Source organism: Carassius carassius, chromosome 16 (assembly GCF_963082965.1).
Source record: "Carassius carassius chromosome 16, fCarCar2.1, whole genome shotgun sequence".
NCBI classification, from domain to species: Eukaryota; Metazoa; Chordata; class Actinopteri; order Cypriniformes; family Cyprinidae; genus Carassius; species Carassius carassius.
In genome coordinates, this window is record NC_081770.1 from 5,983,641 (window position 1) to 6,055,729 (window position 72,089).

The 72,089-nt window shown below is 35.7% G+C and overlaps 2 protein-coding genes across 4 annotated transcripts; both read left to right on the forward strand.

Moving 5' to 3' along the window:
• Window positions 1-1,330: 1,330 nt before the first annotated feature.
• LOC132160332 (uncharacterized) lies at window positions 1,331-9,164 on the forward strand. The gene is made up of 5 exons (XM_059570100.1): window positions 1,331-1,649; window positions 5,923-6,258; window positions 6,969-7,082; window positions 7,230-7,303; window positions 8,657-9,164. Exons 1-5 carry the CDS (start codon window positions 1,601-1,603, stop codon window positions 8,720-8,722), a joined length of 639 nt encoding a protein of 212 aa, XP_059426083.1. The 5' UTR covers window positions 1,331-1,600; the 3' UTR covers window positions 8,723-9,164.
• A 7,933-nt stretch (window positions 9,165-17,097) lies between these two features.
• LOC132160283 (SLAM family member 9-like) lies at window positions 17,098-46,583 on the forward strand. Of its 3 annotated transcripts, XM_059570030.1 has the most exons (6): window positions 17,098-17,293; window positions 18,498-18,827; window positions 19,611-19,916; window positions 20,003-20,179; window positions 20,283-20,350; window positions 22,067-22,199. In XM_059570030.1, exons 1-6 carry the CDS (start codon window positions 17,242-17,244, stop codon window positions 22,118-22,120), a joined length of 987 nt encoding a protein of 328 aa, XP_059426013.1. In that variant the 5' UTR covers window positions 17,098-17,241; the 3' UTR covers window positions 22,121-22,199. The 3 variants fall into 3 exon arrangements, with proteins under 3 accessions (XP_059426013.1, XP_059426014.1, XP_059426015.1); XM_059570031.1 differs by lacking the exons at window positions 19,611-19,916; window positions 20,003-20,179; window positions 20,283-20,350; window positions 22,067-22,199 and adding exons at window positions 44,727-45,017; window positions 45,211-45,383; window positions 46,014-46,583; XM_059570032.1 differs by lacking the exons at window positions 17,098-17,293; window positions 18,498-18,827; window positions 19,611-19,916; ... (1 more) ...; window positions 20,283-20,350; window positions 22,067-22,199 and adding exons at window positions 43,021-43,566; window positions 43,855-44,151; window positions 44,727-45,017; window positions 45,211-45,383; window positions 46,014-46,583.
• Window positions 46,584-72,089: the final 25,506 nt, after the last annotated feature.

Here is a 72,089-nt window from a genome sequence, read left to right on the forward strand (position 1 = left end):
GTACTTTTACTCAAGTATGGTTTTCAGGTACTCTTTACACCTCTGCCATGAACTGTGCTCTCCAGCTATGAGGAGAATCACATCATTATAAACTTTTATTTGAAGCAAAGCCTACATGAAATATGGACAAAGTTACAAGACTGTGACCTTTGGTGAGGGAAAGAACTGCAATCCCATGAAGCATTACAAATGACATACAGTAATCAAATGAAAACAACAACAACAACGAAGAAATATAAATGCAAAATATTAATATAAGTTTTAAAGTGTTTTGAGCGAGCAGGAGGATGACATTTGTGGTACAAATGTGTATTTTGATATGCCTTCCTCGCTGCAACATTCTGATTGGTGGAAGTTTCTGCACAGCATCATGGGTAATGCAGTTGACTTGAATTAATGCTAACTGATGGCTTCAAAAAATGCATAATCGATTAACAACATCTGAGCTCACAACAAGTAAATTTATAAAGGTTTATCGGTTAAAAACATTTTATTTTATGTTATTTATTGTTTATTAAGTAATGAAAAAATATTTAACTGTTATTAACCTCTTTAGCATTTTTAAGATATATACTACTTCCTTTTGTTTCATTGTTTTCAGTATATAAATTGTAAATAAAATACCTTAGCATTTGCTTTGAATGGGAACTTCATTTAGTTCTACCTGAATTTCAGCATGAATAGTGATAGAATTTATATTAAACAGAAACAATGTATGTTTTTATGACTGGAGAAGTTGCTCAGTTAAGTTTCAGGTTTGTTGATTTAAATAAAGTTGGAAGTAATTTTCTGTAAAAAAAAAAAAAAAAAGTTATGTTGAAGTACCTTGCTGTTGATCAGTCCACAGCTCCGTCTATAAATGGAGAAAGTTCAGTGATGTTTCTGCTGCTCTAAATGTTAAGAAGAATCGAGTGTCAGTGAATGGCTTTCTCTCTGAAAGAAAATTTGGTTGTTTCTAAAGAAAAAACAGCATGGAAGGACTCCACAGATAAAGCCATATTCCATAGACAGACAAAGCACATGAGCAAATGACCTTCTGCAGTTGACCAAAAGAAGAATGCTTAAATGTAACAACGTTTTTTTCAAAGAGAAATGGTGCAAGATTTCAATGTGTTGCAATGACAGGAAATGTGTGGTGGAAGTTACTGCAGCCAAAGCAGAAACAACCACTTTAAAAGTCATTTTCTCAAAACCACGACTTCTCATAGTCATTAAAACATACATTGTTTGTGTTTAATTTAAATTCTATCACTAGTCTTTGCTAAAATTCAGATAGACATACATTTAAATTGCCCATAGCAGTGTTGTTCTTTTTTTTCATTTGGACAATTAAGCTATAGTATTTGTTTTTAGACTAGACTACTAAATGAATCTACTCCAAACAATGGGAGAGGTCATGAATCAATAAAGTATCATTAATATGATGGTAGACAGCTCTGCATAAAACATGACAGACTGTGGTTTAGAAAACAACAAAAGACCAACTGACTAGAAGTACAACCCACAGCAGACGCGTACACAGACTTCAGCAGTTTTCATCTCCGTGATAATACACTCATTACAGGACTTTAATTTCTCCTTTTCTGAGCTGCTGAAGAAAATGTTTGGCTTGTTTGTTTTTATCTGTTTGTGCTTTTGGCATCTGGATGGTAAGTCGGAAACAGTTTTATAGTCTCAGTTGTACCAAAATCATAAATCAACCTAGCATTTCTCTCTGAGATACTACTGCATTTGGTCTCACATTCAGTCAATGTTCTATTGACATCTTTAAATGATGAAATCAGAATTCATAGTGTTTTAAATATCGGTTGTTTTTTTCTGTCTGACAGTACAAGCATCTTCAATTCTAAATAAAGCTTATATCAGAATGTCGGACCGGAAAGGGCATAAATCTTGTTTAAAAATGTTAAACAAAACGGCTTACTTTCCTATGTTCTGAAAGCTGACTGTACAGATAATTCAGTTTTACTGATTTATGTCAGTCTGTGTGTTTGTAATGGGACTGTAATACAGTTCATTCAGATCATCTAGAGATTCTGTACTTTGTTTGCTACTGAAATTACTAATCATTATTAATACAAGTTTGAAAGAAGATCATATACTGTTGTGTTTTGATGAACACTGACCTGTGATTTACTAGAAAGCAAAATAACTAGTTTGTTGTACTTTTAGAGTTTTAAAAAGTTGCCCCTTGAAAAAATAGAGAAATTGTGTGTTTCGTTCATAGATTTTTTTTTGGGAAACAACCACAAATGTTGTTCACACACTGATGATTAGAATCCAGTATATCTTTTCAATGCTCCACATTAAACTTCATATACAGAATGTTGTTGCCACAGTGCCATGATCTAATTCAATTCAATTCAATTCAAGTTTATTTGTATAGCGCTTTTTACAATACAAATCGTTACAAAGCAACTTTACAGAAAATTATGTTTCTACAATATTTAGTAGTAGCTAGTAGTCTGTGCACGTTTGACAGGATTTTATAAAAAATAAAAAATAATAATAATAATACAAGACGTAGTCAGCTAGACGATGAACTATCAATATTATTAATTAATAGTTATTATATGATGCAGTCACACATGTAGCAATAATTGTTAGTTCTCTTTGTTGATTCAAGGTTAGGGTCATCTGGGGTCCTCTGAGGGTCAGCATCATCTCTTCTCAGGTGTTCTGGATCCAGACTGGAGCTTGTGTAAATCCTAGTTACCACGGGATGTAAATCCCGCGGCAAAACATAGAAACAAAATAGAGACATCATTAGCATAGCTGCTGATCCAACAAAGTAAAATTAGTTTAACCCAAGCTAAAGAATAAAAATGCACATTTGATCAGATGCAACTACACTCACAATTTAAGAGTTTATTCGTATGCTTGGCGAAAGAGATGTGTTTTTAATCTAGATTTAAACAGAGAGAGTGTGTCTGAACCCCGAACATTATCAGGAAGGCTATTCCAGAGTTTGGGAGCTAAATGTGAGAAAGCTCTACCTCCTTTAGTGGACTTTGCTATCCTAGGAACTACCAAAAGTCCAGCGTTTTGTGACCTTAGGATGCGTGATGGGTTGTAGCGTGGTAGAAGGCTAGTTAGGTACGCAGGAGCTAAACCATTTAGGGCCTTATAGGTAAGTAATGATAATTTGTAACTGATACGGAACTTAATAGGTAGCCAGTGCAGAGACTGTAAAATTGGGGTAATATGGTCATATTTTCTTGACCTGGTAAGGACTCTAGCTGCTGCATTTTGGACGACCTGTAGCTTGTTTATTGAAGAAGCAGGACAACCACCTAGAAGTGCATTACAATAGTCCAGTCTAGAGGTCATGAAAGCATGAACTAGCTTTTCTGCATCAGAAACAGATAACATGTTTCGTAGCTTGGCAATGTTTCTAAGATGGAAGAATTCAGTTTTTGTAACATTGGAAATATGATTTTCAAAAGACAAATTGCTGTCTAATATAACACCCAGATTTCTGACTGTAGAGGAAGTAACAGTACATCCATCTAGTTGCAGATTGTAATCTACAAGATTCTGTGTAGTGTTTTTTGGTCCAATAATTAATATCTCTGTCTTATTTGAATTTAATTGGGAGAAAATTATTTGTCATCCAATCTTTTACATTTTTAACACACTCTGTTAGCTTAGATAATTGGGAAGTTTCATCTGGTCTCATTGAGATATATAGCTGAGTATCATCAGCATAACAGTGGAAGCTAATTCCGTATTTTCTAATAATATTACCAAGGGGCAACATGTATATTGAAAATAGAAGGGGACCTAGGATGGATCCTTGTGGCACTCCATATTTTACTGATGATAAATGAGATGACACCCCATTTAAGTAAACAAAATGGTAGCGATCGGACAGGTAGGATCTAAACCATCTTAGAGCCTGCCCTTGAATACCTGTATAGTTTTGTAATTGATCTATGAGTATGTCATGATCTATGGTGTCGAACGCAGCACTAAGATCAAGTAAGACTAGAAATGAGATGCAGCCTTGATCTGACGCAAGAAGCAGGTCATTTGTAATTTTAACAAGTGCAGTTTCTGTGCTATGGTGGGGCCTAAAACCTGACTGAAATTCTTCATACAGATAATTTTTATGCAGGAAGGTGCTCAATTGAGCAGACACAACTTTTTCTAAAATTTTAGACATAAATGGAAGATTTGAAATAGGCCTATAATTTGCCAGTACACTAGGATCTAGTTTTGGTTTCTTAATAAGAGGCTTGATAACCGCCAGCTTGAATGGTTTTGGGACGTGACCTAAAGATAACGACGAGTTAATGATATTGAGAAGCGGTTCTTCGGCTACAGGTAACAGCTCTTTTAGTAATTTAGTGGGTACAGGATCTAATAAACATGTTGTTGGTTTAGATACAGTGATAAGTTTATTTAGCTCTTCCTGTCCTATAGTTGTAAAGCACTGCAGTTTATCTTTGGGTGCGATGGATGAAACTGAAGTGTTAGACGCTGTAGAATCTACATTCGCTATTGTATTTCTAATGTTATCTATTTTATCAGTGAAGAAATTCATAAAGTCATTACTATTTAACGTTGGTGGAATATTTGAATCAGGTGGCGTCTGGTAATTTGTTAATTTAGCCACTGTGCTAAATAAAAACCTTGGATTGTTTTGGTTATTTTCAATGAGTTTGTGGATATGCTCTGCCCTAGCAGTTTTTAGAGCCTGTCTATAGCTGGACATACTGTTTTTCCATGCAATTCTAAAAACTTCCAAGTTAGTTTTTCTCCATTTGCGTTCAAGACTACGAGTTACTTTCTTGAGAGAGTGAGTATTACTGTTATACCATGGCACAGTACGTTTTTCTCTAACCTTTTTCAATTTGATGGGGGCAACAGCTTCTAATGTATTAGAGAAAATAGTGCCCATGTTGTCAGTAATTTCGTCTAATTCATGTGTATTTTTGGGTACAAATAGCAGTTGAGATAGATCAGGCAGGTTATTTGCGAATCTGTCTTTGGTGGCTGGAACAATAGTTCTGCCCAGACGGTATCGCTGAGACATATAGTTAATATCAGTTATACGCAGCATGCACGATACAAGGAAATGGTCTGTAATATCATCACTTTGAGGTACAATATCTATAGCAGTAAGATCGATTCCATGAGATATAATTAGATCTAGTGTATGATTAAAACGATGAGTGGGCCCGGTGACATTTTGCTTGACTCCAAAGGAGTTTATTAGGTCAGTAAACGCAAGTCCTAATGTATCATTTGCATTATCAACGTGAATATTAAAATCTCCCATGATTAGCGCCTTATCAACTGTAACTAGAAGGTCTGAGAGGAAATCTGCAAATTCTTTTAGGAATTCTGTATACGGCCCTGGTGGTCTATACACAGTAGCCAGAGCAAGAGATACATTAGATTTCTTTTGCATGTCTGACAGTGTAACATTTAGCAGAAGTATTTCAAAAGAGTTAAACCTGTATCCTGTTTTCTGGGTAACATTGAGAATATCACTATATATTGTTGCAACACCTCCGCCACGACCAGTCTGACGGGGCTTATGCTTATAATGGTTATACGTTTTGTTTTCAGTAATTCTACTCACCTGAGATCATCACTAGAGATGCTGATGTCCAGTTAAATGAACTCAGAACAGATCAGTCTCTCTGGTGGTTTGCGATGTAATGGCTGCTGCAGTTTATTTCACTTTAATGAGAGCCAGTGCTAAATGTCCTCCACACACAGTCTGACATGAACTGACTAAAATCAGCTCAGACTTTTCTGAAAAAAAAAAAACCCTCACTTCACCGCAGTGTTCAGAATCTCAAGAAAGCATCATTTCAAACCTGCAAGCTTTAAGATAAGCCTAGATTAAACCAATGTTTATTTATTTATTTTTACATTAACAATGTGTAACTGTGAAACTGTGTTCGCCAGTGTTTGGTGCTGAAGATGAAGTGAAGTCAGTGTCAGTGACGGAGGGAGAATCAGTCGATCTACAGACTAATATTACTGAACTACAGACACGTGATCTGATAACATGGACATTTGGATATCCAGAGACTCGTATCGCTCAAATCAGTAAAGAGGATGGAAATGTTCCCACATATGATGATGTTCTTGATGGTAGATTCAGAAACAGACTGAAGCTGGATCATCAGACTGGATCTCTGACCATCACAAACACCAGAATCACAGACTCTGGACTTTATACAGTAAACATCAAAGGCACAGATACAACAACCACATACAGATTCAATCTTACTGTCTATGGTGAGTCACGGTTACAGTTGTGCTTGTTTTGTCTACTATTTATTAGAAAAACTAATCTTAATATTGTCTTCTTACCAGTGGCTTAACTTTCATGATTTGACATACATTTCTTAAACATTTGATGCCCCTCCATCATTCCCTCACATCTCTTTGCCCTTTATTTAAAAGACAAAAGTACAAAGAACAGATTTCCAATTATTTCTCCGGCCAAATGAATTGTATTTTGTATATATGAGCAAATTTAGATTTTTATAGCTGCAACACACTCCAAAAAATTCAGGACAGGGGCAAATTTACCACTGTGTCACATCAACTGTCCTATTAATGAAACATTTTAATAGTGTGGGAATTAAGGATGCTATTAATAGTTGGCCAGTCAAACATTCAAAAGTTGTTCTGTGTACTTTAAGGTTAAAGAGGATTAGAAAATCACTGATTATTGATTTTACTTGATTTTACTGCATTTTGCAAAATGTCCCAAATGTGACGTTGTAATTTTGGGTTTACGATAGCAAAACCTATAGTATTTATTTTTTCATATATATGAAAAAGTTCAGTGTGTGTGTTTGTTGTCTGTCCTTATATAACACGAATATCACAAAATACCTCATTCTATTTTGTTTTTATGAAATGTTAAATCCTGTTTAGGCTACATTTAGGTCAATCATATTTTCTGTAGCATTTTTCACTTTCTTCCTCACATTCTCCAGTCTCTGCATCTCAGAAAATACTGATCTCTGCAGCTGCTGCTGGATTTCTGTTGATTGTAGCTGCTGTCGCGATCTACTTGATCTACAGGAGACACAGAAAAACAGACCAAGAAGGTAAGAGTATCCTATCGCTGACACATCTGTAAAAGTATAAAAACTAATCGTAAAGCAATAAAATAACAAAAACAATACATAGCTTTAAAAAAATTAAAAAAATTAATTTAGATTTTTTTATTATTATTATTTAATTATTATTTGTAGGAACAGATCAGACTGGTAATGAAGAGATCACATACGCTGAAGCGACATTCTTCAAACAAAAAGCACAGAAACTGGTAAGATCATTTATAACTGTGTCATTAATGCCTATTTTTTAAACTATATGTTTATGTCCCATTATCTTCCATCCCTCGTTTCTTCTGTAGTAATAAAAACAACATTAATAACAATAATTATGATTACTACTACTATTACTACTACTAAATATTGATAAAAAATAACAATTAGTTTTATCAGAACTATTTATAATTATTAAGTAAACAGTTTATCAAATACTATGTATTTAATTAGTAATACATTTGAAAATAATGCATCTGAGAAGAACTGACTTCATACATAAACATGCCTCAACAGTATCAAAATCCATCTGAAAAAGAAGTTAGTTCTGAGAAAAGATCCTGAAGCATAGATGGTTAACATGAAGACATGAAGTCTGTTTGACCTCAGTCTGATGATAAAAAAAGGTAGATTCTGACCTAAATAAATGTTTAACCTTAGTGCAAAATGTGCAAACAAGTTAGTACATTATAGTGGACAGGGCTCCATGTTTGGTTTTAATCACGCAAACATCAATTCACACTCACAAATCATTTTGTTTTCCTCTAGCTTGTTTATATTCATGTAAGACTATAAATATATTAGCAGTGTATGGCTTAAAGTTACTGACATATTAGAGCAACAAAGAAAAATTGAAAATAAAGAGTGCTATTAAAGGCGATCATATAAACACGATTGGTTATTTTTAGCCAATGTAAACAGTTGGGAGAAAATCGAACAAGTGTAAATTAATTTGATCAATGCATTATGTCTTAAAGTGACAGCAGTCTAGCACTCACTGCTCTTGACTCACTGAGTAACAACAGTTAGAGTATGTAGTAATTGTGTTTCTTCTTCATTTTGATACAACAACCTTATTTCCATTATATGGTCCACCCCTAACTTCGATAGTTAAGTTTAAATTCAAAAAAGCTTCTTTATTAGAGAAATGACCAAACAGGAAAAGAAACACATGGCCAGGGTCAGATGCAGATCTCTCATCCTCGTAAAAATAACTGTAAAAACACTTCTAACATGATTCAGTCCAGTACTTTTTACTAAACAAGCACTGTTAAACTGTCTCTGGAAACTAGGGCCTTCAGAAAGCTAATGTGAGGAAAAAGTAGCACATTTCTGCTGATTTATGCATGAATGTGCATAATAAAGGAAACATTAAAAACATAAATGTCACTGCTATGACATTACAATATATGTGATGCAATAAGAATCTTAAAAAAAAAAAAGTGGTCAAACTGCTCAGCACATCTTAACATCCTGAAGACTACCACACTGAATGTTTAATATATTAGTAAACAATAAGTTGTGTTTGCGTCTCTTTATGTGTCTCTTTCGATCTTCTCTTTGTTTTTCAGGGAGCCAAAAAAGAGGATGAGGTGGTATACGCAGACGTCGTCACAAGAAATAGATCAAATCCCTAATCAATAATATTAGTAAAGCACACTAGAAAGATGGCTATAGTGACAAAGCAGATTATGAAGCTGTCTATCTGCCCAAAAATGTTTCCATATTGTTGTGATCAAAATAAGTGAAAAGACTCACTTGATGATTCTAGGCTTAGCTTTTATTAACGTAAACGCTTGAGAAAACCACAACATGCTAAATTTGGAGGTAAAACCAGACACTAGGTTATTTATTATACTGAATACTCATCAATTTCTATTTGGCATCTTATATTCAGTGTGATGTTTTGTCAGAAACTATTCAAAGACATCCTTTATATTTGTGTTCTACAAGGGATTACACGGTTAGTGTTAGTTAGCAAAACAAACCCAGCTTTCATTAGAATATGCAAGAATATACACAAACTGCACAATCAAAAGTGAATTCAGGTGTAATTTAATCAATTTATATTAAGAGCAACATTTTTTTCAAGCAGTTTACCAGTTAGCTTTTTTTAATAAATGCAGTTCTTTTTAACCTTTTAATCATCAAATATATTAGACAGCAGAACTGTTTCAACACTCATAATAAATCAGAATATTAGAATGATTTCTAAATGATCATGTGATAGACCGGATGTCACATGTGACACTGAAGGCTGGAGTAATGATGCTGAAAATTCAGCTTTGCATCACTGGAATAATTTTTTTTTTTTAAGTATATTCAAATAGAAAACTATTATTTTAAGTTGTAATAATATTTCACAATATTACTGTTTTTTCTGTATTTTTGATCAAATAAATGCAGGCTTGATGAGCAGAAGAAACATTTCAAAAACATAAAAAATAGTAATGTTTCCAAACTTTTGGTCTGTACTGTATGTATATATATATATATATATATATATATATATATATATATATATATAAATAATTCAAGCTTCTCTATTAGAATAAAACCAAAAAAATCATAAAATCAAATCAATAAACTCACACAACAGTAAACAATAAATCAACACCAGTATCGGATAGTTTTATGTTAAAGTGCAATTAAGTGAATGTAGCATAGCATGAAAGTAAAGCACAGTTATAATACTGTATAAGCAATCACAAAAGTAAAATACTTTAACAGTAAATAAATATGCAAGGCATTCCAGCAAAAGCGACAAGTTTTTAAATGTAAAGTAATTAACAGTTCAAGTGTTTCAAGAAACTTCTGGAAGAGAAAAGAGTGACATTTCACACGTCACTCTGATCTGATGCTTGTTTCATAAAAAAAAGAAAACACAGATAAATTCTGCTTCTCACACATGTCATTTCACATCAGATATTTTAGCTAAAAATTGCAGAAAAAGCAAGTATGCATTACATGCAAAGAGCAATAGGTATGAAACGTCAGAATTAGATTTATATGCACACATAATATTCATAATGAAGCTGTTGTAAGTTTTATTCCTCAGCAAAGGCAGGTCTGTGTCCTCTGGCTCATTTCTTCTGTATGTAGAATCTGAAAAAAAAAAAAAAAAGAAAGAAAAAAAAAAAAAAAAAAAAAATTATATATATATATATATATATATATACACACACAAGATATAAAGAGACAATAAAAAAAAAAAAGGGAGTAAAGATTTTTGACCAAAGTCTTTGTTCATACGTGAAGAATCCGCTCGGACAGAAAGGTATCTGGATACATTAGATAAACACAATCAATATATTACTCATGCTGGGAGAAGGGCAAATACAACTCTGCAGACGGACACAACATGATCATCTGTTTACATTTCCTGATTAACAGAAATCAGGAAGTGCTTTTCTGTCACATATTTCCAAAGAGAACCACTGATGATGACGACATGACTAATCTGTCCAGTCAAACCCTTCATCCAAACTATACACACATGCCGAAAACTAGAATAAATGTTAGTAGTATTGATAATTAATGGATTTATTACACTACAAGATTCAAGTCAAACACAAGAGACGGCCAATATCTGTCACAGAAGCTCACACTGTAGAATGATACTTCTTTCTAATGCTGCTAGATAAAGAACTACCTGAGCAAAAGACATCAAATCACAAACATAGAAGCCACAAAAAGGTTTAAACATTAATCTGCGTTTTGAACAAATCATTCAGGTGACTCATTAAGACAGTGTCAAACAAACAACAGAAAGCATTACCCCCCGAAGTTCAGAAGATCCACATCGGTGGCTACAATACTTACACATATCTTTTTATCCTGTAGCGATCACAGCAGCAGCTGCAGCCACCAGCAGCACAGCACCGCCAACAATCACTGTGACAGCACCTGAAGACGGATCTAGGAGTAGGGCTGGGCGATATATATAAAAATAAATGATATCTCAATATTGTCAAAATTTTACGATATTCGATATATATCTCGATATGTTTGCATTTGCATTTAAATAAAAAAAAAACCATGATTTTCTTTTGCCCATTAAAAAACAACAACAACAATTTAGACTAAACAGCTTAAGCAGTTAAAAAAAATCTAGACCAAGAGATCACTTACTGCTTTTTATTAATGAATACATGTAGGCCTATATGTAACTGAAGCAGTGCAAAACAAGTACAGAAAGTGCCTTCTGTCGACTTTTTAGAGCATGCAATTCACAATTTAAACAATGCAGCTGGGATAAGTATTATATAAAAAAAAAAAACTTGTAACTTTTATATATATATATAAAATACTTATTTTGAGAAAACTATCATATCATATACAACGAGACATCAATGTTTCAGAAGTTTAGTTCACAGAATAGGATGCATGCTTATTAGGTAACCGTATATGCTGGGGTTTTTTTTTTAAACCATTGTTAGATGCAGTGTTTATTCAAAGATTTGGTTTCAAAAACAGCAACAGAAAACAATTATTTTGTGATTTTAAATCTGCTTTGAACTTCAGCTCAATCTCATTCAAGTAAAAGGCAGTACCAAAGTCTGATTTTGTGGTGGATGTGTTCAAATGTGATCATTATAATTCAAGTGATGAAGGAATTAGAAATTTAGAAAAGTAATCAAAAAAGTTATCAAAAGCAATCAGTTACTTTCAATAAAGTTTTCAAAACTTTTTTTTTTTTTTTTACTTTTAATAAAGTAATTGAAAAAGTTACACTACTATTACATTTTTAATAGGGCAGTTTGTAATCTGTAACCCATTACATTTCCAAAGTAACCTTCCCAACACTGCAGTCAGCATATCTCTACACTGCTCATTTGCATAAAGTTCAACTTTCAGCCATTGCTGGAAATCACCATCTTTGATTTGCTTTGTCTCTGGCAGTGTGAACCCATAATTCAATTAGAATATCATAAGTAGAACATAATGCAGATTTAACGAGAAGCACCCGGCTGCAGATCGAGGCGGGGCTGCACTTGGGGCGGGGTTGCACGTGTAGCCCCGCCCCACACCTACTCTGATTGGTTCAATCGTCTTTCATAGACTTACATGATAGGAAATGTGTGCGTAGTTAGTGTAGGACGGAGAACGCTGTTTAAAAAGCTAAGCTGCAGCCGGGTGTACTTGGATTTACCAGTTAAAAATACAGTTGTTACTATGTTACTATGCTGTTAGACCAACAGGTGTCAGTCACGTTGTTGTCTCTTGACTTACATTATCAGTGCATTAAAGGGATAGTTCACCTAGATATGAAAATAGTCATTTTCTCACCCTCGAGTTGTTCCAAACCTGTATTTCTTTCTTTCTTGTGCTGAACACAAAAGAAGATATTTGAAAGAATCTAGGTAACCAAACAGTTGCTGGTCCACATTGACTCATGGTATTACTTTTTTATACTGTGGAAGTCTATGGGGACCGGCATCCGTTTGGTTACCTACAGTACATTCTTCAAAACATCTTCCTTTACATTCAAAAGAACTTCATGCAGGTTTAGAACAACGACTAGTTTAAAACAACGAAGATGACGATGACAGAATTTAAATTTCTAATGCAGATTTGAATGTTGTGGTAGGACTCAGTCAATGATTAATAGACATCAGTCAATCACTTATTCACAGTCTTTTTATGATTCATTGTGCAGCTTTATACTCACAGCTTTCTGTAGGCTTTTTTTTCTGCATCACTGTAAAATCATGTAAAATATGCAGTTTAATAATCAGAGATAAAAGTTTGTAAATAAGCCAATTATAAGCTTTAAATGAATCAGACACTCACCAGTGACACTGAATTTCTTCCTGAAGGTGTTGATGCTGTTGGTGACTTCATATTCTCCAGAGTCAGTGTTTCTGAAGTTTGTGATGGTGAGATCTCCAGTCTGACCGTCCAGCTTCAGTCTGCCTTTAAATTTCCAATCAAGAGCATCCTCGTACACTGAGGGCTTATTATTATTTCTTACTCTGGCTATGAGAATGTCTCCAAACCTCCAATCTATCACATCGTCTTTCTTTATTTCAGTGAGACCAGAGCGTATTGTAATATTATTTCCCTCTTCCTCTGAGATAATTTCACTAAACACACCTGCAAAACAAAAAAAAGAGCAGTTACACGGACAGAAAATGAAATTGAAATCACTTCACTGGCTGCTTCTGAAAGCTGTAAAATGCTTTCATGGGCTGATTCACCAATGCACAACTGAATCCTACGTTTATGTTACATTTATAATCTGATAATGTTATATCTGTAATTGTCCATGATACTGTGACTGTGGAGCCTCACCAGAGAAGCTACATTTGAACTTTTGACTCAATTTCTACAAATAAATCAGCATTTTAGTAACTAAATATTGAATTGGTTTTCAAGAAATCGCTAGACTGTTTTACTTCCTCAGAAGTCTGTCTGAAATCAGTGTTGCTGACTTAGATTTTGGAAATATAATCTTCCATTAAAGTAAATATTAAAATAAACTAATAATAATAATCTGAACAGTATAAAGGTCTGGGATTCATTTCATTCTGTGCTCATGAATTTAAACTAGCACGGCTCCAAAAGAAAGATACAAATGTATTTTATATGGGACTGTAACAACAGATCAACATTTCTGTGTTGATTAAAGATACAAGCTATCAGCATCTTCCTTCCTAAAGTCAAAAACAGATACCTGGATAACCACCTGTGCGAAAATTATACAAATAGTATGCAGTATATTAAAAGAAAGACATTCATTTAACACTAACAACCAATTTCTGCCAATTTTAAGAAAACTGTTTTAAATGGGCTAGTTGTCTTTTTAAAAGTTGTAACGCGATATAGTCACAATAAAAACAGAAACTTCTGTCCTACATTTATATTGTTATCATATTTCATACATTTACAGCGTGAAACGAAAGACAATAATCCCGGAAGAGAAACCAAAGGTGTTAAAGGAAGAAACATAAATATTAACGTTACCTTCCGCGATCCACAACATAAAAAACAATGAGATGTTTTTCATATTGCTGTAGATTTCAGTACAAACAGGAGTTTCCGACAAAATGAAGACTATCAGTGAATATTGTCTTCTTCTCCGGTGTGTTTGTATGTGCCAGTCAACGAATCAATGACTGACTAAGAATAAGACTGAAAAAGCAAAGATATATCGACTGAGAACCTACTGATTAATTGTCTTGATTATATCTGAGTTTAAAGAGTCTTTATCTTCTATTACTGTTAAAGTAAAGAAGCGCCACGAGCGCCTGATACACCCACGCTTTCTTTTGATATGCTCTTCTTCTTCTTCTTTTCGTTTTATGGCAGATTGCAACAATGACTATAAAGGTGCATACCGCCACCTACTGTATAGGAGTATGTAACATGAGAAAATATTATCATGACTATATCATCAATAAAAAAAAAATAAAAAAAATAAAAAAAAATTAATATACAACCTAAATCCTATTATATATTCCTATATTTTTCAAATATTGTACAACTGCTTTCTGTGCATCCTTTACCCCATCTCCTGTTGTGCCTAACAAACCTTCACTATTCCACTTTCTTCCTACCTGACTTATCTTTTGATTTAGTCTCATCCTCTCATCCCTATATTTCTTACAATGCAATAATACGTGTTCAACATCTTCCTTGGACCTACATTCTATACATTCATCAGATTGGCTTTTACCCATTAAAAACAATGTTTTATTTAATCCTGTGTGATCAAACCTTAGCCTGGTTAAAACACTCTCCTCTCTTCTGTTACTTCTATTCACCCCCTGTGCATTAATAGATTTTTGCAATCTGTAATATTTCCTTCCACTTTTATCCACATCCCACCTGTCCTGTCATTTTTTCATCATTTCTATTTTTATTTTTGCCTTAGCCTCTCCTTTTCCAAGGGGTATATTTATTTTATCATTTGTCCTGGTTGATTTTTTTGCTATTTTATCTGCTCCCTCATTCCCTTTTATTTCTATATGAGCAGGTTTTTGATATGCTCTTCTTCTTCTTCTTGATTTATTGGCGGTTGGCAGACCAGCTTTCGGCGCATTACCGCCACCAACTGAACTGGAGTGTCGCCAGGAAATGAAGAAAAAAAAGAAAGAAAATAAACCCCCATATTCTTAAATCAATTGCTGTTTCTTTAAAACTCTCAATATTGCATATTACATGGGAATTCTTCCACTTTAGCCATAATATTTTCTAAACATATTGTATTATGCTCCATTTCCTTCATCCTATCCTTTAACTCTTGTCTTTTTTTATTATATGCTACGCAATTTATAAGAACATGTTCAACAGTTTCTGGTTCATTACACTTATTGCACTTCCCTGTAGGATGTTTATTGATTTTATGTAAACTATAATTGAACCCTGTATGTCCTAGGCGAAGTCTAAAAATTATTGATGATTCTTTCCTTCTAAATATTGAATCCCCTTCATCTCTCTTTCCCAACGTTTCTGCCAGATGTCATGTGTCGCCTTACTTTCTGATTTACTCATAACAATGGCAATCTCTACATTTCTGCTTTTAAGTGTGTTTTGAGTATCTTCCACCTCAACAAAATGCCTATATAATTTATTAACAACCTCAGAGCTCACAACAGGTCTATAAAGGTTTATCAGTTATTGCTAAAAATCTATTTCCTTATGGAGTCCGAGTGTTGTGCTCTTTTCTTTGAAATGGTTTCTTATTCATAGACTCTGTTTGCATATTCATAGACTATATTCGCATATGATAAAAAAAGGTCTTTGAGCATTTTTACAGAATATGAATTCTTTAACTGTTGAATGTGGTGCACTGTTCGCTCAAATACAAACAAACAAACAAACAAATACAAACCATTTACACCGCCAGCAACACGCACTGACAAAGTGACATGATCTCATTGATTTCAGTAGACAGTTGTGGATTTCTGATAACACGAGCGACACTGACCTTTGACCAACAGGATGTAGCTGTGTACAGCGACGTGATAAAGTTCAGACAGCCTATGTTTGTTTTTATGTAAATAAGAGTTTGCAATTGAGAGTTTAATTTACAAACATCTACTGAAATTGAGGAAGCAAAAAGAGGTAGTAGCCTATAGCGTGTCTTAAAAATGCTAAAGAGGTATTATTAAACTAAGAAATTACTGAGAAGTAATGCTATTTTGCATGATAGTCAGTCACCCAATAGACAAACACATACAAAATATAGATTTTCAATGTGTTTTTATTATTATTATTTGGTTGTTTCTGCTTTGGCTGCAGTTACTTCCACCGAGTGTTTCCTGTATTTGCAACTCAGTGGTCAGGAGGAATCTTACACCATTGCTCTTTGTAATAATATTATTTTACATGCACAGCCTCAGATGGTGTATTCTCTTATTTTTAATGTAAAAGTTAAATTGCACATGTGCTTCATTTGTCCTTGGAATATATCCTAGTCAAACCAAAATGTATTCAGACACCTTCAACATTTTTCACATTATCACAGTTTATTCGCTATAGTTTCGAAAATGGTAATAAATTATGACAAGTATTCAGAGTTAAACTGTCAGGACAAAATCATCTTGATTGTGTCAGATTACTTTCATAGAAAAGTATGTCATGAAACAGTGTCAAATAAAACTTTTGGTCCCTAATTTGTATCAGCTTTACTGGTCGTCCACTGTATGAAGAATTTTTGGGTATATTATGTCAAAATATACTTTATTTTGCTGTCCTCACTTGCATAAATGAACTATAGATTCCTGCACCCACTACTGTAGTAAAAAAAAAAAGGAAAAAATGATATCTGGGGTCTGAATAATTCTGAGTTTGATTTGAGCGTGCAGATTAGATTAAATTTTGTTACAGTTAAATTTAGCTAGAAGTAAATAAGGTTCTCTTTCAGAGTTCCCTTTCTTTCTTTGAAATTGCTTTGCAGTCTTTTTTTTTAAACAGACAAATAAGCTATACTTGTTTCTAGACTAGAAATTAAATTAGTCATTGCAAGAGTGAGACAGGTCATTATCATTAATGTGATGGCATGTAGTGCTACAAAAGCAGGCTGTGGTTTAGGAAAAAGAAAAAAGCAGCTGACAACAGACACGTACTAACACAAACAGGAACAGTTTTCAGCTCAAGTAATTACAGAGATCTCTGTAGGACTTTAATACATTTCTCCTTTTCTGAGCCGATGGAGAAAATGTTTTGCTTCTTTGTTTTTTGCTGCTTTTGGCATCTGGTTGGTAAGTCTGAAACAGTTTTGTTATGATTGTACCAGAATCATAATCACACTAGCATTTCTCTCTGAGATACTACTGCATTTGGTCTCACATTCAGGGTGTTTTCTACTGACATCTTAAATGATGAAATCATTATCTAGTGTTTTAAACATCCGCTGGCTTTTTCTGTCTGATGGCACAAGTGGGAAAGGTCATAAATCTTATTTAAATATGTAAAATAAAGCAACTTACTTTCCTATGTTCTGAAAGCTGACGGTACAGATAATTCAGTTTTACTGATTTATGTCAGTCTGTGTGTTTGTAATGGGACTGTAATACAGTTCATTCAGATCATCTAGAGATTCTGTACTTTGTTTGCTACTGAAATTACTAATCATTATTAATACCAGTCTGAAAGAAGATCATATACTGTTGTGTTTTGATGAACACTGAAGGCGATTAGCTGTATTTGTATTATTTTAGCTCTGTTGTTTTGTACAAGTTCTGAACGTAACTTGTAGAGTGCAGTATATGGATTTTGTTGAACATGAAATAATCTTGCATTGATAAAATAAATGGGAGAAATAAAACAATGACAACAGCAGAAGAAAAAAACTGCCCCTTGTGAAAATAGAGCAATAGAAAGGTGAAATTGAGAGATGTGTTTCTCGTTCATAGATGTTTGGGGAACTAAATGGTGTTCACAAAGACTATAAAATCATGACTGATGATGAGGATCATGTATATATTTGCAATGCTTTACATAAAACTTCATATAAAGCATGTTGTTGTCACACTGGTCTAATGGTTAAATAAAAAATATTGTTTCTACTCGCCTAAAATCATCACCAGAGAGGCTGATGTCCAGTTAAATGTACTCAGAACAGATCAGTCTGTGTTTTTTTCTTGTAACGTCTGCTGCAGCTTTATTTCACTTCTGAGGTTTAAGTTCAACAAGAGCTGGAGGTAAAGGTCCTTCACACACAGTCTGACCTGAGCTCAACTAGATGAAAATCAGCTCAGATAGTCACTTTTCTGAAGAAAAACAAGAGTTCACTTTACCACAGTGTTCAGAGACTCAATTTCATCTCAAAGCCAAGAAGAAAGCATGTGATCATTTCAAACCTACAAGATTAAAGATAATCCACGATTAAACCACAGTCATTTATTTTAACTTTAACAAGAACTTTAATAAGTGACTGAAAAATAAACTCTGTCTGTTCTCCAGTGTTTGGTGTTGAAGATGAAGTGAAGTCAGTGACGGAGGGAGAATCAGTCGATCTACAGACTCATGTTACTGAACTACAGACACGTGATCTGATAACATGGACATTTGGACATTCAACAACTTGTATAGCTCTAATCAATAAAGAGGAGGGAACTGTCTCCACATATGATGATGTTCTTGATGGGAAATTCAGAAACAGACTGAAGCTGGATCATCAGACTGGATCTCTGACCATCACAAACACCAGAAACACAGACTCTGGACTTTATACAGTAAACATCAAAGGCACAAATACAACAACCACATACAGATTCAATCTTACTGTCTATGGTGAGTCACGATTACAGTTGTGCTTGTTCTGTCTACTATTTATTAGAAAAACTAATCTTAATATGGGCTTCTTACCAGTGGCTTAACTTTCATGATTTGGAGTTCATTTCTAAAATAGTTGATGGTCCTCTGTCACAATATACAAGAATGAATACAGATACATAAAAATATAACACTGTAATTACAAACTGGAGGTCTCTAAAGCATCTTTTCACAAAATATGAAAAGTTCATTGTGTTTATTGTCTGCCCTTATATACTACTATCATTCAGGGAATTTCACAAAATACCTAATTCTATTTACTTTTAATGAAAAGTGAAATTTGGGTTAATTATATTTGCATAGCATCTTTCACAAAACCCATTGTTTCACAGCAGCTTTACTGAAAGTCACATGAACGCGTACAAAGTGCTCTGTCTCATTCATTGTTTGAATATACTTCAGAGAAGTAAATATTAACATTTTAATGTTTAAATCTATTTCTTATGGCAACCAACCCAAATAACGGACACTCAACATAGTTCACTTTAATATATTTTAAAATAAGCAGGTTTTTTGTAAGTTTGCAGTGTTATTATGCAAATTATCATATAAAATGCATAACTTTAAGATTTAAAGAAGTCACAATTTATAGCAAGACATTAACTATAAATACAAAATATTTGAGCATGATAAAAGAAGAAGTGACCCTAGAGACAGATTACTGAACAATATATCAAGAAGCATTTCAAGAAGTCAGCAATGTCTTGTCAATTACTCCCTAAAAAATTCTCTTCATTTCAGCTCATCTGTCTGTTCCTGTCATCAGCAGTAACACTTCACAATGTTCTTCGTCATCATCATCATCTTCATCACAGCAGAATTGTTCATTGTTGTGTTCAGTGGTGAATGTGGGTCATGTGACTCTCTCCTGGTACAAAGGAAACAGTTTATTGTCCAGCATCAGTGTGTCTGATCTCAGCATCAGTCTCTCTCTACCTCTGGAGGTGGAATATCAGGAGAAAAACAGCTACAGCTGTGTGATCAACAATCCCATCAGAAACCAGACCACACATCTGGACATCAACAAACTCTGTCAACCATGTCCAGGTATATGAATGCTAAAAAAATCTTGTGACTGTAAAAGCTTCTTCTGAAATAGCATATATTTACTCACACTAATGACTCTTCTTTAGCCGTTCCGACACCAGGTCCACAGTCTACTTCAAACTCTTCTTCACATTCTCCAGACTCTCCATCTCAGATAGTGTTGATTTCTGCTGCTGTGGCAGCTGCTGCTGGATTTCTGTTGATTGTAGCTGCTGTCGCGATCTACTTGATCTACAGGAGACACAGAAAAACAGACCAAGAAGGTAAGAGTATCCTATTGCTGACAGATCTGTAAAAGTATTAAAATAATAATAAAACATTAATGTTGTTGATTTTGTGTTGATTAAATGATTGTTGTAGGAACAGGTCAGACTCGTAATGAAGAGATCACTTACGCTGATCCAACATTCTACAAACAAAAAGCACAGAAACCGGTAACATCACTTATAACTGTGTCATTAATGCTTCTTTTTTTTAATTAGATGTTGATGTCCCACAACCTTCCATCCCCTCTTCTTTCTGTTATAATAAAAACAATGACAATAATTCAAAATAATAATAATGATACATATGATAGCTATAATAATAATTATTTTTAGTTTAAATTACATGTACAAGACCATTTCGACAGCCCTGACTGTGACAGTGATACATAGTGTCAGTTAAGAGATTTTAATATATCGTTTATATTCACATATCACTGTAAATATATCCACTTAGCACAGTACAGCTTGAAGTTGCTGACATGCGAGAGTGACAAAAACACATGGTAGATAAAGAGCGGCATTAAAAGACACACACAAAGAGAAAGAAAAAGAAAAAAACTAAAAGAAGTCAATTCGGTAGGCTATTTGCACCTAAAGTGCATTCACATAGTTTTGGTCCTAATTTAATTCATGACAAGTATTCAGGTAAAAACAGTTGGGAGAAAATTAAATGTGTGTTCATTTATCTGATCCATGCATTAAGGTCTTAAAGTGACAGCAGCCCAGCATTCACTGCTCTTGACTGAATGATTCTAGTAGCTTTAATAAGCATTAATCTGTATTTTATACAGTGAAGACTATGCAGCATTTTAGATTATTTCTTCTTTATTTTGATATTATAACAACCTTATTTTCAGCAGAAAAAGTAAAATCACCAACCTTTAGCTTCAATAGATAATACGTTTTAAATTAGTTTTGAAAACAGTTATTTTATAAGAGAAATTACCAAAAATATACATGGTCAGGGTCAGATATAGATCTCTCAACTTCATAAAACAACTGCAAAAACACTTCTAATAATTAACATGGTATAGCTCAGTGTGTTAAACTGTCTCACCGGAAACTGAGGCCTTCAGAAAACCAATGTGACAGAAGAAAGTCACACATCCACAACAGGAACAGGGGTAAACATGTAATACAACTTGTAGAACCAACAAACACAGACTGGGGAGAGAATTGGGAGGAGCACAGTCAAATAGAATGACTACTTAGACAGGGGAGAACTGGGTCATGGAGCACATGGGGAGGGAAAACACAACAAAGACTAAAAAAACACTCTGTGAAAAACCAAAATCTCAAACTTGACTGGAGCATCAAAAAAAATGATGATGATTGAAGTCAAGTGCCGATTAAATATTGCCAATTCAATCATGTTAACAGTTTTTTGATCATAGTGAATAGTGAAGTGATAGTGAAGTGACATTCAGCCAAGTATGGTGACCCATACTCGGAATTTGTGCTCTGCATTTAACCCATCCGAAATGCACACACACAGAGCAGTGAACACACACACACACACTGTGAGCACACACCCGGAGCAGTGGGCAGCCATTTATGCTGCGGCGCCCGGGGAGCAGTTGGGGGTTCGATGCCTTGCTCAAGGGCACCTAAGTTGTGGTATTGAAGGTGGAGAGAGAACTGTACATGCACTCCCCCCACCCACAATTCCTGCCGGCCCGGGACTCGAACTCACAACCTTTCGATTGGGAGTCCGACTCTCTAACCATTAGGCCACGACTTCCCCAACAATACTGCCCAGCACAACTTTGCATCCTGAAGACTAGCACATCTTTGATTTGTTAGCAAACAATGCACTTTGGCAGCAGTTTTAAAAACTAATGAGCAGATCTGACATGTGTCTCATGATTTCTTCGTATCTTTCAGGTAGTCAAACAGGAGGATGAGGTGGTGTATGCAGGCATTGTCACAAAAAAATGATCAAATTCCTCATTAATGTTGCAGTCACAGTCAATACAGTTTCCATGTAAGCTAGAAAGACAACAGATTATAAACCTTTCTTTCTGTCAATTTATTTTTTTTCAATGCTTTTACATGCAGCAGTGTTACTTTGTTAGTCTTCAGCTGAAACTCATCTGAAATGTGTTATGCATGTTATATTTAGGGATATATTCAGTTACATATTTACTTACTCTTAAATTACATGTGATTGTATAATGTTTTTGATCTTGTTATTAGAAAACGCTTCCCCTCCAAAGACAAGATTTTATAGCTTTCCGTGTTTTCACTGTTATACGCTTGGGGACGCTATTACATACTTCTGAATGAGAGCAGAATCTTCTGATCAAAAACACAGGCGATGAAGACACACAAATAAGCATTCTAATATGTATGCATATGCATATGAAAAATAATACTATTATAAGTAATAAACAGCATATAAATAAAAACTGCCTAATCTTAACGAAATGTCAATCCAGGAAGGACGTGCGAGATTTGGGGGTGCTGATTGAAGCGTTCTTCTGCATCTATGCTTTGCTTATTCCACTGAATATAATCCACATACTGCAACTTTTAAAAAACACTCTGGCAGGGAAAGAGTTAATCACTTAATTTGGTCAATAATAGATGTCTCATGCTGAAAAAAGAAATGAAGCATGATTCAAATATGTCCTTGATCCTGATTGGTTGAGCCACATTCGAAGCTGTTGTAAATTATTCTACAAACATACAGTACACCTTTGTTTATGCCTGTGTGTTGTTCGGCAACCACCCCACTTCGTGCCTATTAACAACGCCCCTTAGCTGTTATAAATTCACTGTAATTCACTGCTTCTTGGGGTATATTGCTTTTATACATTCAATTATGTAAACATGAACTATTTACATTGGTAAATGAATGACGGTATAATGTTTGCACCCTTCATGCTTACTGCTTATGAGATTATGTAAATGCAAACTAAAAATACACAAACAAGAATAATATAGTCTGCAAAATGATGATTTTGTCACAAATATTATCAGCAGACAAATGATTTGGGTGTTTTTATTGCCGTGTGTAATGAATGTTTAATGAATGCATTCGACACTTAAGCAGCTGCAGTCACAAATCCTGCTTGGATTTCTCTGGCTTTGGAAAGAAAAGGGCTTTCATCTTCTGGTGGACAAACAACTTATGTATGCAAACCTATAACTGGACATTTGTGGTGAGTGTCAGCATGTGAATAGTGTGTGTGTGTGGGGGGGGGGGGGGGGGGGGGGGTGAACAGCATACCTTTGAATGCACTTACACAATTTAACTTCCTTGTTTGTAATCTGAAATGAACTACTGCATCTATAAATGCAGATGCTTCAAAAAAACAATTGTCAAAACAAGCTGTTTCATTAGATAAAATATGAAAATAGCCCTATGTAGGCCTAAGTGAAATATCAAGAATGATATCTCTCTCTCTAAAAAGACCAGTGGTGTTAGTCTCAGTAGTTATTTTCAAACTGGCTACATTCTTTTTTCTTTTTTTTTCTGAAGACCTTTTTACCTGTCAACATCAAGGACAAAAACAAAATAGTTTTAAGTACAAATGTAACACCTGACTCACTAAAAGTTGTAAAACTTTATGGTACTGTATGCTATAAAAGTTTTTTTTCCACCACTATAAAACAAGTTGCACTCAACCACATGTTATCCATCAGTCCATCAGACACATGTTATTTTAACCTTATATATAAAAAAAGATTATTGAATCACCATAAATAGAAAGAAGTGGTTTTTTTTTGTCTGCAAAAATGTTAGAATTACATCATCTTTGCTAACAAGCACTTCCTGATTTTATTGAGTTAGATATGTTTTGATGTGAACATCAGATGTGAACATTTTAATCCAAATTCATTGACCATACACCTAAACCTAACCCTAACCATGAATAAATCTCTAAAATCAGAGAAAATGATCGATGAAAGACATTGATGTACTAGCACCAAACACTGATTGTAAACCTAAACTTCACCAAAACTATAAACTGGTTGTTCGAATCTGATTGGTTAATCACAATGTTGTTCCAGGGTCAACAAAGATGTTGATCCAGGAATGTTGCACTTGGTAAAATCAGGTCCTGCTTGCTAACAAGGCCATGCTAAACCAGCTAAAACCTGATATAATATCATGGGTTACACTGTTAGATTAGCACTCTCTAGTGTTCACAACAAGAATACTACTCTACAGAAGCAGGAGCATCAGAACTTTCCAGAAAGAGCTGAAGACAAAGCAGTTGAAAGTTAATGGTTTAATCAAAAACATATCCAATTAATTGAATTCATAAAAACGTAATTTATTATTTTTATATATAAAATAATAGGGCCCTATGAAATGTTCTTTTTCTTTTATGTAATTTTAAATTTTTTATTCTGTGTTGTGTATTTAAAAAAATAAAATTCTGGTAATCAAATGAAGGCAAAACATTAATATTTTATTAAACAAACCCTTTAATTTTTGTGCATTCAAAGTGCTGCACAAAAGAAGTGTTACTCTGTTATTCACACGTTATTCTTTGTTCGTTATGAGAGGATTTGTGAGCATGCATTCGCCAATATGCTATTATTCTGCATTTTGTACATGCCAGAAAATCCCTTGCTCACAAAAATTTCAATGCAAATTCTGCATCACCATGCCATGAAGACTAAAATTTACACATATGACTGATGTCTGTTCTAAAAAAGGTTTGGTAAATACAGGAAACACAGGAAACTTAGCTCATTTAATGCAATTAATTTGTTTAAAAGTGAATGTTTATATAAAAGGAAAAACAATGAATAATGATTATCTTAGAACGATTTGCCAAATCTTCAGTGTTCCTTTAACCATTGGTTTTTGGAGATCACAATCTCAAGATGTCAACTGGAAAGAGACCTTTAAGATCTCCATACAGTTTGTGAGCAGTGTCAAATGTATTTTGTAAGTGGAATGCATGTAAACGCTTATTCAATGTTTATAAGGAAATGTCGTTTTTTTTTTTTTAGAAGTAGCATGTGTACAGTACATGGTCTAATAATTGGTCTTCAGTGTTACTCTTTGAGTAAAAAGCCTATGGATCTCTTTCTCTCTCACACACAAACACACACACTCATATAATGTAGCATGCCACTACGTGTCCCATAAAGGTGATGCCTGTTTGAAGAAAGCCAATTGATGTTTGAGGCATATTGAAACAGCTCTACCTGAATACTTTTCATGCTTTTATGTTGGACTAATTTCAGTTTTATCCAAAGGTATTTCTAAATTATGTTTAAGGGCTTTTCCACATCCTCTTTACCCTCCACACCAACATGAGCAGGCACCCATAAAAATACTGCTAAAAGTCTCAACTGGCAAAGTCTCTACATATTTTGTAAAATTTCTATTCATAGGCTATATCTAGTTTTGAATCTGATAATGGCAGTGACTGCAACATCAAGCTTATTTTATGCCACTTGGCGGAGATCTTTGAAAATCCTCTTGGGCATGCAAGCGAAGCTATCACTTTAAATGAAGAAACATTAAATTCTACAAAACTGTTCACTAAGCTTACGATTAAATTTCATATTTGAAATCACCAATGAAATCTGACAACAACTGTGTCATAAATGTAGTTCAGTGCTATGGACTGAATTAAGCTACTCGATCATAACACACATTGTTGACAAAAAAAAAAAAAGATTGGATGAACATAAAAAAAAATCTATTGTCAAAACAACTGAATGGCATTTTCCTCATAAGAGTGGCAAAAACATCAATTCAGTCATCAATTTTTGTGAAATTTGGTTGAACTCATTATTCTGTCTTTAAGATAGAACTATAGTTTTCACAGTTGGAACATCACCTGTTATAATTTTCAAGGACGTATTTGTGGGGACATTATGACATTATGTTCCTACCAATATCCAGTGGCAACTAAATGTCACTAATAGTGTTTTCATCACCTGTACAACGCTACTTTGAACCATTTATCCAAGAGTTAATTATTAAAAAGGAAAATTATCCCATTCTTTCTCGTCGCCATCAAAGTTTTCTTAGTCCTCCAAAAGTGTTCACGCCCCTTGGGAAGAAAAGGCACAACAGACACAAAATCTGACTATACCTTCACTTCAAATGTTTACTGTTTTACAATGGGGTATATATAATGATATAATAAGGGTGGTACAGCCCTTTCAACCAATAAGATACAGATTACATACTGAATGTAAAACAACAAGTTATATAAGGCACATATATGATTGGGAAATAGTGGACATATGAGGAATAAAACTGGCAGTGGGACTCTTCAACATTCAGTTAATGACATACTAAACCCTAAACTAAACACTGAAGTAAAGAGATACAGGAATAGAGAACAGAGAGTGGGGGTCAGATGAGATCACTCGCACTCAAACAATAAACCGACAGAAACATCTGGAAGGGCATGTACTTTTACTAACACCAAGATTTGCTAAATTCCCTGACATTTATAGTAAATTCTATTGTATTTAATGACAGGATGCCACACTTTCCACATCATACAAACCTAATATTATTTTGAGTCACAGACCATCAAGGGTTCCCAGAACCCTTCGAGATCGCTTGCACTAGAAGGATGTGTAGGCCTATTTATATCACTAGAGGATCACGTTTTGATCCAACCTGGAATTCACCTAAGATCAGCTCCAACATAGTAAATGCATGCACAAGCCTAAGAAAGAGAAAATATATATACATAAAATGACAAACGTACTCCAATATTCCAGCTTTTTAATATCAAATGAATATACAACGATTTGCCGTACAATCCTGACAATATTTTAGCTATAACACAGAAATGACTCATGAAATCATTAATAAAAATAGGCATACTAGTCTTAGTGCTTAAAGTGTCTGTATTGATATTTACATTAACATGACATAACATTTATGTATTTGGGGATGCTTTTATCCAAAGTGACTTACACTGCATCCAATGTACACATTCACATTTTTACCAGTTCTTGCTTTTCCTGGAAATCTAACACATGACCTTGCTATTGCTGGTGCCACACTTTCTAGATTATGATTATATTTGAGGAGTTTAGCATGTGACTGTATTTTAAGCTCCAACACTAAAATTACTTTTCTAAAAACATTTAAAAGTGCCTTTTTATATCCCTTAATTGATGTCCCAATGGCAAACTCCATCAAATAAATCTCAGACCAATAGTCTCAAACCAACCTGTGCATAATGTGCGTGTGCTTTTTTGCTTTTAAATTAATCAAAAGTCAAATGTTAAACACAAATGACTGAAAAATCCTCCTAAATATAACTTTATTATGAACAACAGTAACATATTGCTTACTTTAATCTAGTTTTAACTAAACCAAAATATGTTGTAACAATACAGTTTATGATAGTGTTGAAAAATACTGAAAATATTATTAATGCATTACAGATGTGTTGATGAATCATGTACTGACAAATGTACATTTAAAAAAATGTAAAAAAATAAATAAAAGGTTTTGTTTTAGAAATGAACATAGATTATTATTATTTTTCTAATCAAAATATTTTAAAAACTTGACCGTTGAAATGTTTCATCACAGTCCTGTGAAAATAATCCATACCGTAACTGCTCTTGACAATGTTACAGTAAGACAGTGGAAGGTTCTCAACTGTAATGCACTGAAGACAACAAACGCTTTTCCTCTGCTATACTTGTACACACAATAAACTATTTACAAATACAAAGACATAGAAATTACATTAATCTGCTGGTACATGTGTGGTGAACTTCAGTCCTGTAAACATGAGCTTTAACTTCATAAAACCTCACCAGCCTGTAGCTTTTTAGTAACCCTTCAGACCTTGTTCAGGTGTATTGGACCCAGAACTGAGGTTTGCCAGCCCTGTGCTCATCTGCTGTGTTCCAAATTGAATAGTGTCTATCATGTGCTGCATTTGGTTTAGCTAACTTTAACTTACCTTGCAACCATTAAAAAAACGTTTGTTCTACAGTGGTGGCCAAAATTAGTGCCAAACTAGTATCTTCACTGGCTAAAAAATGGTTTAAAGCCACCACTGATTAGGGTCGGACTAAACTAAACCGAAAGCTAGGTCTCTGGGGAAAAAGAACAAGCAACCCTGATCTATAATCTAAAATCAGATCATTATTCATTTTGAAAGTTACTCACCATCACTGTAGGGAACGTTACTTTAAAAAAGAAATTATTTATAGTTACTCACTACTTGTTCCGAAAAGTAACTGAGTTAGTAACTGAATTACTCTATAATAAAAGTAACTCGTTACCAGGGAAAGTAACTATTTGCGTTACTGTAAAAAAAAAAGTTGCTATATGTCAAAGTATTTTTTTTTTTTAGCAGTTTTCACAAGTCAGTTGAAATAAGTAGAACAGACAGGTGTTCGTACATAACTTTCGAGATTTATTGCACGTCAACAGACAGCAAGAGTTTTATCCTGCACTCTTTGTAAGAAAAGTGTTTTTGGCCACTAGCTTTGTAGATGCGTGTGTCACACATTACATGCACGTTCTTGCCTTTGACTACAATGAATTTGAAGTAGTGCTTATATCTCCACCTTGAAAATGCCAACTTTTGACTTTTCATCGGATTGCTCCTGACTCGCCATCTCTGCTGCTGCTGCGAATCTCTGTGTAGCTGTTGCGTGTGTGTGACTGTGTGTTTGGCGCCGCTGGCGCGTGTGTGTAAAAACACTGGCTCTGATTGGCTACCATGAAACACATGACTCTGCCTCAGCCAATCATAATCGCTTACCTCGTTATTAACCTACCTGCTCACTCGCTGTGTGAGCCAGGGGTGCGTTCGGATTGCATATTAAAGGCAGGGTAGGTAATAAATGTTTAAACAACTTTCTTCCAAATTTGTTTAAACTTTCTATATATATCAATGCATAATTAAAATGTAAGTACTCTGATAAAAAGAGTATAAAAATCGAGTGACTCTAGACCGTTTAATCTGTATTAAACACAGCTCATTATTTCCATTTCGGGACGAAACATAGGGTTGGTTTAGGCGACTGTCACTCTCTCGCAACCATGGCAACCACCCTTTTGCCACACATGACCACACATATGTCCATGTGTCATTAGCACACGTAGCTGCGTAATATAGCTAACAACACATTACTTAGCGAGCCGTAGTAGAGGCTTTGGAAGGAGCCCAGAAGGGAGGGGGTGGAGTGAATGGAAATAATGAGCTGTCTTTAAAACAGTCGTGAGAGGTCTACAGTCACTCGATTTTTATACTTTCTTTTTCAGAGTACTTACATTTTAATTATGTATTGATATATAAATAAAGTTTAAACAAATTTGGAAAAAAAGTTTTTTATACATTTTTTTTACCTACCCTGCCTTTAAATCAATGCATAGTAACGCACCGCATTTAACGTTCAGTAACGTTAACGGCGTTGTAACGACGGGAAAAGTTAGATTACCCCGTTACTGAAAAAATAACATCGTTACCAAACACCGCTCTTTTAAACTCCGTTATTCCAAACACTGCTCACCATAGAGAGTAACCCTGAATAACTTCAATGAGACATTTCCACTTCTGGTGATCTTTAGTTTATATTCTCCCGTGTTTTCAGTTCTGGTGTCTGTGATGGTCAGAGATCCAGTTTGATGATCCAGCTTCAGTCTCTTTCTGAATCTCCCATCTGGTCCATTAGATGTGGTGGACACTCTGGTCCCTCCTGTGGTTTTAGCTATGACAGTGTCTCTGTCTCCAAACATCCACAGAATCTCATCACCTGTCTGTAGTTCAGCATCAGTGTTCAGTGTGACAGATTCTTCCTCCATCACTGACACTGACTTTATTCCATCTGTCACAGCAACACAGAAACAGGAAAATACAAAGAAGAATTAAGAGCAAGAAAACTATATTGAAAAGCAGCATTTGCAATGCTCAATAACCCATATGAACTTAGCATATCATTATATGAATGTAAATGTAGCCATAAATCTACAAGTCAAACAGCTCAGTTCCCACGTGTGTTGTGATCTGCGTGTTAGAATAATCATAGTTTTGTATTCATGTATGATCAGGTACTGTAATATGCACAGCATTAATTCACTAATCTGTTAGACGTAAGTGTTTATGTCTGATAACAGGTTGTAAATTTGGTTTATGATCAGATAAATATTTTAACTTTTTTTTTTGACCGTTTTCTTTTTTTTAGTAGCGTCTGTACTAGTTTACTGGTTTTATTTTGAATAACTCTAGACTCTTTATTTCATATATGTTTTTAGATTTTTATGTGTGAGTTTCATCAGTATTGCATGTGTTAGGTAACTCCAAATAACACATAAGTGTTCCCTGCACATAATTTGTTATTAAAAGCATACGTATTAAAGCATACTTCCATAATATATAGTATAGGCAAAAGTAGTATGTCCAAATTCTCAATACTCATAGAAGTGTAGACAAAATTTTCCAAAGGATGTCCACTACTCCTAATGAGATTTTGAAGTGTGCATATGATGAATACTTTTCTATCCCATGGGACCACATGAGAGGAATAATGAATGGATTTACTCAGTGCTGGGAAAAGTTCGTTTTAAAATTAATGCATTACAATATCGTGTTACTCCCTAAATACATAATTATGTTATTTTTTATATAAAAAATTACTTTTGCATTCAACTTTCTCATCTGGTCTGGGCTTGCTTGTTTGTTGGCAAATGTCCTTTCACACCAAAAACTTAAATGAATAGGAAATGTAAATTTAAAAAGCTCAAACAAAACTTTCAGCTTTGCATCTGTTCTGGATTGCATAACGAAGAGGATGCAAAAGAAGTTCAACATAAATAAAACACAAATGTGATGTTTAGTTAAAGTCATTTTTGCTTATAACTGTACTATGGTTGAATTGGACCTCTGAAGGCAAGCAGCAAAGACATCAGGTTAATAAAATGGGATTATATAAGGCATTCTTGTCATTTAACATTTAAATATAACAGGTTTGTCCAATATTCTGAGTTTGCTTTCACTCTTTGTATTCATTTTGGGGAAGGCTGAACCTGTTTTGTGCAAGTAAGATGAGTAAATGCATGTTCGCACTTAGTCGAAAACTACAGTAATCATCATATTTACACAGCGCACATAATGCCTCTGCACTTACAATTTCTCTCAACATGAAGACAGGAGAGCTGTCAGTCAATAATAGGGAAATAAAGTAACTGGTGTTACAAATTTGAAAAAGAAGGTAAGATATTTTCTTGTAAATTAGAAAGTAATGCATTACTTTACTAGTTACTTGCAAAAACTAATCTGATTATGTAACTTGTGTTACTTGTAATGTGTCATCGACCAACCCTGGTGCTGATCTAAAATAAAATCATTATTATACACCGAAAGTCACTCACCAGAGTGAGTGCCTTTCAAACCATCAGCTATTAGAGTCACATCATCTCCGTCAGTCACAGATAATGGATTCAGTTCATCTGCACAGAAACAGAAATACACAAACTGAGTGACTGATTAATAAACCCTCTGTACAGTGAATTCATACTCAAAGCAAAACAGTATATAAATAACACCTCATGAATATTCATAATCTAAGACTTTGGGATGTCCTGAAGCCACTGCTCTGCATTTCTCATTGTGTAAAGGGGACATTGGAAGAATTTTGTTTGTTTGTTTGTTTCTGCCAGCTAGGAAAAGCTGAAAATAATACATGCATCCAGTCTGTTATGGGCTGTCTGAGTCTGAAAGTTTAATCCAGTGAACTGCTTCAATCTGCAGCCGGTTTCTACAGCTACTACGTAGATAGTCCAATTTTAACCAAAGTTTGTTACAGACATTACTTGAAAACCCTAAAGGATCTTACCGCCTTTTTGAAAAAGGACATCCAAAGTCCCCTTCTCTTTGTCCTGACAGCTGAGCGGCCCTCCTGAGAAAACAAAAAAAAAAGTTGGCTCAAATCATAATCAGCCCCAAAGTGGCCAAGATCACTATAAACCATGCAGCCAAAAGACCAGCTAGAACCATACCAGCTTCAACATGACAGTCATAAAGCACACACACACAACAGTTTGGTGTTTGAAACAGTTTGAAACCTGTGGCCAGAGGTCGGCTGCACCAGCTGTGCATAAGTTACAATTTAGTTTAATTTTGATATAAAGAGGCACTAAACTCCAAGTTATGCACTACAAATTATTCTTGCATTACACCATTAAATTTAGCAAATCTACATATAAACTAAATATTTATGGATGCATCTGACCTTGAGTAATTATTTGAACAAAATGGCAAACTGAATGAACCACATTAAAAAGTCAAAAATACTTTAGTACTTCATACATATACAGTATCATAATGCTGACATTAGGCTTGTTAAATTTTGATAGACAACTTTATGTGACTTTGATTACTTTGTTAGTGGCTCTTCAGCAAGAGCATAATCTACACAGCGCACTTCTGTGTGCATCGCTCCGTATTGTGTGTGTTAAATAAAATCCATCATAAAAAAATCATGTAATTTCTTATGTTTTTTATCTGTGTCTTTTTTATTGTTCATTATTAATTTCAAATACAGTTTCTGAAAGTTATTCACGTTAAAGTAGTATCATTTGTTTTTTTAGAAAAGCTTATTTATCATTAATCACATGAGGAAAACGAAGCAACATTTAAGGATGAATTGAAATTCGCAGCATTTAAACATATTTCAAGGCTGATGTTGGATCTTTAATCATAAACATCGAGCATCGCGTTAGTTCAGTCAGGCCACGTTAGTCACGCTTACATCAGCTGACAGTCAGCTGTTCCTGACGTGTATCAATCCAGTCTTGACACCTATCACCTGCGGTCTATTTAAATTCCCATTTTTCAGTGTCTCTTCAATCGCATTGCTGCCTGCTAGGGCTGTGCAAAAAAATCGAATGCGATCTTCATGCGCATCTCATCAGTAAAGACGCTCCTGTAATTAGAAGTATATCTCCAGCACGTGCGTTCAGATCAGGGTTGCCAGGTTTTCACAACAAATCCTGCCCAGTTGCTTCTCAAAACTAGTCCAAAACTAGCCCAATCGTGTTTCCACGAGGTTCCCCGATAAAAAATTGCCTTCCGGGGTTAAAATTTAAGTTTTATGGCATGGTTGCCTTGGTAAAATTCGCATTTTAGGGGCTAAATATCACGTTATTTATATTGGGGTAGCTTTGATTCACCAATAACGTGATATTTAGCCCCTAAAATGTGAATTTTACCAAGACAACCATGCCAAAAAACAAAACGTATATTTTAAACCCGGGAAGCAATTTTTTTTTTATCTGGGAACCTCCTGGAATCGCGATTAGTTTTGGACTAGTTTTGAGAAGAAACAGGGCAGGATTTGTTGAGAAAACCTGGCAACCCTGATCTGAGGACACGTGCTGGAGATATACTTCTAATTAAAGGAGCGTCTTTACTGATGAGATGTGCATGAAAATCACATTCGATTTTTTGCACAGCCCTACTGCTTGCAATTAACTCCCTCCTCCAACCCCAACTGAACCTGTAATCCGATCTAACTTGTTCTTTCTTTACAGTCTCTTCATTGGAAGCAGTCTCTATCACATTTTGTTTACAACTCATGTAAATGTGAATTGAAAGTATATATGTATCCCTGTATGTATGTTTGTCTTGCTGCTCTCCCCGCTCTGTCCAAGCATGGCTGCATGGACAGGCATGTGGAGTGTTGCCCAGAACATAACCATACCGCCAACACTAACTGTATGCAATTATAATTGTCATAAATATACTTGACGGAAGTGGTCCTGATTGAAATCATATTATATGGCTATGCATTACTTTAGGACCTACCAGCTATTTTAAGAACAAATGGTGCAGAGTTAGTTACAAACTAGTTTAGTTGTTTCTAAGCCTCTACAATTGACTTTATGATCTAATTTAGGTACTAACTTGTGAATGGCTGGTGCAATAAGCCGAGCCTATAAAACTGGCTGGTAAGTGAAGAATGAGCCTTGAGAACTACTCTGACCAACTAACAATTAGTAATGGACATTCAATCCTAATATCAGTTTCAAATAAGACAGAGTTACCTTATTCTTATTTGTTATTATAACTGACGTTAGAGTTGTTTTGACCATTCTTGAAGAAGAAATTATATTTCTAGCTTACAAGACTAATCTAAGAAGTCTATGCAACTGGCCTCAGAATATAAACATATTTACACTTTTAAATTCCCATATAGTTCAGAAAAAAGCCCATTGTCTTTCCCTTACTTGTATTAGCTGCAATATGATTTACTTTACGTTTTAGGCAGATGCAGATACAGTAGATCACAGAAGCGGCTACAGACACCAGCAGAATAGTAATAATAACTATCCATGCTGTTTTGTCTGACGAAGCTGGTACTGTGAAGACAAAGAGAGACAGTCATTAGTGGGAATCAATAAATCAGACTATAACACTTGCATTTGGCTAAAACTTAGTTAACATGAATCTGTTTCTGTTTTATGTCAATCCTAAATGACCCTTTAATGCAATTTCAGATATTACGTTTATCTTCTTTATTGCATTATTTGAGGGAAACAACCTTAAAAGCAGTAACTGCAGATTACAGATGTTAAATCTTACTACACGCTACAGGCTCTCGTCGACATGTTCATAGATAACTGACACAAATGATCAATGCATTAGTGCATTAGTTGTGTTTTACTGTTTTAGCTATAGGGGCTAACTGAAAAGATTACATACACACTAATACAAAAAAATAAATAAAAGACACAATATTAGTGAGAACATAAGTGTAATCACCTTTAATCAATAGCATCATTTAAATAAAACTATTATTTTTAATAAAGTAAAACAAACTATTAATAAAGAAACAAAAACAAAATTAAAGTTATGTTTAACTATTCAAAAGGATACTTTCAACAGTCAAAAGACTGACTCACCACTGACAGTAACACTGAATCTCTGGTGTACATTATGTCTGTTGCTGTTGATCTTCAGTTCATAGAGTCCAGAGTTTGAGATTGTGCATTTTGTGATGGTCAGAGATCCAGTTTGATTGTCAAGCTGCAGCTTGTCTTTGAATCTTTCATCATCATCATAAAGCTGAGCTCCTTTATTGATTTCAGCTAGGACAGTGTCCCCAAACATCCATGTCATGGAATCATAAATCTGTACTTCAGTAAAACCAGTCCGTAGAGTGACTGATTCTCCCTCCTTCACTGTCTCTGACTTAATTTCACCTGTGATAACAAACACATGAACTTCATTTGACACAAACTTAATCAGGATTACTTAAAAATAAACTTAAATCCATCCAGACTCTTTTACATGTGTGACCTCAGTGGGCAAATAATAACGATTCAATACTCAATAATTGAATGTACATACATTTATTACATTTAAATTAAAAACCATCTCCATGTATGAAGTTAAGAATTCAGATCAGAAAACCATACCTAGTGGCTTTATATTAACGTATGATACATTAGTAAGAATAAAGGATCGGTGGCAGATATGTTCCCATTGCATTTTCAATATTTGACAGCATCAAAGCACAAACGAAGCACATTTTATAGAAAAGGATAATTCTATATCGTTTTTTCTTGTTTGAGAAGCAAGATATCCGTTACAATAGGGAATTAAATACTATGGCAGGTGACTTTGTTATTACTGTCAGTTTCAAAAACATGAAAAACACAAGCTACTCACCGCTGACCATGACAATGAATGTCTTGTATGTGTTATTTGTCTTGTTGTGTATGATGTGTTTGCGGCTGCTGGTACTGATGTCCACTTCATACAGTCCAGAGTGACTGGTTCCAATGTTCCTGATGGTCAGAGATCCAGTCCAATAGTCCAGCCGAAGATTGTGTCTAAACCTCCCATCAGGTCCATCATATGTAGAGATTTTTCTAGCATTTCTATTGATTTCAGCTATAGGAGAGTTTTGATGTTCAAACCTCCACTGTATCTCATCATCTCTCTGTATTTCAGTAAGATCGGTGTGTAGAGTGACTGAATCTCCCACCAGCACTGACACTGACTTCACATCATCTACAGGCACAACTGGAGAACAAACAAGAATAGTTACTGCAACACCTGTGTGAGGTCATAAAGAAACAGTTCTATGACTAAATGATCACTACAGATATGCTGCTATTTCTAGGCATATGAACACTAAAGTAGAAGCTAATTACAATGTTTAAAACAATACTCACCACTGACATTGAATATCTTGTTTAAACTATGTTTGCTGCTGGTTACTTCATAAAGTCCAGAGTGTTCAGTTCTGATGTTTCTAATGGTAAGAGCTCCAGTTTGATTGTCCAGTTTCAATCTACCTCTGAATCTCCCTTCAAGAACGTCATCAAATGTAATGCTCTTATTGGCTGCTCTATTGATTTGAGCTGTGAGGGTGCCTTGAGGGCCAAACCTCCACTGTATCACATCATCTGTCTGTATTCCAGTAAGACCGCTGTGTAGAGTGACAGAATCTCCCTCCTTCACTGACACGGACTCATCAAACACACCTGAAAAAAAAGGGACAGCTGAATGGACAAACAATTAAACAGAAACGATTATAAACTGTCATTCTACAGATTAAAAAGTTATATATATATAACTTTTTAAAGTTTGGTTCCAAAATGTGATCATGTTTATTGACTAAAAATTGAGGATTGACGACTAGTTTAAAAACACTGAACACCAACCAGTAACACCTCCCTCACAGATGAACTGAAACCCTTTAATGCTTGCTTTGATCGTATAATCACTGAAGCACTTCAAAGCTGAGCCCCACACAATGACCTGCCTCTCTCCTTTTTCTAATTTGAGATAGTGATGTGACATACAGTCAAGTATGGTGAGCCATACTCCGAATTGGTTCTCTGCATTTAACCCATCCAAAGTGCTCACACACAGCAGTGAACACACACACACACACACACACACACACACACACACACACACACACACACACACACACACACACACACACACACACACACACACACACACACACACACACACACACACACACACACACACACACACACACACACACACACACACACACACACACAGAGCAGTAGGCAGCCATTTATGCTGCAGCACCTGGGGAGAAGTTGGGGGTTGAGTGCCTTACTCAAGGGCACCTCAGTCGTGGTACTGCTGGCCTGAGACTCGAACACACACACACACACACACACACACACACACACACACACACACACACACACACACACACACACACACACACACACACACACACACACACACACACACACACACACACACACACACACACACACACACACACACACACACACACCCAGAGCAGTAGGCAGCCATTTATGCTGCAGCACCTGGGGAGAAGTTGGGGGTTGAGTGCCTTACTCAAGGGCACCTCAGTCGTGGTACTGCTGGCCTGAGACTCGAACCCACAACCTTAGGGTTAGGAGTCAAACTCTCTAACCACTAGGCCATGACTTCACCCTGTGGTCAGTGAGTGGCAAGATGAAAACCACTATTTTCTGTTTCAAACTTTCACATACCATCTTTAGGTTATAATATCATTAAACATTCTAATCCAGATTTAGATTTTCAAAGATTTATTACCTTTTTGTCAAAAAATGCAATAAATACATGACACGTTTTTTTTTATGCAATAAATCCATTTAATCAATATAAAAATTATTTTTCACATTGAAACTGTTGAAAATACACAACATGCTTGAACCAAATATGACAGCCTCTGAATTTACTGAACTCAATACTAATCTTATATATTAATTACAACAATAAAAGAACATTTAATCGTGAACAAGAGCATGAACAACAATATCACATTAAAACAGACTTCCTAAATGATATTTCCCGAACATTCAACTTCCAAAAGTGCATTCATCTTAGCCATGTTACATTCATTTAGTTGACTATGTGCTATGTACATTCACTCCCCCCACCTAAAATCCCTGCCGGCCCGAGACTCAAACCCACAACCTTTGGGTTACAAATCAGACTCTCTAACCATTAGAACACAACTTCCTCGAGAAGTAACGTTTGGGGAGAGGTTCGGGTCCAGTGGCTTAGCAGAGTCCACCACTCAGTTGACACACAGTGTACCAGCCGATCAACAATCGAAGGTACCAGGCTAAGGTGTATCATAAATTAACAATTATTCAATTATTATTATCAAACTGAGCACTTGCAATAAGCAACTTAATTAATATGATGTGTGTACTGCTATTGGTTTCCTTCCCTGTGTCATTTAGATGGAAATCATGTGCCTATTATTGTTGAGTCACTTATCAAAAGTTACTAGGTGCTTTTTCCAGGAAAAATTGCTAAGCTAATCTGAAAAGTTGCTAAATTTAGCAAAAAAAAATTTAAATTGCCAACACTCCTGAGTAGTGCCAATCCCAACACACACTGACCCAGCTAACCAATCATAGCACATTTCGTATTTTAGAAAGTGGGCTTTCATTTGAGACTGGAAAGAACTGTTCAAAGAGCATAATAGCTCATCTGCCGGCTGCTAAGCTTTACAGCGAGTGGAGCTCATTATATTGAAGTACAAATCCAAACACCAGAAGCAGCAGCCCACACTCTCTTCAAAACACTCTTCAGAAATCTGCGGGTGACGTCAAGGACACTGCGTACATGTTTTTATGGTAAACCCCTCCTTAGCTTTAGCTCTTAGCTTAAGACTGCTCTCTGTTCCTTACTAAAAGTTTGTCTCTGCTCTCTGTTCCTTACTAAAAGTTTGTCTCTGCTCTCTATTCCTTACTAAAAGTTTGTCTCTGCTCTCTATTCCTTACTAAAAGTTTGTCTCTGCTCTCTATTCCTTACTAAAAGTTTGTCTCAGCAGCTTTGTGAATAGGTTTTAGAAGGAAACTCGTAGCTAAAATCTTTAACTGCTATTTAGGAGAACTCCTCGTGGTAAGGTGTTTTGTGACATTGGTTTGGATTAGTAACTACAATATCATTGTATCAAAAAAATAAAATAAAATAATAATAATAAATAAATAATAATAATAATAAAAACGTTGACGCTAATGTGTTACAACCATCCCCAGTCTCCCCAATTATTACAAAAAAAATAAAACGATAACAAAATTTAATGGCCTTGAAAATGCTCTAATATAGTGAAACAGAACCATGTTGTTTGTTTCATAAGTTATCATCATTCATTTATTTTGTAAACTGGGAATAAATAAATTAAAATGACATTTATGAAAGCAAACGTTACGCACTCAAAATGAAACCGAAACAAATAAAACATAACAAAACCTTACCGACAATGAAAACATGGAGTACAAAGAGCAGTAACATGCTCTTCATATTGTTAAAGACGTCCATGAAATCGGAGTTTACGAGGATGATCTGTGGAGAGATTTGTTTTAATAATCCGCTCTGTTGTGATCTTGGAAGTCTCTTACGTCGACTAACAGGAAATCGCGGAAAATAAAACAGAAGATCGATGGATAAAGTCCATCACGACTGCTGATGAATTTATTTGATAAGCCATTGTCTGATACTGAAAGAATAAATTATCTTCTCTACTCTCACGAATATAAAATAAAGCAAAAAAGGGGAGTTACAGTAAACGCCTGAACCACCTTCTTGGCACATACTTATCATACAGGCACAACCTCTGATAAGGAGAAGCACCAGGCTGCAGCCTGCAGATCGGGGCGGGGCGGGGCTGCACATGCAGTGCAGGCGTGCAGTCGTGCATACCTACTCTGATTGGTTCAATCGTCTTTCATAGACTTAGATGATAGGAAATGTGTGCGTAGTTGGTGTAGGATGGAGAATGCTGTTTAAAAAGCTAAAAACGCTGTACAGTTTTATAAAGCCTTCATAATGCACAAAAGAAAAAGAAAACATTAGCCTGTAACTCGCCATGTCGCTGAATAATTTTCTGTACTACATTGCAAAACATAGACTTTTCCTCCCCTTTATTTCAGGAAAATATGCTGCTCCTCATTATTTGAAAGTGAAGAAATCGATAAACTTTTATTTCTATCGGCCAGTGATGATTCTGAAAGGACATACCTGTAAACCGTTGCTATAGTAACGAATACAATTTCATGATAATTGTGCTCTTATTTTAGTGCAGTCTCACAACCAGCTAGAAATTTTTCATGTTTTGGGAATGTTTTCAGCGGCAAGTTTTATTTTAGTTCCTAGAATGTTCTTTTAAAAGTTAGGATAACATTCTCTAAAAACATTCTAAAAATGTCCATTGATAACATTGTTAGAAGATTATCCTCTAACATACTTATAAAGCTTCCCATCACACTAGATGGGGCTCAGAAGTCAAATGTTGATTGAAAATGAAAACCCAACCTTTGTTTGATGTCAAACTCCAACATAAATAACTCCAAAAACAATATTACCAATTTCACTTATTATAAACAAGATTGACTTTATTTCTGTCATAAATGTAAAAAATGTTCTTATAGAGATTAAAGGAGGTCTTGATGGCTTATTGAAAATAATAGTTTATTTTGACGTCACCATTATGGTGATCAGTACTTAAGCAGTATGACTCTTTTCAATATTACTTTTTGTTTAACTGCTGTAACTATATTTGTTACGATGAAAGCAGTGAGCGTTCAAAAAATATCATCAGGTGACGTGGGCTACTTGCTGATGTTAAAAATTTAATCATGTAATGATCTGACCAACTGGTTTTATCTGGAGAGTAGTCTATGCTATTACTTTACTGTTAGTTACTATAGCAGATGTGTTGCAATGCTAAATAATTTCCTTTTGAAATTTATTTTAAACCTGCAGATTATATCTCTATATTCTTTTTAAATTATTTTGTTCATGAACCTCTTTGTAACACAGAATGCTTAGACACACAGAGATTTAGTTTTTTGATTTAGTGATTTGAATCTCAACAATGGTGACATGCTTCATGCCGCAATGCATTCTGGGTGCAATGGATGAGTTTTGTATGACGTACCCATAATACATTGCTGCATGAAGCATGTCACCATTGCTGAGAGTCATATACTGAATCTTGATGTCTGTGTGACAAAGAAAATTTTTAATTCGAATTCTTGAAATTGATGCTTTATATTCAGTTGGGTCTCAGGCTGTTGACCCACTGTGTCACATTAATAAATAATACGCAACGACCATCATACATTAGGTTTGGTTAAACCATCTAACCAGACCACATATGGGAGGCTGTCTTATTCATCAGCAAGCAGTCAGCATCATGCACATGTTCTCTTGCTGTTTTTGCCATAATAAAGATTACAGCAGCTAAAGAACAAGACTGACAAGTCAAGTGTCAAATTGCACAACTAAAGCCAACACTTACCACCATTATGGTGACATCAAATCAAACTATTACTTTGAAACAGACATCAGCATCTAAACCTCTGCTTAAATCTTAATTAGAATGTTAGGTGATAATGTTATAATAATGTTATTAATAAACATTTTTAGAATGTTTTTAGAGAACGTTATCCTATATTTAGAGAGAACATTCTGGGAACAAAAATAAAACTACCCGCTAAAAACATTGTTAGAACAATGGTAATGTTCTTAGAACATTTTAAGAACAAAAATATTCTAGCTGGGCAGCCACTGTCAAATATTGAGATAAACTTTATAAAGTATCATCTATTTATATTAAATTGGTATCTTCTCCGATATCCATTTTGTGATCATTGAGCCGATTCTCTTCAATCAGCAGGAATGATTCGGGACATTCTACGTTTAATGTGGCTTAATGCATTAAAACAGTTTTTTTAAAAGACCAAACTCAGTCAACTAATAATAATAAAGCATCTTATTCACTGACAGGCAGATGAGTCTAGAATAAGAATGCAATGTGTTTAATTACGTGTTAAGCGTTTTCCTCCCATAGAAAACCATTAGACCAAAAGGATAACGCGTAACGTGGCATAATGCATTAAAACGTGTTTTAAAAAGACCGAACTCAGTAAATATTTTTAATAACACATTTTATTTACAGACAAGCAGGTTATGGCTGGAAATTAAACGCTTTGTGTTCGTATTCTGTGCTCATATCTGCTTGTATGTGAATAGAATGCTTTATTAATAATTTGTTTACTGAGTTTGGTCTTTTTAAAACACTGTTTTAATGCATAAAGCCACGTACTTTCACGTTAAGCGTGCTTTTAGAAAGTCCCAATTATTCATTTGTGAATTAATCTGGTCAAGAAGAGTAAACTTGCAGTAGCTAACATCTCTTGATTCAATACATCAGACATAGTGAGTAAAGTTAACAATAAAAAAAACTGCATTATAGTAAAGGCTTTGTAAAACTATACCGCGTTTTTAGCTTTTTAAACAGCATTCTCCATTGGCTCAAGATGAACACAGCCGACTTTTAAATCAAACTTCAGTTATTATGGACATTCTTTACGGGCAGATTTTGTCAGTAGTGGGCGCTCATGTAGCATGAGCTTAAAAGAATTTGAAAGAATTGAAAATATTTCGAAAATAAATAAATTGCATGAATAGAATAGAGTGAGATGCAGAGATGTACTAGGATGGAGGTGGTAACAAATAAAAAGGGTTGGTTTGTTATTAAAATATAATATAATATAATATAATATAATATAATATAATATAATATAATATAATATAATATAATATAATATAATATTAAAACAAAATAGGCATTTTTTAAATAGGGAAAAAAAAAAGGTTTCCAGCAGAGAGCAAGATTACGGCATTAAAAATAGAGAAAGATAACAAATCTTCTGTCACTCCCATTTATAGCATACTATTATAACACCAAGTGTCGTTTCATATATACATTACATATTTGAAAATGAGCATGCTATAAAATTTGCATCAAATGTGGTTTGACCTGTACTAATTGTATGCAACTTGTGTGTGCTTGTAAATTTACTAAGCCATCATATGAGTCCATTTTAAAACATAATGATAACAGACTACCCGGAGTAGGAACTTATGAAACTGTAGTAGGCCTATATTTATGTAAATTATGTATTAGATGGTGGCAATAAGTGAATTAAGGGTACAATATAGAGAGATGATTAGAAGTCACATGACAGAAATGTAACCAGTGTTACTGTTAAATATGTTTGATAACATAAATGCAAAAGTTACTGTATATTAGTTTAGAGTTTGAGACATTATAAACAGCAGCATGTGTTACAAGACCTAATATTATGCACTCCAGTTCAAAAAATGTAGTTCTATATCATCCACACACACTTTATGAGAAACCCAACCCCCCCCATCTCTCTCTCTCTCTCTCTCTCTTTCTCTCTCAAACCCACACCAGGTTTAGTCTGAAGTTGCCATTACTCGTGTGCTTCTGTAAAAGGACTTTCCTTTAAACCACACCTCATTTCTCTGCAAACATCCTGAGTGAGAGTAGTTCGGCGATGTTTCACTCGTTTATTTCGTGCTGTTTTTGCTTTTGCCATTTGGCTGGTAAGTGATACAAATGTTATGGTTTTAATTCTGGCATATTGTGATCTTACATTAATTAAATATTCAGTGCGTTTGGTGCCTAGTGTATGAACATGATGTCAAATGTACAACAAAGACTTCTCAAGCTGTATGCATATGCAGAATACACAGATACATATAATATCGTTGTTCGAAAACAAAAATCATTCTTGTGTTTTGTACAATGGTCTCGTTTTAAAACATGCATGTGTGAAAAAAAAAAACCTTACTCAGAAGTCAGTAATAACTGGAAATGCATCTGTTCTCCAGGTGTGTTTGGTGATACAGACACAGTGGAGTCAGTGTCAGTGATGGAGGGAGATTCTGTCACTCTACACCCTGATGCTGAACTACAGACAGATGATGTGATACAGTGGAGGTTTGGATCTGAAAACACTCTCATAGCTACCATCAACCGAGGGACTGGAAGCTTCTCCACAATTAATGACAGACTGACACTGGACAAGACGACTGGATCTCTAACCATCACAGACACCACAATCACAGACTCTGGACTTTATCAAATCAGAGCGAGGATCATATACAGATTCAGTGTTACTGTCTTTGGTGAGTAAACAACGACAGTACTAATATAACTGTTTGCAATTATACAAGGTCAACTGGTGATTTCGGAGTACACTCACTTTCTCTTTCATGAGAGCATTTCCTCTCTTTGGCTGTTATGTTTCTTCATGTCGTAAACTCAAGGGGCAAGGTTTCTAGACCGTGAATTTTTAGGGGCGTAATATTCAAATGCTGATTTTTGTTAGCTGCCATATTTATCAAGCTATGATCATTTGTATGACATGATAACAGGAGATAACGTTTTATAAATCACACGTTAACCCTACCCTAAGTTGATTTGTGCTGCACTCGTTTTTACATTCGGTTGATAAATGAGGCCCAATCTGTTCTTGTGTTTTTGCTTATGACGTGGGCAGTGGAATGGGGAGGGAAATGGCAAGTCTCAAGTGTTGAACTTATTTTTTATTTTTTTACTTATAAAGCGCTGTGTTGTTTAGAACACTTTAATGCACAAATCCCTGCAAAAAAAAACAACAAGAAGATGTTATTGCAAAGATCAAACATATCCAGTTAGCATGTGCTGATATTGAAAAGTATTCATTCTCTCACGTTTTCAGCTCGTCTCCATGTTCCTGTCATCAGCAGTAACTCTTCACAAAATCCCTCATCATCATCACAGCAGAATTGTTCATTGTTGTGTTCAGTGGTGAATGTGGGTCATGTGACTCTCTCCTGGTACAAAGGAAACAGTTTATTGTCCAGCATCAGTGTGTCTGATCTCAGCATCAGTCTCTCTCTACCTCTGGAGGTGGAGTGTCTGGATGATTTCTACAGCTGTGTTGTGGCTTATTCATTCTCAAACCAGACCACACTTCTCAACAACACTCAACACTGTCAACCATGTTCAGGTATATCAGAAGTGATAATAATGATCGAATGAGCTGAATTTTGATCGATCAAGTACATAATATCACTTATTTCACTGACTAAAACAACATAAGCAGTTGCATTGTCTTCATACATACCTCTGATTATATTTGCTACAGCGATCAGTATCAGTGTTTACTGAAATGCAAAACTCCATCTCTTACTTTCCTTCAGAATCTGTCCACTGCTGTGGTTTTACTGAAGCTGTGATCCGATTGGTCATTTCCGCTCTGGTGGGCGTGGCTACTGTTGCTGTGCTGGTTTATGACATCAGACCCAGGAAAGAAGAACAGCAGAGACGTCAAGCCCTCACACCGACTAAACATGCTCTCATACCAGACAGCAAGGTGATATGTACAGTAATATATGAACCAATACATAATTAATGCAACGAGGGAGAATCTACAGTCAACCAGTTATCATAACAAAACAAGAGTGGACAGAGTGACAGGGACCCCAACGTTTATTATGTTAAACACATCAAATATTGTTCTGGAGTTTCAGTGACTTCATTGTTGAGCTGAAGTAACACTGAAAAATGGTTTTCCAAAACGATTCATGGTCACAAAAGTGAGAAGTATTATGAAAATTGAACTTATAAAATTAAATGAATAAAATTACACCCAAAAATGACAATTCTGTCATCATTTAGTCACTCTCAAGACATTTTTAAACCTGTGATGTTCATGCTTCTTTCAAACAGAACGTGGGTTACCTAATAGTTGCCGGTAGCCATTCACATCCATAGTATAGAAAAAAATAAAATAATGTGGAGGTTAATGGCTACCATCAACCAGTATTACCAATACTATTCAATTTGACATTCAACAAAATAAATTAACTTAAACAGGTTCAGAACTACTTGAGTGTAAGTAAATGATCACAGAAATTATTATTTTTGGGGATGAACTATCCCTTTAACTGTATTCATTCATTTTATCTGTGCATCTTGTGAGAGTGTTTGTGTTTTCTTTCAGAAACTTAAAGAGGAGGATGAGATGTATGAAGGTGTGATTTTTACACCTAGTACATCCAAGCAGTCTTGGGCTCATGAACTATCTGTATACAAACACCACAAGTGATTTCATACAAGCTTAAAATGACACAGACAACTCTGGTCATTTATGAGTGCTTCTGGGGTTAAATGTTAATGCATATTTATCAGCCCCCTTTTAAGTCCACTTATAATTGTAAACATCAAAGTACTGAGGTCACTTGCAGTGAATTGTAAGTAATTCACTGAATGCATGTAACACTCGTGCAGCTCCATTTGTGAGACAAACTGAAACCTGCTTGTGACGTAGTTCTGCAAAGAAATGTGGTTTGATCTGCTGGACAAACAGCTAGTGTGCAAGAATGTGTCTATTACTAGACGTTTGTTGTTCATGTGTTTGCTTTTGTCTTCTTTCTACGTTCTGCTAATATAAATCTCAATGTTTGATTTCCTTTTTTATACAGTACAGTTTTACTGTGGAATAAAGCACTGAATCAAATGTTGCTGTTTGATAAACAATCTTAAACCAAACTGTGAGATCGTACTTTGTGGTTGAGAAATATGAAAATAACATCTACTGTACTTTGAGTCTGTGAAACTGAGAAATATGAAAATACCATCTACTGTACTTTGTGTCTGTGAAACATAACTTGGCATACGCAGCTCACTGTATGTCTATAACATGATATAATCATATTGAGATCCTGCAGATAAACAATAATAATGGCAGAAGCAAGAGAAGCGAAGTTATTTCTAAGAAGCTTCATCTAAACTTTTCACACCTCTCACATCCTGCTTTCATAATGCATATCCTGTGTTTGTCAATTAAGCCTGGTAGAAATTGTAAGAGAAATCCCAGCATGTGATTTACTGTTATTTATAGTATCAAGCAGATATCCCATGGTTGCTAATGTACAGATTTATAGTGAAAATATAAATTACTCCATCTTTGAGATGTTGCCATAATAGAGTATCTTAGTAGAACGTGATTTTAGTCTGCACATATTTGAACACTTTACCTTTTACTATATTTCATCAAATTTCCCATGCTACAGATCTGATTTATGGAAGGCCTTGTAACTTATGAGGATGCACTTAATAGGCCTCCAGACATCTTAAAGCTATAGTTCACCCAAAAATGAAAACTACCATGATTTACTCACCCTAAATAGGATCATCCTTTGCACTTAGTGTAAATATCATATTTGAAAATACTGCTATTTTCACGTTGTCTTGGAAGATAACAAATATGACAGAGGCATAATCAGTGGTGTGACTCTAATCTTCACTCATAAATGGCGCCATCTGGTGGATAAAAAAAAAAACACATCCACTAACAGTCTTATAGCACTGTAAACTTAACCCCTTCCTAACATCTTACACCTGTGTCATGGATGATGAGTGGATACGTCATATATTTGTACAATCATACAAACATGTAGCAATAATTCGACTCACCCTGATGAATATCACCCCTTCTATTGACATAGCAAAAGTTAGAAATGTCACGGATAATAAAAACTATGTCCTTGCAAATTCATAACTACAGCTTCAGAAGTTTGGGATATTCATTTTTCTTTTTTAAAGCAGCATACACTCTGAACTGATGCACTGGGTAGCATTTCAAACTAGAAGGATCAGATTGTCTCTGTTAAAATGTAGTTATATATGCACAATGTACTTCTTTTCAAGGTCACTGTAGAGACAGCTGTTTCATGTGCTAACTCTTTTTCTCCAAAAGTGTGGTGATGATTTTTGTGATGAAAAACAGGGTCAGATGGTCGACAGACTGGAGACGGTATGTTGCAAATGGCAAAAATGACAAATGTTCATAACGTGCTCTAGTGCGGGAGTCTCCAAACCTGTCTCCTGTCCTGCAGCTCCAATCTAGCTACATCCACACAAAACCAGAGCTTTCCCTATACGATCAGTTTCTGCCTCTTTTACCATTATATAACACACACACACACACACACACACAAATAATGACCATTTACTCCTTTTATCCCAGTTTATTTTAAATTCCCACAATGTAAATAATGTACACCTTACACCACATCCATTAAAAGGCAATACAAAGGAAAGTTAACAGTGACACAAATAATTCACAAAGAGTTAAATTTATTATCTTTAAACAATTGAAAGATTAACAAAAATCAATGAATAAATTTATTAAAATAGGATTATAAAAGATTAGGATTGGAACATACAAGGAAGAAAAAAACCTCACACATGTATGGTTGGTTGAAGCAGCATGCACACGTTTGTTTTTGTGAAAAGTGTGTTCATCCCATAGGCATAATGGTTTTTATACTGTACAAACTGTATATTCTATGGCCCTTCACCAACCCTACACCTAACCCTAACAGGAAACTTTGTGCATTTTTACTTTCTCAAAAAAACTTATTCTGTATGATTTATAAGCGTTTTGAAAAATGGGGACATGGGTTATGTCCTCATAAGTCACCCTCTCCTTGTAATACCTGTGTCATACCCATGTCATTATACAGAGTTGTGTCCTGATATGTCACAAAAACAAGAGCACACACACACACACACACAGGCTGAAGGATTCTGGGTATTGTAGTTCTTGTGGAATCTGTCAGTTACATAGGTTTAGTTAATGATGGCTTCAGAAGCACACACCATTGACTAATAACCTTTAAGCTCACAGGTGGTCTGTCTTAAAGGTTTAAATGTTTAAAAATAAATTGCTCCACAGATTTGTACTTCTCAATTTGTTGATCTCTTCAATATTCAAGGCGATGCAAGACAAGTTATCTAGAGAGTACAGACTGCAGAGATACAGAGCATCATTATAAAGAAATATAAAAAAGCTGAAGATTCACTACAGAAACATTCAACCTGTTCAATGTGCTGAAACACCAAAACGTACATAAACAACTAAAGAAAAACCTATCTCAAGCATTAAACTAACCCAAAAGAGACTTACTGTAAAAGCCAAGATTATAAACTGCATCAATAAGATAATTAAATCAGAATTTTTAGTGCCTTATACAAGCAGAAATATATATTTTACAGCAATGGGAAATATGTTTCAGTAGATTCATTCTGATCTAATTCAGAGGGTGTTACAAAACCCTTAATTTAATGAAAACAATTAATGTACATTATCCCTTACTTAAAAACAATGGTGCTATTCAGTATTTATTTTTACAATGTACAATTAATGAGGTCCTTATACATAGAAAAAGATAGAGATCATGCGACTTGCCAAAAAAATAAATAATAATTTAAACATCCGATCTCTAGATTAGATTTTCTGCCCAGTAGAGGTTCAGATTTTTATACTTTTTATATAGTTACAAACTTCCATCTGGGCAGCAGCAGTACTTTTGTTTAAAAAAAGAAAAAAAAAAAGTCCAAGAAAATTTGTACTTTTTTTTTTTTTTTACTTAAATTTGACCAGTTGAGCCCAACTGGATATGAATATTAAAAAGGTCAGATCAGTGGTTTTATCAGGCTATTAATATTTTAACATCTAGATATCGATGGCAGAAGGCTATGTGTCTGAGTAAATATATGGGGGTTTCCACTTGAATATAGTTTGAATCTTCTAAAAATAATCAAAACGTCCTCGTCAAGAGCAGAAACAGGGATAATTCACCCCAAAATGATAAATGTCATTAACTCACCCTTAAGTAATCCCTCACATTTATTATTATTAGATTTTATTTGATGCTTGCATGTTTCAGCTACTATTGTTAAAAAAAAAAAAAAAAAAAAAAATATTCCACTTTTAGTGCTCTCCATCTTCAGCTGAAGAGACACATGGAGCTGGAAAGGCTTGTATGAAGCGCTTTTGACTCCAGATAACAACATTAGAGGATTTAGCGCTGAACGATCACTAACAAACGACTGTGAGCACAAGTAGTGTCTACAGCTCCAGTGTTTTGACACGCGGCACACTTTAAACTAGAAACGGCAAAATTAGGTTACCGTTGTCATTATATTTTGTGTTCCGGTTGGAACCAAGCCAGGATCTGGAACCACGTCCGTTAGACCCTCGCCCTACATGAACGAACAAGTTCAAACAAGACTTACATTTCCGGGATAATGTACAGTCACAGCACTTCTTCCACAGCTCTGCACTATAACCTTCTTCAGTATAATCTTGACTTATATATGCTTGCAGTGAAAGCTGGTTTAATATTTCTAACACCAGCGAATCATTTCATCAAGTTAAACCGCACATGTGTGTGTTTTTGCAGAGTTACACCACCGTAGAGAGTCGATGGACTCTGATCCTTATTGTGCTCCTCTCTTAGTGAACATGACCTTTCTCTAGTGAACCCCTGACAGAATCTTCCAAGAGTCTCTGAGATCTGGATTCCTCTCATCTGAGACAGGCTCGATCCTGGTGAGATCTCTGGGTATCCTAGAGAACTTTTGAGTACAAAAATGAATTGGATTAAAAGGCAAAATTCATGTTTGGAAATATATATCCAAATGGCATATTACAGATATGTACACAGCTATTTAAAAGCATCTTTTGGAATAATCTAAAGTGCAATTTGCACATTTACTGATGCAAGGTAATATCTTACATCTATCTTCTTCTTGCCAAACCTCTTCATTATTTCTTCTACCTGCTTTTGAAAAATCATCACACACACAATTAAACCCAATTTTGCACAATACAGACTATATTTTCCTCTCTCTATTGTATCTGCATGTAATACTCACCAATTCTGGATCTCCTGCGGCGAGTGTAAATCACACCAACACCAGCTGCAGCCAGCAGCAGCAGAATAACAACACCACCAATAACAATCCCTGCTATTTCACCTAGAGTCAGACCTGGATCTGGAACAGATGAAGACATTCTTTAAATTATTTTCTGTATATTTCCACATTATAAATTACACTTTGCATTTCCCTGTTAAGATAAATGGTCTGTGCTTCAAAGTGTTGTGTGAAAGGCAGGGGCGCAGCAAAGGCCCAGTGCAAACACAGCATGTGGGGGCCCCTTTCCAATCATCCCATGCTGGTTGTTTACTCAAATAAGATGTAATATTAAAACCAACAGGATTAAAAATGTGTTTATTAAGTGTAGTATAACAAAATTCTATGTCATTTGCATTCTTTTAAATGCAGCACTTGGTCTTATTATTGGTGTATGAATTGTGCTATATTTAATACTTTGAGTGATCCGGAAACAACAGTTTACCTTCATTCAAAGCCATGTCTTACTAAATCTACATAAATATACATATATATATATATATATATATATATTTTTTTTTTTTTCCCAATCCAAGCCAGTTTTTTTTTTTTTTTTACATGTTACAAGTGTGTTGGTTGTTTAAATTATTTATATTTGTACAACAACATTATTTGCTTACCTTCATTCCCATCCTCAGTTACATTAACAGAAACAGCTGAAGTAGGATCTTGTGTTGGGCCTGTTGTTGTTGCTCTGGCTGTTTGGAACAGAGCGTTTAATGTGTTAAGTTATATTTGAGATATTTATGTATATATTTTTCAGTTTATCATCATGCCATCTTGATTCAGTTTTTTCTGTCTTTACCTACAATGTAGAAACATCATTTTAATTTGTTTATTAAAATTTAAAATTTGTTTAGTAATGGTTTTTATACTGTACAAACTGTATATTCTATGGCCCTTCACCAACCCTACACCTAACCCTAACAGGAAACTTTGTGCATTTTTACTTTCTCAAAAAAACTTATTCTGTATGATTTATAAGCGTTTTGAAAAATGGGGACATGGTTATGTCCTCATAAGTCACCCTCTCCTTGTAATACCTGTGTCATACCCATGTCATTATACGGAGTTGTGTCCTGATATGTCACAAAAACAAGAGCACACACACACACACACACACACACACACAGGCTGAAGGATTCTGGGTATTGTAGTTCTTGTGGAATCTGTCAGTTACATAGGTTTAGTTAATGATGGCTTCAGAAGCACACACCATTGACTAATAACATTTAAGCTCACAGGTGGTCTGTCTTAAAGGTTTAATTGTTTAAAAATAAATTGCTCCCTCATTTGTACTTCGCCTCGAATATTGAAGAGATCAACAAATTGAGATGCAAGACAAGTTATCTAGAGAGTACAGACTGCAGAGATACAGAGCATCACTATAAAGAAATATATATAAAAAAAGCTGAAGATTCACTACAGAAACATTCAACCTGTTCAATGTGCTGAAACACCAAAACGTACATAAACAACTAAAGAAAAACCTATCTCAAGCATTAAACTAACCCAAAAGAGACTTACTGTAAAAGCCAAGATTATAAACTGCATCAATAAGATAATTAAATCAGAATTTTTAGTGCCTTATACAAGCAGAAATATATATTTTACAGCAATGGGAAATATGTTTCAGTAGATTCATTCTGATCTAATTCAGAGGGTGTTACAAAACCCTTAATTTAATGAAAACAATTAATGTACATTATCCCTTACTTAAAAACAATGGTGCTATTCAGTATTTATTTTTACAATGTACAATTAATGAGGTCCTTATACATAGAAAAAGATAGAGATCATGCGACTTGCCAAAAAAAAAAAAAATAATAATAATTTAAACATCCGATCTCTAGATTAGATTTTCTGCCCAGTAGAGGTTCAGATTTTTATACTTTTTATATAGTTACAAACTTCCATCTGGGCAGCAGCAGTACTTTTGTTTAAAAAAAGAAAAAAAAAAAGTCCAAGAAAATTTTTACTTTTTTTTTTTTTTACTTAAATTTGACCAGTTGAGCCCAACTGGATATGAATATTAAAAGGTCAGATCAGTGGTATTATCAGGCTATTAATATTTTAACATCTAGATATCGATGGCAGAAGGCTATGTGTCTGAGTAAATATATGGGGGTTTCCACTTGAATATAGTTTGAATCTTCTAAAAATAATCAAAACGTCCTCGTCAAGAGCAGAAACAGGGATAATTCACCCCAAAATGATAAATGTCATTAACTCACCCTTAAGTAATCCCTCACATTTATTATTAGATTTTATTTGATGCTTGCATGTTTCAGCTACTATTGTAAAAAAAAAAATATATATATATATATATATATAATATATATAATATATATATAAATATATATATATATATATATATATATATATATATATATATATATATATATATATTTGTACAACAACATTATTTGCTTACCTTCATTCCCATCCTCAGTTACATTAACAGAAACAGCTGAAGTAGGATCTTGTGTTGGGCCTGTTGTTGTTGCTCTGGCTGTTTGGAACAGAGCGTTTAATGTGTTAAGTTATATTTGAGATATTTATGTATATATTTTTCAGTTTATCATCATGCCATCTTGATTCAGTTTTTTCTGTCTTTACCTACAATGTAGAAACATCATTTTAATTTGTTTATTTTTTTACACTGCAATGAATAATTTAATAACAGAAGATTATATAGAAGTTATGACATGATTTTGTTTTTTGTGTAAATGATGAAAACTGACGGAAATCAGATCGTCATGCAGAAATTAACATTTATATACAGTGAAAAGAGTAAACCGGTCTGAACATCATTGGTCAAACCGTGAACAAAGAAAAGGGTAAATAACTTTGAAAGACTTACCGCTGACAATCAAAGAGAAATTTATGGGATCACCAAAGTTTGTGTTTTTTTTGGTGACTTTTGTGCCATCACAAATGTGGTTTCGGTTTAAACTTTGGCTTTTTCCTGGAATCTTTCTTCTGATTAAATCGGCTTCATAGTCTCCAGCGTGTTGAGTTGTGATGTTTGTGATGATCAGAGATCCAGTCTCATAGTCCACATCCAGTCTGTCTCTGAATCTCCCGTCTTCACCGTCAAATAAACAATTCGTATCGGGATGTCCATTGATCAGAGTGATGAGAATATTGTTAAAATACCACAGAATCGAATCATTTGGTCCTTTGGTGACATTAGAGTTTAGAGTGACAGAATCTCCCTCCATCACTGACAATGACTCCACTGGTGTATCACCAAACACACCTGGAGACACACATGAACACTTACTGAATAAAATCCAAGTGATTCAGGAATGCTTTAGATGCTCTAAGCCCATCCACACTTGCATTTTTTACATGAACAGTCTTCCAATATATTTAGTATTCAACTTTGTAAAGATTAATCTCATCATTAATGTTTTAGCATAAACCTATCCTTTTTTTTAACCTGCAAACATTTAATCTCACCCGTGTTAAAAATAAGCCACTGGTACATTTCTGATAATTCACAGAACTTCTGGTGAAAATGGACAAAGGTTGTTTTTTTTTGTTTTTGTTTTTAAATCATGGTCTATTAGGACTCTCTTTTTTTGTCTCGGGTTCCTATTCACGTCACATTCCTTTACGGCAGAAATTTATCATGCCCATAATATAATATTGCTGCTGAAAGACTCAAAAGTAATTAACATTTAAGGGAAATCAAGCAATTCGGGGCTCCTGTTGTTCTCTGCTAAAGTGAATTGATGAGACCAGTTCGAATCGGAGGATCTTGATGAATGAATAGTCAAGGCCGAAGCCTGGCACAAGCTTAGGGTGGGGTTTCAAGGGCTCTTAGCACAGCATCTTCTCCTGGAATTCCTGAATCTAGAAGAACCGCCCTGATCTGGTGATCAGTGATCTATATAGGGGGATGATGTCAAACCCTCAGGATTTGAGTGAGTCAGTCAAGAATGGTACCTTTTGGAGGGAAGTTTTACAACTCGTTGTCTCTAAACTGGTGTCTTGCATATGAAATTAGATTGGGGGGGTTCAAGAGAAGAATCTTTAAGATTCTTGTAAAACTAATGTGTTGGATAGGCATCAACAAATAATATACACTCATGAAACATGAAAATACGACCTCATAGATACCAAACATCATATAGATGAGATTAACTAGTGATCCATCGTAAGAATGTATAAAACATATACAGTACACAATATACAAGAACAGCAAACAGTATACACAACTAAAGTAAAACTATGCCCTTTGTGAATTAATTCAAAGAAAGGTTTTTCTATGAATTCATAAGAGAAGAGTCCCTTTTTATGTGCATTATGTGTCTGTTTTCTGATAGACTTGAGTTAAGAGTTGCTCAGTCACATTCCTGGGGTTTTGTAAACCTATTGTTATCATATAGCGGGCCTTTGGTTGCTTTGGAACCAGATGCCTGTTCTGTCCCTTTTGCGGCGATAGATTCCTTTTGGGGGAGGGGTCCATAGGCCCTTTGGTTAGATGTGGAGGCCATAGATATTTGTTAAATGTATCAAATAGTTGTGTCTGATTGGTCAAAATGCTTGCATACATAGTTTATTTCACTAATTCCATTCAAAAAGTGAAACTTATATACGTATATTATATTTATATTCATTATACTCACAGACTGATACATTACAAATGTTTATTTCTTTTAATTTAATAAGGAAATCACAAATTCAGGATCTCAGAAAATGTAAGTATATAAAGCTGCCTTATTTTAGTAGCTATGCATTGCCTTTAAATGTTATTTTTAATAGTTTCACAAGAAAGTCAGGTCTGTTGACAGAACAAGCATAAAAACAACGGAACCATTCACATTAACGTTACCTTATGCAAAGCAAACTCCGAAATATTAAGCCACGGCTTTATCACTCTTACTTTTTTAATAGAAATTGGACCAATCTGTCCTCCACTTAAAAGTGTATGAGCACTTTTTAAGAAAATAGACAACCAACTTTTAAGATTGGTGTAAACCAGTGGTTTTCAAACTGGTCCTGCGAACTCCCTCAGCACTGCACATTTTCTGAGTCTCCCTCATCTATCACACCTGTTTTAACTCACCAGTTCATTAGTGGAGACTGCAAGACCTACAACGGGTCTGTCAAAATAGGGAGACAAACAAAATGTGAGGTGCTAGGGGTTCTTACAGGACCTGTTTGAAAACCACTCTAAACAACTCATTAATTTAGAGAAGAATCACCATCGCTTTACTTACGCGACAACACGAAAACGAGCACCAAACAGACTCCCTTCATTTTTCTCCGGTCTACTTATGTTATGCCCCGTTCCAGACAACTGGTAACTCGTGTTTTCTGCCCGTGAAAGTACACTGAAACGCGGACGTAGCTTCACTCCGGTGAACACGTTCTGGGTCGACGTACTCCCAGGTTAAATAGTTTCAGGTGTGATGACATCACGCGGGCGTGGTTTGATCGCAAGGCATGCGCAGTCAACACGCTGGAGAGAGCTTAGGTGCCGGAAGTACATTTCCCATTCATTTTTGCCATTGACGTTTTGAAAAAATCCGTATCTACAGAGTTTTAGAGCATGTCTAACCAGCTACGGCTGAACTCATAAGCATACAACATATCATTTCGAGTGAAATAAAACGAAGAGAAAATACAAAAAACACGTTACAAGACTGTGTGCATATTTTCATTTTCCGTGCGAAGGAACTACTCATCCCATAAACCACCGCGCCTCACATCCACCATGTAGACATTGTCACGTGACGTACGTCGTCTCAACAGCGCGTAAATTTAAAGAGCTCTGAGCCAACATCGGTGATGTTTTTCGTTATTCTTATTACCGCTTTCGTCTGCGTTTTTACGTCGTCTGCTCGCAGATCACACCTTCGTTGACCGCTTTTAATTCCTTTACCAAATATAAATTTAGCTTTTAATTGTCTACATCAGAATAACAACAGCTACAGCTGTGAACAGAATGACAGCCTGATTTTATGTAAGGATATAAAGTAAAATATTGTAATAAATGAATACAAATAAAAATACCCAGAAGAAACAAAAGGAACATGAATCAATTAATAAACTTGAATGAATGCTTAGACAAATACACAAACACGTAAATACATACACACATACACACACACACAAATACATTATAGAAATACACACACACACACACACACACACACACACACACACACACACATACAAATACATTATAGAAATACATACACACTAGGGGTGTGCCGGTACTAGTACCGGTACCGAACGGTTCCTGGGCAAATTCCAAATGGAAGTGATCATCCCTATCCCCTTGGAGTGGGGACTTTGGAGTGAGTAGGGCATGTGCGTGACATTAAGTAGTCGTTAGGAATGCACTTTGCTAAAGGAGCGACATCATTTCCTCATTATCTTCAGCTGGGATGTTCCTGTGACAGCGCAGCATGTGTCCGTCAGCAGATGTCGCTGTTTTACTGTTATAAATGTTTATTTTTATTTTTTATTGTTGTTAGCATAACCGTTGCAAATAAACATAAATTTTATATTTAAATACGTTTTAAAAATATGCTACACTGTAAAATCCGACCAGTAAACTTAACTCAAACCGTTTGAGTAAACAGATTGCCTTGATTTAAACCATGTAAGTTTTAAAACTTTGCGATTAAGTAATGAAATGATTAATTGAGTGATAATTGTGAATTAGTGATGAACACCTGATAACCTGACTGACCTTATTTCTGTCAGACGTCTACAGAAGATCTCATTGAGAATGACCTAAGGTTTAGATGTTGATTTATTGTTTCATTTGAAGTAACCATGTTAGAGATCAGTGTTTGCTTTAGTTGTGATCTGGACCCTTGATTTCAGTTTTTGTGTTTTCTCTGGCTGTTATAACCTCATGTTTCTGAAACATGTTTGTTGTATCTCAAAAGTCCAGAAGAAACGTCATTGGCATTTTGTACTTAACCTGTTGATGATGATCATCAATTATGGAGCTGATCGGAAAAGTAATCTATGATGAAGTAAGTATTCTGTATTAGTTTAATAACATTCTAAGAAGCAGTGATTTTGTGATAATCAGATAATATAAAGGACTTTCTAATAGAGTTGTGACGTTCGCGAACGAACCGATTCTTTTGAACGGCTCATAAACATGAACGATGGGAGCCGAGTCGCGGCTGGAGGGGAGCCGTTCTTTCTGTCTTTTTTCCTATGCGTATTTCACACAGATGCACACAAATGAGCTCCTCCGCGAGACAGAACAGTTATAGGGGGAGGGGCGCACCCAGCGCAGGCCAACCCTTTATAGCGTGATGATATTAGTTATTAGTTGTGCATGTTCATTGCAGCCCACTGTTATTGTTCATTGACTTGAAGGGGCTGATGTCCTATTTGCAAAGTTTACAGTAGTAATAGTATGTAGTATGTAGACATTTCCATTTTATTTATTCTAATTTTATCTACTTTAAATATTTTTTGTTTTCTATCAAAATGTTCTTGTGTGATAACAATGTTCTTGTGTGAAAGTGTTTGTAGTAAAAGCTGTTTTGCACAGAAATTCATTGCAGCTGGCTTTGTTTTTGATGTTTATTTGAGTAGGTATTGTATGAATAACATAAGTCAACGTAGCTTTACACACACACACACACACATTTTGTACTAAAGGTAAATCCAAAATAGTGATGTCACTGTCTAAGCAGAGGGATTTGTGCAACCCTATGGAATATAGTCCACACATGACAAATGAGGTAATAATCAATATTTCAGAATAATTCAAACTCAGATATTGGTGTGTGATATCTGAGTTTTAATTATTTGACTACAAATCTCACCTCATCATTCCTCCCAGTGATTATTTCCAGGATAAACTGAGATGCCCCCAAGCTGGCTTCTTAAAACTGACTAAATATTTAAAAAGAGCCAAAAGAGCCGTTCAAAAGAACGGCTCTTTGAAAGGAATGGATCGTGAACATCCGGATCCCCTCAAAGAGCCATAAATCCCATCACCACTTTCTAAACTGTTCTGCCTCCTACGGTGTTAAACAGTCAGACACAGACATCAATAATCAGCATATGAACCTCAACAATGGTTACCATAATAAAAATAAATGCAGCAGAGCATGCTGGGAGCCATAGATTAGTTTTGTACTATAATAATACCCAGCATGCATTGCAGCAATTTTTTTTGTCACCATTGTAGAGGTTCATATTCTGATTATTAATGTCTGTGCGTGATTAATTCCTGCCATAGAAGAAAGATGTATGTGCATAAAGTGTTCAGTAATTTTATTAAAACAGATTACGATGAAACCACTGGCTCTTTGAATGGTTTCCATTATACTAAGTTGAAGTAATCATGACTCACGTATTTAGTCAGTTTTCGAAATCTAAACAGCTCCATTATTGACAGTTGTCATCACCAGGAAGCTACATAACAAACTTTACCTGTTAATATTTTCCTCTGGGTTTTTTAGTTCCAACAAACATATTTTAGAAAACCATGGTTATAACAGCCAGAGAATACACAAAGACTGAAGTCAAGGGTCAAGAGCACAACTAAAGCAAACACTGATCTCTAACATGGTTACTTCAAATGAAACAAATCAACATCTAAACCTTACACTTACATTTGGAATTTGCCCAGGAACCGTTCGGTACTGGTACCGGCACACCCCTAATACACACACACACACACACACACACACACACACACACACACACACACACACACACACACACACACACACACACACACACACACACACACACACACACACACACACACACACATATACACAAACACACCCAATATATACATAAATACATACATAATATATATACACATCACAAGGCTGCTGTCGCTGGTCTTCGACACCCAAGTCCTGCATGACATTGTGTACAGAATAAGCTGTGGCTGATTGCCCTCCCCACAACCGATGACCTGGAGGCAGTGGAAGCAGCTTTTTTTCTGGTAACTGGAACAATAGATGGCTGTCACATACAAACTGAACCACCAGCAAGTGAAGCCCAATGTTATTTCAACAGGAAGTGGTTTATTCTGTTCAGCTGCAGGCTACCAGCAGGGGAAGTACATTGATATCTTTATTGAGTATCCCGGGTCTGTGTACGATGCCAGGGTGCTGAAGAACAGCCCTATTTACACTGGAGGCCTGTATCCACCTGCAGGAAAACACATCCTGGGAGATGGTGGGTATCCTTGTTTGAGTGCACCCATCTGCCTCATCACAGCATATAGAGAGCCTGTAGAGAATCTTGTACAGGTTTGATTCAACACCAGTGATGCTCACACACAGAACATTGTTGAGAGATCCTTGGGATGCTTAAGAAAAGCTGTGCTCCATCTTCTTCTTCTTCAAGGCCCTGGAAGTGAGTCATGCCTTTGTGTCAGATGTTGTTGCATGCTGTGGAGTGCTCCACAACCTCCATTTTCTGAATGAGGACATTGCTAATCCAGAAGTTGTGGATCATGACTATGATGCATCAGAACCCCAAAACACAGAAGCTAGCACAGGAGAGCATGTGTGGGACAATCTGTCCACAGGTGTGTCATACCAGACGACCGTGTGCCAGCTCTTCAAGAGCATAATTACCTGTAGGACAGTTGAACAGGTTAAGACTCTGCAAAAAATACATGTTCTCATATTGCTATTGTTTAAGCTTCTGTAAGTTATGAAGGTACCTTTAAGATTGTCAAATAAAGATATATATTAGTATTTAAGAAATATACATAAAAATATATATACTATAAATCACATAAATATGAATAAATACACATGTAAATATTTAAATTTAAACGTGTATTTATATATATATATATATATATATATATATATATATATATATATATACACATTACACACATAACCAGGAATTCATATTAGTTATTTGAAATTGTAGCAACATATTAAATAACATATCATATCAACATATAAGTTTAATTTTACAAATGTATTACTTTATCCTTGGGGTAAATTTTAGATTTCCACTGTTTTTCACTCATTTGTTATACCCAAGTTTAAAGTCCTCATCTACACATACAGTTACTGAACTGAAGCTGCTGAAGTTCATTTTCCTGACATTATTATAAAAACGTCTTCAGAAATTCCCTTTTGGTGTTGCTTTAAGCTCTATTATACTACTTTTTGCAAAAGTTAATGTGGTTTTGTCTGAAGCTTTGTGCTCTTATCCATGTAGAAATGAAAAATAAATAACCAGAGAGAATAATTTTAAATGTGACCTGGTGCATGGGTATTTCTCTAAACTGTGGCACCCATTCTCAAGACAACATTCTTCAGATGTTAAGATGTTGCTTGTTTAAAAAACAACTGGAAATTGCTACAAAATCAGTGTGCATGCACACACATGCTTCCAAAAAAAGTTACTTGCTATTAAGCACTTTGCAACTCACAAAATAGCAACTGGAAATACCAGGAAATTAATATTATAATAAAACATAGCATAAATCAGTGATGATCTTAACATAAATACATGTAAAGAGTGTGTGGTTAAGATTAATGTTCATTTATATACTTACTGATTTATGCTTTCCAGTGAATAGGGTTTCATCAGTGCATGAGAACAAGAGTGTGTTCATCAGTCAGAAGAGGATTTAAACATTACTGGTGATTTATGATCAAACTGAGGAACTTTTTATCAAAATATCAACATAATAAGTAAACAATAATTACTTAAAGTTTTGTAACTTTATCTCATTAAATTACTTAATGAGTTTAAAGAAAACAGTGTTAACAAGCTGATGCACAGCATTTGATCGATAATAATGATTAAACATCTTTTTACACTCAATTTACAAAATACTCTCGATTTTATATAATAATCGATTTACAATGTGTGAACCTTAAACAAGTCAATCGGTTACTTGGATTATGTTAAACAAGATGAACAACTTTATTAGTATCCATAAGGTACTTACACTTCAGAACTGGCGCGTCGTGGTTTTCCATTATTTTTGAATATGACGAGTCCTCTCCCGTGGCCTCATGGGATAGAGTAGTGTCCATTGTATGCATGCTACGGAATTCGGGCGGAAGTAGTAGGCCATCCGGGTACATCTCGCCTTTCGAATACTAAGAATTCGGACATACTACTGGCTTCGCATACTGTTTTACACCTACTATATAGTATGAAAGTACAGTATGCGATTTCGGACACAGCGGCGATCTTTTTCCTCCATTGAATTTTATTTTATATAGTGAATGTGCAGTTAATAGAAGTTCTTTCAGTATTAATCGTGTAAATAAATAGTGTTTTATATAGGTATTGTGTATTGAATTTAATATTTATCATTGTGTATTTCATATTGTGTGCATGTGTGAAAGCGGTTAACGATAACATCAGCAACATGGTGCAGTCCCACATAGCAACATTGTGTCGGCCCAGATCCGGCCCACCTCTGGCACCCATGGAAAGATGATCTGGCCCACATGCAGCATGGAATGAAGGCCCTTGGGCGGACCGCTCCTGTTTGCCAGAACTGAGCCACAAGCAGGCCATAGCAATGCCACATGTCAGCCAAGAGAAAAGAAATTAACCAGAACTGGACCTTAATCTGAGCCACAAAATCTGTGTATATAAAATATGAAGTAATTTCAGCCTTAATAAGCTTGTTAATAAGAAGACATCAAATCTCTGGAAATCTCACCAGAGGAGGATTAAACAACTCCACAAACATTACCTATACATACTTATTACTAACCAGACTGACTTTATTTCTGTTAGACATCTACAAAAGTTTTTATTGAGAATTAACAGAGGTTTAACTCTAATGTGTGTCACCATAACAGTGATTACTGTTTCCAATAGTTGCACTCTTAACTCTTATTTTATGGTTTGTCTTTTTGGCTGCTGTGACGGTGTGTTTGTTAAACACATTTGCAGCATCAAAGAAAGCTAAAAAGAATTGAGGTCAGGTGATGGAGGTTATATGTTGATTAGTGATGTGTCTTTCGTGAACGAATCGTTCTTTTTGAACAAATCTTTTAGGTGAATGAATTGTTCTCGTTCACGCTATCCACTGACTCATATTTCTCGTTCCTCCCTCCACAGCAGCGCGGTGCTATTTGTAGCGCATGCGCAGCTCGATGAACCGGTTAACAACCATTTCATCCTGTCAAAGAATTACTCAACCTCGAGCCAATAGCCTTCGAGTATGAGATGTGACAGAGCATGTTATTTGTTGAATGTAGTGAACGAATACGTCCTTCAATGAACTAGTTTCATATGAGTCTGAACGAGATCTAGAGATCTTATCGTTCGTGAATGAAATGATTGAACTGATACCCAAGTCGTTCATGAACGAGTTGTATGATTTAGTACATCTCGTTCGTGAATGAAATGACTGAACTGGCACACATGTCGTTGTGAATGAGTTGAATGATCGGATATGTCGTTCGTGAATGAAATGAACTGGTATAGCTTATCTTGTTCGTGAACGAAATGAATGAGAGTAAACAGGGTTAGTCTGCTATTTAGCATTTCAATCTTGCAAAATGCAAAGCACAGTTACAGGTGCTGTGCACATACGCCATCCATCCATCCATCCATCCATCTAGGGCTGGGGGATATATCGAACGATATGATCATGCGCATCTAATCAGTAAAGCTGCTTCCGTGATCACCGCTAAAATCGCCATCACATAATTGGAGTGGCATTTAATAGACAGCAGAGGTGGGACTTTCAAGTCACAAGCAAGTCTTCAAGTCATATCCAAGTCCTCAAAGGGTTAAAGTTAATAAGATAATTAAGTGACTAATTAAATGACGATTGTACATTAGTGATGAACTTCTGCTGTTAACAATCAACATCACTGAAGTAAAGCGAAACACAAGAACTACAACTGAATTTAGCCACAGCCTTCAACTGAAAAAAAAAAAAAAAAAAAAAAAAAAAAAACACTATGCCACCATAATTGTGGTCAAGCTTTGCTTTAGGTAGTGTCTTGACCCTTTTACTAATTCCAAGCAATTTGATTCACAACAATTTCAATATTGTTTTCGCAACAAACATGTATGCATTGCTGAATCAAACCTTGTAGTGACAGATGATCTTATGCATTTTCTGCTTATAACTCATGTTGACTTGGACATTGTGAGATAGTCTTCTTTGGATTGTTGACTGACATTCAGCTTTTACCAGAGTTGGGACTTTCAAGTCACAAGCAAGTCTTCAAGTCATATCCCAAGTCCTCAAAGGGTTAAAGTTAATGAGATAATTAAGTGATTAAGTGATTATTGTGCATTAATGATGGACACCTGCTGTCTTTGAGAATTACAGAGGATCAGATGTTGATGTTTTATTGGTTAAAGTGATGCAACCATAATGGAGATCAGTGTTTGCTTTAGTGGGGCTCTTGACCCTTGACTAACATGTTAGATCTCTTTATGTAGCATTGCATGAGGTGCTGTAAAGCAGAGAGAAGACATTAATCTGTATGTGATAGGTGGTCAGATTACAATCAAATTAACATTAGCTCTATTTAAGTTTGGCATAATCAACCCAGTAAAACTACACTATGGAAAAAAAATTAAGTGAATTTTAAATCTACTAAGTGCATACAAAATTTGAAAAACTATACTCTGTAGACACACACAGACATCAAGAACCAGCATATGACTCTCAACAGTGGTGACAATCAACAAAATGTTGCATGCTGGGTAAAACCTTAGTAAAAACTCCCGTCATGCACTGCAGTATGAAAAATTGTCACCACTGTTGAGGATCGTGTGATAAGTGTGGTTGTCTAAAAACCTGAACCAATTGTCTCCTTTTGTGTCTTTCAACATTGAAGCATTGTGATTTTTTTATTACTTCAGTTCAGTAATAGCTGAGTGTCAGTCTACTATCCAAAGATAAACACAATTTCATGATGTTCAGTCATCATGAGTTATAAGCAGAAAAAGCATAAGGTCATCTGTTACTGCAAGGTTCGACTCAGCAATGCATACATGTTTGTTGCGAAAACAATATTGCAATTGTTTTGAATCAAATTGCTTTGAATTAGTAAAAGGGTCAAGACACTACTTAAAGCAAACCTTGACCACAATTATGGTGGCATACTGTTTTTTTTCTTTTACTTTTTTTTTTCATTTTAAGGCTGTGGCTAAATTCAGTTGTAGTTCTTGTGTTTCTCTTTACTTCAGTGATGTTGATTGTTAACAGCAGATGTTCATCACTAATGCACAATCATCATTTAATTAGTCACTTAATTATCTCTTTAGCTTTAACCCTTTGAGGACTTGAATATGACTTGAAGACTTGCTTGTGACTTGAAAGTCCCACCTCTGATAGACAGAGCCGTAGATCGCTGACAAGCCACGCCATATCGCGTTCATTATCGAAGGCGATTCATCTGCGATAATGAACGCGATATGGCGTGGCTTGTCAGCGATCTACGGATCTGTCTATTAAATGCCACTCCAATTATAAGCAGGTGATGGAGATTTTAGCAGTGATCATGGAAGCAGCTTTACTGATTAGATGCGCATGATCATATCGTTTGATATATCGCCCAGCCCTACATCCATCCATCATCTTCCGCTTATCCAGGGCCGGGTCGCGGGGGCAACAGTTTAAGCAGAGACGCACAGACTTCCCTCTTCCTAGCCACTTCTTCCAGCTCTTCGGGGGGGACCCCGAGGCGTTCCCAGGCCAGCCGGGAGACATAGTCCCTCCAGCGTGTCCTAGGTCTTCCCCGGGGCCTCCTCCCGGTGAGACGTGCCTGGAACACCTCCCTGGGAAGGCATACAGGAGTCATCCGAAATAGAGGCCCGAGCCACCTTAGCTGGCTCCTCTCGATGTGGAGGAGCAATGGCTCTACTCTGAGCTCCTCCCGAGTGACCGAGCTTCTCACCCTATCTCTAATGACATACCACGTCCCTAAAGCCAGATTCCGTGTCCAGAGATCGGGTCGTCGGGGTCTCGCCTACGACTGTCGCCCGATCCACTATGCACCGGCCCCTTACGCTCCCTCCTGCAGGTGGTGAGCCCACAGGAGGGCGGCCCCACGTCACTCCTTCGGGCTGAGCCCGGCCGGACCCCATGGGGGAAGACTCGGCCACCAGGGGCTCGCATACGAGCCCCAACCCTGGGCCTGGCTCCAGGGTGGGGCCCCGGCTGCGCCATGCCGGGCGACGTCACGGTCCTTGATTTAAATGTTGACATAAGGGGTTTGTGAACTGTTCTTATTCTGGCCCGTAACCAAGGACCTGTTTGCCTTGGGAGACCCTACCAGGAGCATATAGCCCCAGACAGCATAGCTCCCAGGATCATTTGGGTACTCAAATCTCTCCACCACGATAAGGTGACAGTTCAAGGAGAGGGTGCACATACGCTTGTTTTGATATTTAGCATACAGAACTTGTTTAATCCCCGATTTATGAATGTGAATATATAATATACAAACTGTCTGACCAAACAATTAAAATGCTAATTAGGCAAGAAAATCTCGTGCTTTGTTCATCTGAACAACTTAATTAGACTTTATATTGAATGCGATTATGCACACATTTTTATAAAGCCAGATCAGTTTTTGTAATAAGTCAAAACATTCGTTGACTTAAGACATAACACATAATAAACTCTTTTTTGCCACCTGCTGGCATATTTTGTGTAATACGAAGAAATGATCACTGAATGAATCAGTGAATGATTCTGAACGAATCATTTTGGTGAACGAACTGAAAGTGAACAAATCTCTTGAAAGAATCATAATTTCCACCTCTAATGTTAATGAATTTATAATCCTCATGAAACTCATGCAATTATTTTTTTAAATCTAACAATTGCTTCATTAATATCTTCACATAACAAAAAATGTGTTTCTGCAGCATGAGATCCAGCAGTATTTCAACAATCAGAAGATTTTATCGAGCATGAAAAGGTCAATCTATGATGACACACACAGACATTAACAGTCACCACATGAATCTCAACAATGGTGACAATCAAATGTACCTTGCTGCAATGCATGCTGGGTACTAGCATAGTACAAAACTCTCATTATCTAAATATTTTTGATTGTCACCATTATTGAGATTCATGTGTTGATTGTTTAAATCTGTGTGTGTGTGTCAATAAAGGTTAAATTTTTTGAGCTCATGTTTGTTAAAAGATTTAAACTGATTGTTATAATACTGCTGGATCTCACGCAGCAGAAACTCAGAGTTTGTAATATGAATGTGTCGTGGAACAACATAATTGTTAGATTTAAAAAAAATCTTGTCACTCTAGCTTTCTTTGAAGATGCAAATGTGTTTAACAAACACACTGAATATATAATAAGAGTTAAGAGCACAACTAATGGCAACACTAATCACTGTTGTGGTGAAACACATTAGAGTCAAACCTCTGTTAGTTCTCAATAAAAATTTTGTAGATGTCAAACAGAAATAACGTCAATCTGGTTTGTAATAAGAGAAGCTGGTAAAGCGGTTTGTGGAGTTGTTTAATCATCCTCTGCTGAGATCTTGTGAGATTTAATGTCTTCTTTTATCTTCAGTTGATTTCATCTAAGGTTGTGGCTGAAGTCAGTTGTAGTTTTTTTGTTTCTGCTCTTCTCTTTTTCTGTTCTCTTCTTTCCTTCAGTGATTCTGCTTGTTAACAGGCTTATTAAAGCTGAAATTACTTCATATTTAATATACATAGATTTTTTGGCTCAGATAAGGTCCAGTTCTGGTTAATTTCTTTACTCTTGGCTGACATGTGGCATTGCTATGGCTTGCTTGTGGCTCAAATCTGGAAAACAGGAGCGGTCCGCCCAAGTGCCATCATTCCATGCTACATGTAGGCCAGATCATCTTTCCATGGGTGCCAGATGTGGGCCGGATCTGGGCCAACACAGTTGCTATGTTGGGTTGTTGTTACCAAGCAAGGGGGTAAGCAGCTGCTGGCTTGATGACGCAAGAGAACCGCAGTTCGGACTCAAATATTATAATATGAACACAGTCCAGCAGGGGCAGGGGCAGGGGCCTTTGACCAATGAGTTTTTGGGGGGTTAGTTAACAGGTTGTATTTGTAACTGCAGTCTGTTAGTCATGTTTTGATAATGAGATTAAGAAGCTGTCATATCTATGCATAGAACTGCTAATGTTGGAGTTGTAATGTGTTTAATATGCCATTGAACGTGGATGTTTACTATTGCTTAAGCTGTTTAAACTATTTTAAAGTGATCTTAAGCATCATAGGTTTCTGTGTGCTGGCTATTTCTTGCATTATTTGTTCCTAATAAAAGACTCTTAACTACACATTGTATTATTGTGACATTATAACAGTACAATTAAATTAAATTAAAATTAATTACCAGCAATGCATAAAACAAGTCAAATGCATTTAAAAGAACAACTGATTTTACTTAATTATATCAGATTTGTAAGTGAAATTTTCACTTATTTTTGTCACAAAACCTTGAAGCGTTCCTGTAGCTCAAGTGGTAGAGCATTGCTTTAATAAGCCCAAGGTTGGGGGTTTGATCCCCAGGAACACATGATAGGTGAAAATTGTTTGCCTGAATGCACTGTAAGTCCCTTTGGATAAAAGCGTCTGCTAAATGCATCAATTTAATTTAAATTTACTCAATAAAATTTAACAGGTCAAGTTAGATGTACTTATTCGGTTTTTTTGTTTTTTAGTTAAGTAGATTTATAATTTCCAAATGTGTGAAATTTACTTGAGAAATGCTTGTGCAAAAACTTGGCAAATAAAAATTAAGTAAATTTATTATTATTTTTTTTTTTTCAGTGTAGATTGTGTGTACATTAAACCATGTGACAAAATGTATAATTGCGATCATAGTAATATACAGTCGTGGCCAAAAGTTTTGAGAATTACATAAATATTAGTTTTCAAAAAGTTTGCTGCTAAACTGCTTTTAGATCTTTGTTTCAGTGATTTACTGAAATATAATTACAAGCACTTCATAAGTTTCAAAGGCTTTTATCAACAATTACATGACATTTATGGAAAGAGTCAGTATTTGCAGTGTTGGCCCTTCTTTTTCAGGACCTCTGTAATTCGACTGGGCATGCTCTCAATCAACTTCTGGGCCAAATCCTGACTGATAGCAACCCATTCTTTCATAATCACTTCTTGGAGTTTGTCAGAATTAGTGGGTTTTTGTTTGCCCACCCGCCTCTTGAGGATTGACCACAAGTTCTCAATGGGATTAAGATCTGGGGAGTTTCCAGGCCATGGACCCAAAACTTCAACATTCTGGTCCCCGAGCCACTTAGTTATCACTTTTGCCTTATGGCACGGTGCTCCATCGTGCTGGAAAATGCATTGTTCTTCACTAAACTGTTGTTGGATTGTTGGAAGAAGTTGCTGTTGAAGGGTGTTTTGGTACCATTCTTTATTCATGGCTGTGTTTTTGGGCAGAATTGTGAGTGAGCCCACTCCCTTGGATGACAAGCAACCCCACACATGAATGGTGTCAGGATGCTTTACTGTTGGCATGACACAGGACTGATGGTAGCGCTCACCTTTTCTTCTCCGGACAAGCCTTTTTCCAGATGCCCCAAACAATCGGAAAGGGGCTTCATCGGAGAATATGACTTTGCCCCAGTCCTCAGCAGTCCATTCACTATACTTTCTGCAGAAGATCAATCTGTCCCTGATGTTTTTTTTGGAGAGAAGTGGCTTCTTTGCTGCCCTTCTTGACACCAGGCCATCTTCCAAAAGTCTTGGCCTCACTGTGCATGCAGATGCACTCACACCTGCCTGCTGCCATTCCTGAGCAAGCTCTGCACTGGTGGCACTCCGATCCCGCAGCTGAATCCTCTTTAGGAGACGATCCTGGCACTTGCTGGACTTTCTTGGACGCCCTGAAGCCTTCTTTACAAGAATTGAACCTCTTTCCTTGAAGTTCTTGATGATCCTATAAATTGCTGATTTAGGTGCAATCTTAGTAGCCACAATATCCTTGACTGTGAAGTCATTTTTATGCAACGCAATGATGGCTGCACGCGTTTCTTTGCAGGTCACCATGGTTAACAATGGAAGAACAATGATTTCAAGCATCACCCTCCTTTTAACATGTCAAGTCTGCCATTCTAACCCAATCAGCCTGACATAATGATCTCCAGCCTTGTGCTCGTCAACATTCTCACCTGAGTTAACAAGACGATTACTGAAATGATCTCAGTAGGTCCTTTAATGACAGCAATGAAATGCAGTGGAAAGGTTTTTTTGGGATTAAGTTAATTTTCATGGCAAAGAAGGACTATGCAATTCATCTGATCACTCTTCATAACATTCTGGAGTATATGCAAATTGCTATTATAAAAACTTAAGCAGCAACTTTTCCAATTTCCAATATTTATCTAATTCTCAAAACTTTTGGCCACGACTGTACAAGGTAATAATATGAAATATTAAAATTCCCAGACAGCAATATAGTGTTGGCCCAGATCCGGCCCACATCTCGCCCGTGTGAAATCCACTGCTTGCTGTCTGGGTTGGGTCTGGGCTATATAAGGCTCAGGTGTGGCTCAGATTCGGGGATTCTGGTTTACTTAAGGCTGAGAATTGGCACCAATAATAAAACCTGTTTTGGCCCAGATCAGGGCCAGCTAAGGCTGATTAACTGGCTGAGATTCGGGCTGGTTATGGCCCATGTGTGGCCCGAGTTTTTAATCCAGTTCAGGGCCACTTCCGGGCCATCATTCTTTGCGGTACTTGGGCCAAGGGAAAAGTCATATGTGGCCCGGATCTGGGCCAGAAGACATTTGCTATGTGGGTTTTTGGCAGAGAATTCTTCTCTCATTGAATGCAGGCAGGGACATTTGAGGGAAACATGACTCATCCTGTCATTACATGGTGATTTTATTTTTTTATTTTTATTTAAGAGAGAATTTGCTTTCTTGACTTTCTCAATAGTTTGTGGAGAGTCACTTTTCCCCCCCACTACAGTTTACACTGTAAGGGTACTAACAGAAACCATCAGAATTATAGCTTTAAAGTTAGATTTGTTTTATAAACATTAATAATTAAACAAAATAGAGATATATTTTTGTCTTGTTCGATCCCCACATATTCAAATGATAAAATAAAGTGTATAGACCTAAAGTATTCGCAAGTTTGGGGGAAGAAAAGTTAAAATATAAAATTCTGTTCCAGCCACCTTTGCTTTGACCCATTGCAGCACATTCTAAATTCAGAACCACATACATTAACTATTTCTGTCATAGAAAGATACAGTAAAAACTGTAAATGTCTACTAGTATAGTTCTGAATTCAGCCTCTTTAGTTGTAACTTTTTAGGAACCACTAGATAGCACTGTAACATTAATATACAACTCGCAGAGACAACCTTTGGCATAAATACACTGCTATAATGAGAACTGAGCCAGGAAAGAATAAGAATATACTATAGCAAACTAGGACATAATCAGAAACCAAGGCAACGTATATTGGAACTGAACACAGGAAATGTGAACATTCAACTAAGAGTCTAAAGAACAGCCATACCACCACTTACTACTCTGAATCATTAGAGCATTCAACATAGGGCTGGGCGATATATCGAACGATATGATCATGCGCATCTAATCAGTAAAGCTGCTTCCGTGATCACCGCTAAAATCGCCATCACATAATTGGAGTGGCATTTAATAGACAGCAGAGGTGGGACTTTCAAGTCACAAGCAAGTCTTCAAGTCATATTCAAGTCCTCAAAGGGTTAAAGCTAAAGAGATAATTAAGTGACTAATTAAATGATGATTGTGCATTAGTGATGAACATCTGCTGTTAACAATCAACATCACTGAAGTAAAGAGAAACACAAGAACTACATCTGAATTTAGCCACAGCCTTCAAATGAAAAAAAAAAAGTAAAAGAAAAAAAACACTATGCCACCATAATTGTGGTCAGGGTTTGCTTTAGGTAGTGTCTTGACCCTTTTACTAATTCAAAGCAATTTGATTCAAAACAATTGCAATATTGTTTTTGCAACAAACATGTATGCATTGCTGAATCAAACCTTGTAGTGACAGATGATCTTGTGCTTTTTCTGCTTATAACTCATGTTGACTTAGACATCGTGAGATAGTCTTCTTTGGATTGTTGACTGACATTCAGCTTTTACCAGAGTTGGGACTTTGAAGTCACAAGCAAGTCTTCAAGTCATATCCCAAGTCCTCAAAGGGTTAAAGTTAATGAGATAATTAAGTGATTAAGTGATGATTGTGCATTAATGATGAACACCTGCGGTTCTTGAGAATTACAGAGGATCAGATGTTGATGTTTTATTGGTTAAAGTGATGCAACCATAATGGAGATCAGTGTTTGCTTTAGTG

What these genes read in the sequence shown, in the direction of transcription:
- LOC132160332 (XM_059570100.1), top strand. Translation starts at nt 1,601, where the DNA reads ATGTTTGGCTTGTTTGTTTTTATCTGTTTGTGCTTTTGGCATCTGGAT. An exon ending in GTGCTTTTGGCATCTGGATG is followed by an intron (nt 1,650 to 5,922) that starts GTAAGTCGGAAA and finishes TGTGTTCGCCAG; the next exon opens with TGTTTGGTGCTGAAGATGAA. An exon ending in ATTCAATCTTACTGTCTATG is followed by an intron (nt 6,259 to 6,968) that starts GTGAGTCACGGT and finishes CACATTCTCCAG; the next exon opens with TCTCTGCATCTCAGAAAATA.
- LOC132160283 (XM_059570030.1), top strand. Translation starts at nt 17,242, where the DNA reads ATGGAGAAAATGTTTTGCTTCTTTGTTTTTTGCTGCTTTTGGCATCTG. An exon ending in ACTCTGTCAACCATGTCCAG is followed by an intron (nt 19,917 to 20,002) that starts GTATATGAATGC and finishes ACTCTTCTTTAG; the next exon opens with CCGTTCCGACACCAGGTCCA. An exon ending in CAGAAAAACAGACCAAGAAG is followed by an intron (nt 20,180 to 20,282) that starts GTAAGAGTATCC and finishes TTGTAGGAACAG; the next exon opens with GTCAGACTCGTAATGAAGAG.